This window comes from Fundulus heteroclitus, chromosome 20 (genome assembly GCF_011125445.2).
Source record: "Fundulus heteroclitus isolate FHET01 chromosome 20, MU-UCD_Fhet_4.1, whole genome shotgun sequence".
Lineage (NCBI taxonomy): Eukaryota > Metazoa > Chordata > Actinopteri > Cyprinodontiformes > Fundulidae > Fundulus > Fundulus heteroclitus.
The window spans coordinates 7,376,373-7,447,590 of NC_046380.1; the positions used below are offsets into that span (position 1 = coordinate 7,376,373).

Below are 71,218 nucleotides of genomic sequence, written 5' to 3' on the forward strand. Positions count from 1 at the left end.
GTTAAAAAGTTTGCTTGCTACACATGGTTGGCTTTAAAAGTGTTTAGATGCTTTGACTTTCTGACATTACCATTCCCACCAGTACCACAGAGATTAGGGGTGGGGGGAAATTACACACATGACTGCCTCAAAAACAAGCTTTGTGTTTTTTAGTGGTCAGATGGTGGCATGACTTCCTTTGGTCACTTTCAAAAAAAAAATTCTTTTTTTTTTTTTCTTGGCCTTTGTTCCATACACTTTTCCCCTTTCCTCTCATGTGGTCACGAGAGTTGTCAGATCAAGTTCTTTGAGGCGAGAACCATACACACATCAGAGGGAATGGAAATGGCCTCGGATCACAGATTACACACCTCATTAAACTCTGTGTGTGGTTTATGTTAAACAGTTTTATGAGTGATATGCTGAAAGTCATGTTCCAATGTTTGTTGTTCTTACAGGTTGTCACCATCTGTTCCGTTCACTAGCAGGACCCTGGACAAAGAGACTGTGCTGGGAGAATATGCCATTCCCAAAGGAGTGAGTGGCCTACATCTTAATGCAATTTACATGAGATTATGTTCTAAGGAACATTTACTTTTGACTTGTCTGAACTCAAAGGCCTGCGCACAAACTGTACAATATCTCAATAGAGCCATACGCATGTCACATGGCAATAAGTCGTACAGCATAGCTTCCAGCAACACAATTTGTCTAAATCTTAAAATGGTGGAGCTGAAACATGACCTTTTATTGTTCTCCATTCACAGACTGTGTTGATGATTAACAGTCATGCACTGGGCTTCAATGAAGAACATTTTGAAGATGAAAAGAAGTTCAAACCTGAGCGCTGGCTGAGGGAGAGCAGCACCATCAACCCCTTTGCTCATGTTCCTTTCGGTATCGGGAAGAGGATGTGCATTGGTCGACGCCTGGCAGAACTGCAGCTACAGCTGGCCATGTGCTGGGTACGGTCACAATCAACATTAAACCGTCACTTTTCTATTTTTTTTTTTAAACATTTTCTTGATGCATTCCTCTTATTTCTTGCAGTTGGTCAGAGATTACGAGATTGTGGCAACAGATAATGAGCCCCTTGAGGTGATTCATTCTGGGCTTTTGGTTCCTAACAGAGAACTGCCAGTGGCCTTCATCAAAAGATGAGGTAAAAAGACAGAAGTTCACATTAAAATGTGCTTTACCAGTTTATTGAAACAACCATATTATGTCTCAGAGAAATGAGCCATGCATAAAGACTGGAAGTCTGGGGATGACCAGCCTCATTCCTGAAACTCTAAATGTCACAAGTTAAACCAAACAATGAGAATTAATTTAAGGGTGGTTGTGCAGACACAAACTAGTTCTTTTGGTTTTAAAAAAAAAAAAAAAAAAAAAAAAAAAAACTTTAGACAGTATATGTAAAAAGATGGAGGTAGTGCTCATTTTTACATAAGGTTTGCTGGATGTCCCTCTGTGGTATAGTAGGTTAAGTCCACATCTTTGATATGGCCCGCTATATGTATCCAGCAAAGAAACACTGCAAAGTCTGAGCAAGTTCTGATATCCTGCCGTGCAACCTCTAAATAAGGGAGCACCACAATGGACTAATAGACCTTTAATTGGGTGTGCAGTACCAACATTGACCACTAGGTGCTGACACCAACCCCATTGACAGGCTATGGCTGGCTTATGTTTAGAAAAGGGTCACTTCCTCTACTTCAATCCTTGAAGTGTTTGATATACTAGTAAAAAGTGACCTTATGGTAGTTTTACAGTTGCAAATGTAAGAATATTACAACTAGCACAGATATGCTTGACAAATCTGAAACATGACATAAGTGTAAAACTGAAGACATTCTAAACATCTATTTTAATGTGCCATGTGATTTTTATAGTCGGATTAATATCATTTCTTTTTTTTTCTTATTATAGGCCTTATGTTCATCTTCTCTGGACATGACTACCGAAAAGACTCTACTCCTGTATTGACTCCCTGAATTGCTGCTGTGTACAGAAAGTATATCTATAATCTTTTGCCATAAATACCTCAAACTTATTTAACTAATGTGTAAACCTGCTAAACACTGACACGAAGAACAGTTGAAGTATATTTTGTACTAGGGCAGCTGTTCTGATGTCTGACATGTAGATGCTGATTACTTTATACTATTCCTTAACTTTTATATATATTTAAGTGTATATGTGCATTGTTGTGTATATCCAGTTGAATTATACTTGTCTCATGATTGCATTTGTCTAAATAAAGCCATTTTTTTTAAATGCATCAAGTGACTCTTAATTTTCAAACTCACCCAATACTAAGTTAAATGATCTTGGTGTTTCAACAGTGAAATTTTAATAAATGGATTTAATATTTTTGCATTTCAGTATCAAAAAACTTTAGGTAAGATTAGAATTACAACTGCTTAGTAAATAACTCCTACTGTGATTGGCCAAAAGAAGCACTCAGTAAGTGTTGCATCTTTACATTTTTTTTTTTTTTGGATACTTTATTACATCCACCTGTTCAGTCCTAACACTAATTGAGAATCAGCCAATCACATGGCAGCAACTCACTGCTGTTGGGCATCTGGGGGTTGTAAAGACTGCTTCCTGCACTTCGAAGCAAGACTATTTGTCCAATGTGAACTAGCAGTGGTCCCTTTAGTTAGGAAGTTCATCTAGAGACTAGTGGCAGTGCTACAGCAAAGCATGAGACTTTTCTCTATTCTCAAATATGGAGGAAAATGCTCAATTAATTTTAGTTGAACCAAAAATTCTTTTCTGTTGGGCATCTGGGAGTTGTAAAGACTGCTTCCTGCACTTCAAAGCAAGACCCCATCTGAATACCCTTGAAAATGGCACCTAGGTCCTGTACAGTAACATTTCATGGGTTTACAGTAAGAGGAAAGGCACTTCGGATAGCTTTTAACTCTCGTGACGGAAACTCGCATGGATGACGCAAGTCAAATCCAGGCCTACAGCCTTCCAAAAATTTACTATAGTGTGCCTCTGTTCTTTCCAGATGTTCTCATCAATTTCCATGAGGTGGGCTGTGCTTATAGCGCTGGTCACGCAAAGGATTATGGGATACCCTGGCACCTGTAAGGGAGGTCACGAGGTTCCTTGGATAAACATGAGGTTTTCAAACCCTCAACTGAGGCTCATTGGATGTTCATTATTGGAACATTTTACATGAACCTGAATGTGTGTATTTAAAAATAAAAAATAAAAAATTCTGAAATGCAACTGGACTGCATGGCACCAGCAACTATGCCAGGATCCACTTCACAATTCCTTCCATTTTGATACTTGGGTTCCATAAGAATACCCTTAAGGACTCTTTAGCCAAAGCGGAAGTGCGTCAGCGTGATAAGTGCTGTCTGAATAGTGCAGTTGGTCATTGATTACAGATAAGAATGGTTGGAGATGACAGAATTCAACAGTAGCCAAAATAATTGTGTGTGTGTGTGTGTGTGTGTGTATATATATATATATATAGTTATTTACACCTTTTGCGCAACAAGACAACACTGGGCCCTGCTTCTACAAGCAAAGAACAACTTGGACCTCAAATAAGTGATTTCAGCTGCGTCATCCACATGGTAGGGTAAGGATTGGTGTTAAGATGAATGCATGGATCTATTCTGCAGTTTAGCAATACTCAGGCTGCTGCTGGTTGTGTAATGGTGTGGCTATTTTCTTGGCATGTTTTGGACCAATTAGTACCAACTGACCATTGTTTAAATGCATAGCCTATTGTTTGGTGCCCATGTCATCCCTTTATGACTTCAGTGTACCATCTTCTGATGCTGATGGCTACTTCCAGAGGAAAAATTCATAATCTCACAAAGCTGAACTTGTCTGAAACTGGCTTCTTGAAAATGATACTCGGGGGGGGGGATACTTTGAAATGACATGTAATTACATGTTATCAATCAATCCAATACATTTCTTGTTTAATTTTTTTTTTCTTTTTACATACAACTTAATCCTACAATACATTTTTTTACAGTGTGAAATAAAAGCAATACTCTTAAGTGCATAATCCTGATAATACTCCACCTGTTTCACAGCTTGATTACAAAAGTTCTCTACCAGCCTGCTAGTTCTGTTTTTTATGCTGTGGTAACCTTTGTTTGATGGCAGCAATTCAAAAGGTTTTGTGGAGACAATGCTGAAGAGTTTGCAATAATGTGCAATGCACTGTTTCTGTAATGGCTCCAAAATAGATCATGGGTGGATGACAAGGACACTTCAAACACCTTCTCAGCTCCCCTCGCTATCATCTGCAGGGCTTTCTTGTCTGCCATATTGCATCTGGTACTATAACGCTGACGTGCAATTTCTCAAAACCAGCTCTAATAATGCTAGGAGGATCCTTGGTCTTATATTATTGTACCATCTGCAGATTTAGTGATTTTTTCCCCCATGGTGAGTCATCCTCATCTGCATTTTGAAAAGCAGTGAGTGGAGAACAAACAGGAGACCCAGCGCTCACACAGATAAAGGTGGAGATGTATTTGTCCAATGTGAACTAGCAGTGGTCCCTTAGTAAGTTCATCTAAAGACTAGTGGCAGTGCTAAAGCCAAGCATGAGACTTTTCTCTATTGGTCTCAGAAGAAATATGGAGGGAAATGCTCAGTTATTAATTATTTTAGTTCAACCAAAAAGTTTGTTTCTTATAGGAAAAGATGCAAACAATCTCTAAGAAGATAACAAAACGTTTTTAAAGGATTATCATATTTGATCAAATATAGTGTATCTCATTTTGTTTACAGTTTATGTAAAAATGTCATCCAAAATAATCTAATAAATTAGCAGAAAAATCAGATTGCAAACACTTTTTATAATGTCGAAAAGCTTGCATGTTTCCACTGATACTTTTTTTATGGTCAATCTTAAGTGATGAGCTGCAAGCTGTTGAGGTTGAAAGGCCATATTGCCATCTGATGTTTATCTACCCCCTCTATCTCAAGTCAGGACTTTGAATAGGCCACTCCAAAACATTAATATTCTCAGTATCAGTATGTTGGTCAAATTAAAAGATTAGTTTAAACTTAGATATTAAAGACTGTAGAGATGACGGTTGGCTTCAGGAGATACAACTCCTGCTAATAAAAAACGTAGCATTCAAGATTAGAATATTGCACCATAATGAAGCAACATTTTCATGCAGAAATGGGGGCTTAGTGAAAAGTATGTTTAAAACCAGCTTAAAACATCAAAAGGTACTTTTAATCTGACAAACAAGCCTCTTAGAAATGCATTTTATAGAATATGACTGTGTTCATAAGAAAGTTATGTTGCACATATTGGCCCTGTTCTTACCTTTACTGATTCTGATTTTATTTTTTATAAAAAAGAAATAATACAGACAGATACAGTCTCTTGAAAAGGGAACCTAATGGTTCTTTATCTGGTGAACGTAATGCCACAGTGAAATAGGATCTGTCCTGTGGTTTTACCAGCCAGATGCTGAACCAACTGGACAGACAGTGCAGCAAAATTATCAGAGGACAACTGTGTCAGAGGAGCACTTGTCTTTCAACTGGAAAGTTTTGGGTTCGATTCCAGCTATTTTTCCTGCCTCATTATCAGCCTGTCCCTCCGGGCAAGGCATTTAACCCCAAAGCAATTTACCAATCTGTGTACATGTGTGTGAGTATGTGCATGTTTGTGAGTGGAACTCATGTGTAAAGCACTTGGAAAGCCTAACACTGGACAGAAATGCTATTGTGATTTCATCATATGTTGATTTGTTATGCTCAGTCCAGAGTTAACGTAGGGTCAGATTAACTGTACCCAGCTAATCCTAAAATCTTAAAACAACAGCTAAACAGCACAGTCTGTTCTCACCGTACATTAGTTAGATGACCTTTCGTTAAGACAGTGAGTTATGGGTCCGGGAGCTTAAACGTCACATTTCTACATTTGGAACAAATGGCTTGGGTAAGGAAATTATTATAACGCGAGGAGGAAAACAAGCAATGGGTGAATGCACAGATAAACATTGGATTTCAAGGTTTAGCAACGTACATAATTTCAAGAGTTGAGTTCCAAGAAAACCGGCTCGCTGTATTCAAGCTGAACCACGTAACATCTAACATACCGTAAGGACTCAGAGCTTTCAAAGGGAAATAAGGTCAGCTCTAAGCAGCAGTGGGGACAATGAAGACTACAAATCACTGCTTATACCTCAGTTCACCTTAACGAAGAAATACACTACACTATTTATGAAGTGGAGAGCTTATGAGGAGAAATTCCAATAAATAGATGGCAATATCCATCCATGCCTCTTAAGCAGTACCAACTGGGTAAGGCTCCCAGCAACAACTTTTCATTTTATTAATTTTGCTTCCAAAGAAATAGAGGACATTTTTTTATAATTTCAAATTGCTGAAATGTCTTCAGACTTTGAAAGTTTTTGGTGATATTGGCAGATTTTCTTTCTTTTTTCACTTCATTAATATTTGCTTTCAATTTCCATTTTCCCATGTTTTACTTTGTTACAGTTTTTTCTACATTATATTCCAACTTGCATTCATTCTGTTTTTATTTTCCTATGTTTTAATCATGTAAAGCACTTTGCATACTGAAATGTGCTATACAAATACATTTGCCTTGTCCTACAATGTATATTAATAGACACATAACCATTTTTTGCTTACTGTCTCACACTTTTTTGTCATGAAAAGTGATCTTGAAAATCTAGTCACAGTAATGGTGTATTGGTATATCTCAGATGCCAGAGGTCAAGTCAGACAGGAATAGCATGGGGAGTGGTAGTGGTTAGAATACGGTGCTTGGGTCCTGGAAAGGGCATCGGTTCCCCGGTTTGAATCCAACAGACTGCCACTCTGGGTCCCAGAGCAAAACCCTTGGGCCCAGATACTTCCTGGGTGCTGCATGGTGACAGCCCAATTCTTCCTAAAAAAGGGAGAAGTGAAAAAGGAGCAGGCAGAAGAACAATCTTGCAGCGTGTTTATTTGTCATTGCAACATCTACAGTAAGTAATGTAGGAGAATGTGTTTGTGACTTAAGTTGATTGATATTTTTAATTATTATCGATCATTTTCTCAAAATGTTGCATGAACTGGTCTGATTTTAACAGTGAAAACTAAGCACCAGCGACGACCTGAAACAAGACTAAACAACGACAAACCTTCTTTGCTAACTGCTACGAATTTGATGCAACATTTTTACCTCGTCATAATAAAGTGGGTTGTAATGAAAGTAGGTAAATAATTTGCCAACCACAAACCAAGGCCCAAAGCTCACATCCGCTGGCACAGAACACACGAAGAGCATTGCAAAGCTCCACGCCAGCGGGGTCCACAGAACAAGGCACAGGACCCACCAGACACCCCACTCCAGGCGCCCCCAGAGCCCCAAGAGCCCCTAATCAGGCACCACGCCCTACAGGACACATCCCACAGCCCCCCACTCCCACTAAGTGATGGAGCCGAAAGAGATCAATCTGATGTGGAGGCAGATGCTGTCTGAAGACTAATATGATCCAACAACAGATCGCTATACTGATTGATACTGAGAATTTGTTTGCTTTTCCAATTCATGAGGATCATTTTATTTGTGATAAGGCAATGAAAGCCATGCAAACAGATTTTTTTTCCCAAAATGCACTTTGACAAGTCCTTACATATCTGGACCCAGAACCTCTGAACAGGTGTACATAACCATAGTGCATGAATATAACCGTCAGGATTATTGCCTGTGTGCTGTGAACAGATATTACATTGTGCAAAACCCATCTAGAATAATATTTGACCTTTATAGTGGACTCTGTGAAGGATTTTGTAATGTATTAGTTGTAAATATGGTTTTCTAGTTATTTTGAAAGTTCTTAGACATATCTGAGCCCAGATGTTTTGTTCAAAGCTGACTGATAATTCCTCTTCCCGTTTCATAATAGGAAGAGATATTGAATGATCTAGTTTAGATAGTGTCCTGTATAATTTACATAGCAGTTTGTTTGTTTGTTTAGTTTTTTCTTTTTCTTTTTTTTTTTTGGGGGGAGGGGGGGGGGTAGATCCAGGAACTATTTATTGGAATTTGTAAACCACCTTTTATATGCTTACATTTATTTTATTATAGATTTAATTTGTTGATATTCTAAGAATTTATTTTTATTAATACCATATTTCATATTTAATCTATCATATGTGATTAACTCAGTTTTTTCAAATAGATGTTCCAGATATTCAATACCTTTATTCTTCCACTATGAAAAGTTGATTATATTATTTTTTTTTTTTTTTTTGTAGGATGTCAGGATTATTTAAGATGGGTGTACGGCTTCATGGGATAAATGATGACTCTGTCATTTTAAGAAACTCCCACCATGCTATCAGATAAGAGCGGATGTTGGTATTTTCAAAGCACGTATGCCATTTTATATTTGACCTAATAAACGGCAAATCAGAAATCTTGATATTATCACATATTTTCTGTTCTGTGTCTAGCCAGGGCTCATCTAAAGGATTATGTTTTATCCATTTTGAGATGTATTGTAGCCTATTTGCTAAGAAGTAGTGATGGAAGTCAGGCAGATCTTACCAAAGAAATTTAGAGATAGAGTTCAGAGATTTAAATCAGTCAAATGATGGTTTATTGAGGATCATTGAGAATAAGTAATCAATTTTCGGTAAAACCATCATTTTAATTGAAGTAACCCTACCCATAAGTGAAATTGGTAGCGATTTCCATCTGCCAAGATCATCTTATATCTTCTTTAAAAGAAGGATGTGGTTAGGTTTTGTTAAATCCGCCAATTTAGACGGCACAGTAATACCCAAATATTTAAAACTCCCTGACTGTAATCACAAACTGTGACTTTTAAGAAAAATATCAGAGGCAACAATTTAAAAACTGTATTTCCAAGGAATATTTGATAAAAAACAAAACAGTAAAAACTTAGTCATTACTGAGGAAAAGCGGATATAGACAATGGAAAAATTGATATACCAATAAATGAATGGATGGATGGTCCTTCATGTAAAATAAATAAATAAATAAATAAATCAGAAGCGGTGCAAAACTGGTTTCATTACAGTTGTGAAATACTGCCGCTTAGTGGACTAAATCTGCAAGCATCGAACAATAACCTCAGAAAATTATTTATTTTATATATTTATTTATTATTTACATCTTTGATTGGCTGTTCAGTTAAACATTTCACCGGACGAATCAAGATTGAAAAGAAACAGTAACAAGTGTTTCTCTTTTTTTGAGGTGTAAATTGATATTTAAAAAAAAAAAGCCCAGCAGTTATCTAACAAGTAAAAATCACTTTCTATCTACACATTACTTTGAAGTGTGCAGCAAATAGGAGTGCGTAAAAGAAACGTTTCTCGTTTTGATACAAGGCGGGTTTTTTTTTTTTTTTTTTTTTATCTAAGTTGGTTGAGTTCACACAGGAAGAGATTAGACACACGCGCGCGCACACACACACACACACACACACACACACACACACACACACACACACACACACACACACACACACAGGTCCGCACCTTCTTCTCTTTCTCTCTTCATCTCATCACCGCTGACAGGAAGAAGCGATCTTTCGAGTCTGGCTGGAGGTTTTATATGAGCGGCTGCTGATATAACAGCAACTCCAACTCGGTTTCCTTCATATGTCTTTTTTTTTTTTTTTTTTTTTTTTTTGGAACAGCCTAATGCGGGCAACTTTTTAAAAGCCTGGAAGTTTGAAAGGGAACTGCAGAAAAGGACTGAGTGTCGGGAGAAGGCTGAATCACTGAAAGCTGGAGATGACTTCTGGAGGTCTGGGGCTTGCCGAGGAACTGGGGCAGGACATAAGCCAAGCGGAGTTAGACTTTTCGGACCTGTTCCTCTACGCCACGCCGGGAGACGATTTCCCTGGCTGTGTTAAAGGTCAGTCACAGCGCATTCAATCTTACAGCAGTTGATTGATTGATTGATTGATTTCGGTTTTTTTTTTTTTAAATAATTGTGGGCTATTTTAGGCTATTCAGTTAAATTCTGCTTTACTTTCATTTAAAAAAAATATTTTCCTGAATGCATATTTGTGCAAAAAAAAAAAAGTTTAGTTGAAAGTTTAGTTTATTTGCAGTTATCTTGATAACAACTGAATTTATAGCCCGCATGTACAATAAGCTGAATGAAACCGTAGCATAACCCAATGGTCCGTTTCCGCGCTTAGTTTAAAATGTGGCTTGCAGAGACACATTTTTAGGTCAAAGTGAAAAGGAACTTCCATTTAGTGAGAAAGTAGCTCTCTGTCATCACCAGACAGGGTTATTCTTGGGTTAAATGCATCCTTTCTTTGGTCACCAACAGATGACCCAGGGGCTTTCCTTCAGAACGACCAGCCTCCCTTGTTGGTGGTCAATCATCACACCGCAAACGTCTCCGCCCACCCAGCAAGCAGCCAGGACACCTTCCCCCAAAGTCCCACCTCGGACAACCTGACAGGGGCCGTGTTTGAGAGCCTGGGGCTGACGTCGGGAGCCAGTAACATCCCTGCCTCCAGCCCCAGGATCGAGATCACCCCGTCGGGCGATTCTCTCAGCTCCCACACCCTGGAGCCAAGCCCTAAAGCTCTGGGGGGCTACAGGGAGTGTGTGAGCCCTGCTAGCAGTAACTCCTCTTCAGGCTGGCCAGCGGACATCTGCTCTCCCTTGAACTCACCCTGTGTCTCCCCTCCGAATGGAGGCAACTACGTCGTCCCCTGTCCTGCCTTGGACCTGTGCCCAGGCTTGCAGAGCATCCACACCTCCTCCGCACACTCCTCGCCGGGAGCCTCGCCTCGCAACAGCATCACGGATGAGACCTTCCTGCAGCCGCATCACCAGCGCACCACCTCTCCGCTGCCCCACCAGCGTTCCCGGCCCAACTCGCCACAGGGGAAGCGCTGCTTGAGCCAGGCCCACTCCTGCCAGGGGGGTACACCCATCAAGCAGCGCTCCCGGAGCCCCAGTCCCATCCCGTCGCCCCACGAGCAGCAGAGGTCCTACTACATCAACCAATATCAGGCCCAAGCTGAGTTTCAGCCCCATGTTCAGACGGCGCCGCAGGCCCTGGAGGAGATGCTGAACAGCCTCAGTTCAGTCAGGGGTGTGACACCTATTAAGGGGGGAGGCACACACGCACAGCTCCCAAGACAGGACTGTGTGTATGGAGACAGGTACGACTGGGCAACTGAGCACGAGAGGATGGGCAGGTCTGGACCTGAGCTCAAGTCGGAGCCCATCTACATTGTCCCTGCGGTGTGGCCTCCTGCTCAGCCAGTACATCAAGCTGCAAGGTGCACATACAGGTGTTTGGTTTCCTCTCATTTCTTATTTAAAATATTTTTTCCCCCCCTATTAAGCACAACAATAGATGTTAGATGTTTTGCAAATGTCTGTAATGTAGCCTTCCTTTTTTTATTCCCTCAGCGGGCTCTCTGTGGCACCTCTTCCCTCCTTGGAGTGGGCCTTGCCCAGTCGGTCCGGCCAGTACGAGCTGGTGCTCCAGCAGCAGCCCCGATCCCACCACAGAGCTCACTACGAGACGGAGGGCAGCCGGGGAGCCGTCAAGACGCCCAACGGAGGCCATCCAGAGGTTCAGGTGTGTATGTGCCGAAAAAAAGACTCAAGAGAAAGAGATAAAGCAAAAGAAGGAGTGTGAGCTTGTAAATGTGGGGTGGTATTTCCTGGTTCGGTCTTGATGAGAAGTTAACAGCCATGCAAATGAAGAAATAGTCCCTCTTCCCCTCAGCGATAATGTTTAAGCCATGCTTTGTTCCAGTAGCTCACACAACAAGTATGTTAGCATGACAGACAAATATTGACACGTTTTTTTTTTTTTTCTCACTGCCATACTGAGTTAAAATAATGGCTTACTGTTGGTTTTCCCAGCCATCATGCCCAGGTCTATGCAAAGCAGTGCTGAATCCTCTCCACAAAGAGCAGCTCTTTACTGTGAGCGTGGATGGTAATTTCTATTTGACCATAAAAACACGTGTGTAAACTCTCGTTTTGTGTCCTTCAGCTTCTTGGATACCAAGGCACAGCTCCGTTGGGGCTGCAGGTCTTCATCGGGACAGCAGACGAGAGGCTCCTGAAGCCCCACGCCTTCTACCAGGTCCACCGCATCACCGGGAAGACGGTCACCACGCCCAGCCTGGAAAGGATGATCAACGGGACGAAGGTTTTAGAGATCCCTCTGGAGCCAAAGAGCCACATGAGAGTGATGTGAGTAAAGTTGGTGCGAGACAAGTTACCACTTAGGTTTAAAGTTCTGGCAAGTTGGCAACACATAATCACAATGTGACCTTATTAAACAAATCTGAGAACACTGCCGCACCGAGTGTTTTGCATGTCTAACAGGGCTAGAGATGGAGAGATACAGCAGCCTGAGCAGTTTGGGTTGTTTTCTTTTGATTTCTCATTGTACTGAAAGCTCTGATCGTTCTCAAAAAAAAAAATCAGCCACAAAAGCCCTGGCTGCTCAGGAGGGTGGCACTCCTAAAAGATGCTGCTGTTACCGCTGACAGAGACACGAAACGCATCACTTCCTGTGTGTTGGAGAGTTTTTCCAAGAAACACCTATCAGACTTCTGCAGTAGCAGAAACGTCTGATGAGTCACAAAACAAGCGGTGGCAAAATGGCATTTTTTAAACGGCAAAACTAGGTCAGGGAGGTCTTTACTCTCCCCAAGGGGCAAATGCTGTCCAGGAAGCAGAAACCACAGCCTCACTAGAAGCACGAGAGCAAAGAGTAGATTCAAACAAAAACAAAATTAACAGCATTAATTTACAAGATGGAATGTTTGATTATCAAGATAATCCAACGGCTGCTAAAATAAGGCTCCAATCAGAGTTTGTTCTGCAGCAAATGAAAAAATAAATAAATAGACAAACACATTTTTGTCTTTTTTTGTTTGTTATTCGAAGAAATTTGGCAGCAGTTTTAAAAAAAAAAAATCCAACTGTGTTTGTTCAGGATTGACTGCGTCGGAATCCTGAAACTAAGAAATGCAGACATCGAACTGCGGAACGGCGAGACGGACATTGGACGGAAGAACACGCGTGTTCGTCTGGTGTTTCGTGTCCACATCCCTGAACCTGGAGGCCATCTTGTGTCTCTTCAAGTCGCTTCTAATCCCATCGAATGCTGTAAGACATTTTCAATAGATAGATAGATAGATAGATAGATAGATAGATAGATAGATAGATAGATAGATAGATATGTGTTTATACATACATATATTTTTTTGCTTTGGTAAGGATCATTCTTATGGTTATTATTTACAATAATGTTGGTATTATTATGGGTGTTGGTGCAGCTGTGTGTTCATGTTGTCTACAGCTCAACGTTCAGCTCAGGAGTTCCCGGCCGTCGAGAGGCAGGACCTGGACCGCTGCTCCGTACTCGGTGGACAGCAAATGGTCCTGACGGGGCAGAATTTCACGTCCGACTCCAAAGTGATATTTTCTGAGAAGACACAAGGTGAGAGGTTCTTTTTAAGGTAGTCAATGTTTGTCCACAGACTTTCAATTTGATCAACAAGAGTTTTTTTTATTTTTTTTATTCCTGTTCCCTTTTGGTCAAGGACAATAACAAACAGCATGGAATATTAAAGCATTGGCGTATATTCTCACAAACATGTTAGTTTATGTGTGTCTGTAGGTGTTCATGATTGAAATAAACCTAAATCAACTCTTGTATTACTCATGGAATACAATCACCGTTATTAACAGTCAGAAAAGAATTAAATATGTTTTTAACATGTTTATAGCTCAGTATAGCAAACACATTGACAATTTGTTAAAAATGAAAACTGTGACATGCTGGGATTGGCTGCAGAGGGAATTGGGTGAGCTCTGCATATTTCTATTTCTAGCATTTTAATTTTAGACCCTTAATCCCTAAATGGTTATGCTTACTCTTACCTGAATAAAAGTGTTTCCCAGAATCTAAAAGAACCAATTTAACATGCGATATGCGTTTTCTCTGTCGATCTACATTCCTCCTGTGCTTATTTTCGGCTTTTGACATTGTTGGCATGATCAAAATAGACTAATAATCATCGTTTGTGACCTTGCAGTATCCTGACCAAGCGTGCCCACCCACACCTGTAGTATCTTTATTTTTAGATTATTTGCATATCACCTGGGAAACATCACCTTTCAGTGACGCACGTCCGCCTCCAGCCCACACTTTCAGCTTTGACAAAACAAACCGCATTTTCAAACTATCACATTTTTTGCTGGAAGTGACAACTTTTATTTATGTCTAAATGGAACTTTATCACCTCTTCGGCGCTCCCCCTGCCCACACAGGTTTGCTTGGCTGCTTGGCTCTAGAGCTGGATAGGTACAGTCGGTAGCACGTAAAGCTTCACTGTTGCTTGGCGTGGGGTTTTGTGCAACAGGATGTGGTTAGACACGCTGATAAAGATTTAGGCCTAGAGCAGAGGCTTTGTTTTTTTTTTTCTTTCTTTTTCACTGCGTGGGCTGCAGTGAGACGTGGAGGTAAAAACAGAGGTGGGAATGTAACACTAAAACAGACATCAAAGCGACCCAACTGTTTTCCACTGGTTGTGAACAAATGTGTAACATAATTTACAAAATGCGCAAACAAATCCAACTTACCCTCACTCCATATATAGTCTGGGCTCTTCAAAAATAAAAATAAAAACATGCTTTGTTAGAGGCTGATGAGTCATAAAGTGTTCATTTTGAAGACGTATAGGTACTTTTTCTTGATTTTTTTTTTCCATTCGCATGGAGCCAAGCAAGTTTTTTTATGCTACTACCTGATAAAGCAACATGTTTCTGAGGTATAAGGGTTATATTTGTTTTATGTTTTTATCTAACCTCTGGCAAAAAAGCTAATACAGTGCACAAGTTTTGAATAATCCCTATTTTTGTTAAATATTTTCCCTCCAAGGAGAGAGAATTACTTGTCCAACAAAGATCTGGCAGAGGGCCTGAGCGAAGCATCTGTTGTGTAACATGTTTTAAGCTCGATAGGGATCATCTTGTTGGTGCTGAAATACTGTTCTCCGTCTGTCAAACTGTTAACGTTCTAATTTTTACAGCCTAACGATCATTTGCGGTTTGTAGAGTGGAGGACTGTAGAGAGGTAACGTCTATAGGTTGCTGCTTCAACTACGGCTCAAAGGATTCACATTTCTGGAAGGAGTAGTGATCTAATGGAGTAGAGCAGGGTTACCCAGTTTGAATCCCACAGACTGCCACTCTGGGTCTCAGAGCAAGACCATTTGACCCAGAATGCTCTCTGGGCACTGCACAGGGGCCGCTAACTGCTCCCTAAGGGATGGGTTAAAAGCAGAAGACAAATTACAATGCAATACACAAAAATGATGATTATCACTATTCCATTTTTATACCTAGAAATATGTGTATGCTAGGTTTAGCAAGCTAAAAACATAAACTCGGATATTTCTCTGGAAACGGTCAGGTACTGAAATATAAATGAGTGAAAAAAAAAACAAAAAAAACATTAAAAGATCCTCAGAAATCCCAAAGAAGTATTGATCAGGTCACCCTTTAAAAATCAGAAAATGTAGATATTTAAAAACAGTGTAAATCAATACGAGGCGACTTGAGATGTTTGTGCATTACTGTGCAAATGTGTTTTTTTTTTTTAACAAAATCAGAAAATTTTATACCACTGTGTTTCTCTCCTAGATGGTCAGCAAATCTGGGAAGTGGAGGCCACTGTGGACAGAGACAAAACCCAAGCTGTAAGTCAGTCAGCTCTCTGGCTTAGACATGTACGGTGTCTGTACCTACAGACCAGGATGCATTTGTTGGTAGCCCAGTTGAAAATGGGTAAAAAACCTTCAGATACATTTATATTTTACTACAGGTGCCTCATCTTAAACCAAAAAGTTTAGAAAAAATGCAAAGTTTGATTTTGGGGAACATTTATTCGATGATGGCACAGTTTCGGTACACCTAGCCTTTCCTTTGAAAAAATGTAACTGATGTATTTTTTTATTTCATGCTTAGTTTTAAATTTATCCAAATTTCTTGTTACTCATTACTGATCCAGGTCCTCCTGGATTCTCAGAATCCAAGTAATTTTATTAATTTTATTTTCCTAGAATATGCTGTTTGTTGAGGTTCCTCCGTATCGAGACCGAAACATTTGTCAGCCGGCTAAAGTCAACTTCTATGTCATCAACGGAAAGAAGAAACGCAGCCAGCCTCAACATTTCATCTACACTCCTGTGATAGGTGTGTATCTGCCAATTCCCTCCGCTGTCATGTTAGGAAAAACAGGTTTATCTGAATGTGAGAGAAACAAGAACATGTTAAATCATGACCCACTTTAGCGCAGACAAAAAGACAGTTGTGTTGGTATGTGACTTGTCTTGCAAAGCTGTTGCTGAAACACTACCTTAAACTTGATTCGATTCCAAAACATAACGTTTAAATTATGACCTAAAGCAAAAAAAAACAAAAAAAACATCGTAGGTGGTTATGATGTGGCTGATAACGTAGTCAGTGTGTGTTATTTTACACTCAGTCCATGAAAATACAGGAAATTGCAACACTTTATACAGATTAAAATCAAAATAGTATTGACCTATAAATAAGTAGATGTAGTCACCATCTAGAAGCTTCCCGCTCATTTAACTGTGAGAAAACCTGAAAAATCAGACAGCTGCTGTGTGCAGCAAGCAGAAGACAGACTAAATGTTTTCTGTTTAGGGGAACTCAGCTTTTGACTCTTTGCCCTCATTAGACACGTACACGTTGCCAGAGGCTAAAAGTCATAATAAATTTTCATATGGGTTGAGGCGGTACATACTGGAAGCATTAAATACACATAATGATTTCTTTGGAAGAAGATGGTTCCTTTCAAGAAAAGCGTTGTCTTGAAAAAATCTAAAGTTAGTTTTTTTGTGTCTAATAGACAAGTTTCTATTCAATTGTCACATATCTACAGTTTCACTATCTGGATTGACGAATCGAGGATAAAAGAATTCAGTGGAGGAACTTTCCATTCTTAGAAATGTTATGTAACGGTATCGTTGAATTTGGACGCACTCATTATTCATCTGGAGATAAAAATTAGGGAGTGAAGTAGCCTTAAAGTCATTTGTGTCTAAGCCCAAACGTTTGAAGAAACATACACTTTTTTTTTTTTTTTACCAATGAAGCATTGGCCTCCATTTTCAGCCATAGAAGTTGCTGCTTGACATGCAAATGCTCTCAACCCACTGTGGCTAAAAACAGCCTTGATGATATGTTGCCACAGCTGCAGTCTGTCTGTCTGTCATGTTTGCTTCTGCTCGCCAGTCTTCTGATGTCAGCTATACATTTTTAATGTGTCAAATATCTTTCTTTTATAGCAATCAAAGCAGAGCCACTGGATGACTATCACCTGGATTCATACAGCTGCTCAGATAATCATCACCTATCGGCCATGTCAATGAAGTCCTTTTACCATCACTTGGAGCAGGACATCCATCCTCCGACCTTGAATGTTTCATCAACACTCTACCATCTAGGCACTGTAGACCCCAGAGGCCACATGCCTCCAACCGATTCTCTTGATGAGGCGGCTTATTACCAGCCCAGAGCTGGTAACCAGATCAGCAACCCAGTGATGTACCACGCTGCAAACCAGCCCTACGGCAACTGCGGCGCCGGCCTGCTGCCCCATCATGCCTCTGCTCCCAGTCAGTGTCTCAGCGCCCGAACCCCCATGGCCAAATTAAGCGAAGGTCCACAGGTTGGAGATTCATTTGAAGCTTGTTTGGTGTCAAGGCATCAGGGTTTTATGCCACCTCTGGGAAAGTCGCCACCTTCGAGATATGTTCAAATGATGTCAGGAAGCCAGGTTCAGCCCGTTGGGCAGTCTCTCGCCCAGATCGGATCTGCTAAAGGAAACCATGATGGCAAGGCTCCGGAAAAGATCACCATTAAGCAGGAGAATGTCACCTATCCCTCCCTGGAGGATGGTGAGTATTTATGTGTGTGATACGTTTTATGATCCAACCTTTTCCAACATATAAACAAACTTAGAAAAGTCTAAATTAGAGCACATTGTAAGGAATAATATTAATCAAAATCAAAAGGGGAAAAAAACACTGCAGCCACTTTAGAATAAAAAAATTAATGAAGTGTTTCTCAGGCCCTTATTGTACATTTCTGCAGTGTGTTGGTCAAAGTTGAGAGAATCCACTTGTAACTGTCTACAGTCTTCACTAGAGATCCATTCAATCTTGATACTGAAGGGTGGAAAGTTTATTTCTTTAACTGATACTCAACTTCATGTACTGTTATCACACCACTTCACAAAGTAGTCAAGAACAAGTCCACGTTGAACGTCTCTGAACCTGAATGTAACAGTCATCTGCAAACTTGTGGAGGTGCTTGCAGGCACTCTTGCAGTCATTTGTGTTTAAAATACCCAAAAAAGGGGGAGAAGACGCACCTCTGACTGTTGTTTCCTTTACTGGTGTTTCCTTTAGGGGACACCATTCGCTCCTCCTGTCTTTGGCCTACATGTTAAACAGTCTAAAATCCGTTTCCCCAAGCACAACATCAGGTTTAAAAAGGTGCAGGAGTTTGTCCACCAACATTTGGGGTTGAGTCACGGTAAAAGTTAAAGTAAAATCCACAAATAAAAGCCTGGCATGGGTTTTGTCCCATCAAGATGCTTGAGCAGATAAATAAAAAGAGTGACAGTAGGGTGTTTTTCTGAAAGAGTTATTTCAAAGTAAAGTCTGCAATTTTTCCAGAAGTTTCCCCAAATCCGTTTTTGAATAACTCTGCATGCGCAAGAGCCTCTTCCGCTACTCAGCGAGATTGTGTGAAAATCTCCTAAATCCACTCTGTTCTCATTTTTTTTGCTACTGAGGCCTTCCTCTCCTTCTCATAAAATAAAAGAAGCGACTTGCGGCTTTCAGCCATGTTCAAAGTATACGATGAGAGCAGCGGAGCTAAAATGAACGGCTAACACTAAAGCTAACCGCTAAGCTAACCACTAAACTAACCACTAAGCTAACTGGATTCATAAACACTAGAAGCGTGCTTGTGCAGCCAGGAAGCCGAGACTAACATGGAGGCAATACCCCTTGAGACAGAGGGGGGGTGAGAACAGGACCAATCCCTGCCGTTCAGTCCGAAGGGCATGGATTGGTTGGAGTTTTTACAGCCCTGAAGCACCCATAGCAATTTAATTTTTTAACCTCCTTTTTCTGAATACATAATGTATTGACTACTTTCAGAATGGAAATACCATTTTACCCATTTATCCATCTAAATAAAATGAAATTCCCTGGAAAGGTGATCTTGTTCCGACCGCAGCTATCAACTGCTCTGTAAAATCCACATTACTGAAGCCCGTATACAGGATTCTATATTTGTCATATCCTTTGTCCTTATGATGAATAATACAATTTATCTATTATCCGAGATTTTCTTTTGTTCCGTTTGTTTACACTGAATACAGGTTTGAATCTGATGTAATACTTTACAAATATTACAGTCTGATGTAATAATGTACACATTTGTATATGTACAAATGTCTGTACCTGCCAAGGAAATATACAAATATTTCATTGCCAGGTACAGACATTTAACGGGCGATACAAAAAAAAAAAAAAACTGATCCTGAAATCATCCTAAATCAATCATCTTCTCGTACGCATTTTAACAGTGATATAAAATTTGCCAAATCCAGATCTGTTTGAAACATTACTCAAGTTTTCATCATTGCTGTTGAAGATTGGCAATAAGGGGAATAAAAGACAGATCACCAAATTGCAAGTCTAAGAAGAAAGTTCTGAAGCCTGGGGGATGGGTGTTTGTGGTCCGATCTGCACTGCAAACAAGCACCATGCAGCTTTGCGCTTGCAAATCCTGCCATGTGGTTTTCTGATGGGCCTTTCTATCCACATTCCTGTTTGTTTCAGTCTCACTGTCTCTCTCACAAACTGTGTTGTTACTGAGTTGTAATGAGTGCACTCAGTTCCTTTCCAGCAAATCTACTACAATTAACTTAAGACTTCTGATGAGAAAGAACTTACACGGTGTTTGAGTGAGAAAATGATTTTGATGTGGGATAAAGTTTCTGGTTAGACCTCTCTGGAGGTAGACAGAAACAGGAAGTAAACTGTATGCATGCAAATATATGCTGATAGAGCTGTCGTCCAAAATGATAATAATAAAACTACAAAGTCAGCGGTGTTAAAACTTTGTTACATGGGCCAAAATTGTCAAATGAAAAGTATCTAATGCCTATTAATAAAATATAATAGATATTATTATTAATTAAATAAAAATAAAATCACAAATATCTGCTGAAGATTATTACCTGCTGAAGAATAAACTAATCTTGTCATTTAAAGAGTATTTCATTAAAACAAATAAAGTAGTGAGGTTCTTTGTAGGAAAGGTCTGTGTAAATCCTTGTAGATCCAAAGCTCAAAAATGGGTTTTGCACATTTGACTTATTGAAAAAAGGCTGCAGTTTGCAAAATATGTTTGGCTTGATTGACAAACACGAAAAAATACAAAAGAAAATTTTGTCCAGTGTCACCAATAAGAACAGGATTTGGGTCACTTTCATTGAATATGCTTGGTGTATTTAACCAACTTTAATAAATAAATAAAAATTAAGATTTGGGTGCAACAAAGTCTGTGTTTTAGTGAAAGTCATTGGATAGATGTGGTCCTATTAACTGTGAAATTAAAGAGAACACAACCCGTGTGGTTATTAAAAGACAAATACTTTGTGTCATTTCCAACATTTTCCATTTTAAGACGATTTTCATTTCTTGGTAATAATTTTGCCCTAATTAAACTTTGAAAATCTCCATCTGCATCAACCAGCTTTGCAGGCAAAATCTATATAATTCTTATAATTGCAGTCAGAGGCTGCACAAAATCAATTCAGGGGCCCCAAATGGCCCCTAGGCCGCATTTTAGACACCCCTGACCTAGGTTCTCAACCTGGTCTTTCAAAGTGAAACATTACTAACTTATTACTTTGTTTTTATCTTCCGTAATATAAAATATACCATGTGTTGTTCAAAACTGGTTAAAAACCAAAAGCGTTTAAAAGCCAAGCCAGAGATGTGTAAGTCAGAGATAACTATCGGACATTGTTTTAACAGGAGTGGTGCCTCCACACAGGGACTGTCAGTCATCGCTGGACAGATTTAGATTTTTTTTAATCATTTCAATGGGGGAGCTCGGTGAGTGAGGTCAAAAAGGCGGCAACCGCAAGCCACAACATCTCTGGTTCAAGTCTTGTGAAGGACGTTGTTTCACTCCCCTCCGTTCACTCATTTCCTGACACACCATATCCCTTCTCTAGTTTGAGCCATGGTAAAAACAGCCAAACTAGTTCAGGCTGTGGCGACACCTATTGGTAGCAATAGATAAAACATCTGACCGGACTATTACGTAGTTATATACATTAACTTCTTGTTTTCTGTTTCCCAGTAAATGACATCATAAGAAGAGACATGAAAGGCCACAGTGGAGACTGATCTCACAACACCTTGGCATCTCTGAAGACCTAAAGACCTTCTCAAACGTCAGCGGACTGTAACCTGCAAAGAGGATGCTTGATGGCAGCCACTTAAGATATATATTACAAGCTGACACAATATTGGTTTGTAGGGTTTTTATTTCAAGACAGGATCATGTTACTCTTGGATTAAGGACAAATAGGGGTTTAGTTTTTTTTAAGATATTTTAAAACAGTCACGCATTTATGAAAACATACTGTGTATCTATTTCACCTTTGATCAATTTTAATTCTCTTTGTTCATATTACTGTACAATTGCTCTTTTAGGAATGTAGAAACCATTTTATACTAAATAAAATCAGTTTATAAAAGTACCTGAGTGTGAAGTGTGATTACTTTAGGTTTGAAGAGCTTACCTAAATGCTGGTGCACAGGAGAAAGGTTCACTACTACTTTGATAGCTTGACGCTGCATATATGACCCCTCATGATGTAACATTTTGACTGTTTTATTTTCTTCTCTGTGCAAATAGTGTAATCTCCAGCTATTTCATATTCTCATAACTGCAAATTATTTACATTACAATGCGTGTTTTTTTGTTTTACCATTCTGTACAAAAAAGTAGACGAGACATTGCTTCTGCTCTGTTCCATCAAGCTAAATCATTTGATTGTTAAAACTGACAGAAAAGTTAAAAAGCTACCAGCATTATTTGTATTCTTGTTATTTTGTGCATACATTGTACTTCTTTTAAAATCCAGATTCAAATCGATTCACTTTTTTATTTAAAAAAAATTGATAAAATAATTTAGAAAAACGAAATAATATACAATGAATTTTTAGAAGCAGTATAACAAAGGCAAACTAATAGAAATAATACATCCAGCTAAGTCAAATGTTATTCATACGCATGTCAGATTGTAGTTTAGACTAAACCTTTAACCTTTTTCTTCTGACTGAAACTGAGATTGACATCTGTTAAGGAGTGGTCCCAGTCAGATTCCCAACTTGAATCTGACAGAGAATTTGCAGAGGAAGCTGAAGATTAGGGTGATGGCATGCAGGCTTTCCAACCTCAAAGACTTGGAGCTCATTACCATAGATAAAATATCAAAATACCAGTGCAAACATGCTAAACTCATGCATTAAAAAAATGTAAATCAAAATCGAATGGATAAGCATTTTTACCTATTGAGTAATGCCTGTTCTATTCCCTATCAGAAAGAAAACGTATCGCTCAACAGAAGCTGTGCTGTCTGTATTAAGTAAAATTTGTATGCAATTGTATACTTTATCTACACAACCTCTACCAAAGTGTGGTCATTGTTTGCATCAGTTCACAAACATTCAGAAACTGATCTGCGTAAAAGTAGAACAACTATTATTTAGTATTTTTAAATTCACTCAGGCCCGTGCATTTTATCTGAGCGATCTTTACCTGTAAAAATCAAGCTAACTGCAAACTAAAATTGCAATTTTAAGTCTGGCACCCTTTGAATCAAAATGCTATTTTGGATGTTTCATTTAATTTAGTGATTTATTATTACCTGTCCTAAAATCTAAAATTAAATTCCGCTGCTAAAAATACTGCACAAGCAAGAGGAATTTTGTTCAATCTCCCAGTGCTTCAAGAGCATTATAATCTTGTTGCACTGCACAAGAGAAAGAACGCAACAATGTTATGGAAGTAATAGTATCACCTTTAGAAGAAAATACATTTGAACTAAGGAGGGAAATAAAAACATTAACAATTATAATAAAATATAGTGATCCGTCTATGTTTTAATACTTCTGAATAAAATAAATAATATATCCCTAAATGAACGCCAGAGGGCGACATTTTCAAATCAATCTTCTACTACAAAGGAAGTAAACGACACGTTGATACGTCATTTCCGTAAAGCTTTTTTTTTTTTGTCCTCCCATTTTTCCCTTTTCTTGTGAAGTTGTCCAGTTTTTTTCGTAGTGTGCAAATTCCTTTGAGTTATTTATCTTTTTGGGAACCAAATAAACGGTGGAGGCTTTTGCGCCATTGCTGGTGAGCGTCCTGCCCCCACAGTATAAATGTATATATATGTATAAATGCTCAGATTTATTTCCGGTCAGCTCTTTGTTTTTATCAGCTCTTCCCTGTCTCTGCTGGTCGCAGACCAACAGATAGTTTAGCTGAATGGTTTTCTGTCGTGCGTCCAAACTGAACTTTTAGCAGCTCCTTTAACGCTGTCAATTAATCGCGCTGCTGTTGGTTGGACAGGAAGTTCCCCGGATGAAACGAGCCCAAACCCGGCAGCGCCATGTCTGCAGAGCTGGACCTCTCCCCCCCTGAAGTACCTGAGCCCACCTTGCTGGAAAGCATCCTGCGCTACGGGCTCTTCCTGGGAGCCATCTTCCAGCTGATCTGCATCCTGGCGGTCATATTCCCATCATCCAAGGGTCCTGAGCAGGTGCGTGGACGCCACAAGTATCCCCTGCGTCGGGACAGTGCTTGAAATCAATAAAACTTTTAACCTCCAGTATTGTTAAGTCTAAATATTTTTTTAAACATCACATTCTAAGAAAATGAAATAGAATTTTTGAAACTCATCATATGTTCTATTTATTTTTTTTAAGTGACATATCTCGTTTTCTTAATATGCTTAATTAGGGCTGAACAATTAATCGCAATTTCAATATAATCGCAATTTTAAAGAACGCAATTTTCAAATCGCAGAGGTCTGCAATTTTTGGCAATGTAACAATTAATGGATCAGACACGTCCTTTTGCTGTTGTTAATATGTTTAAAGTGGGTTTGGCTCCACATGGAAGGGAAGAGAGTTGCAGCAGTGAGATAATCTAATTTTATTATTTGTTTTAGAGTTTATGTAATCATACTGTTTTTCACAGAAACTTTCAGGAATCTCACCATAGCATTAAGTACGATGAAACTGATTAATACATAGACTTGTTTGTTGGTTTCACAAGGATTGATGTCCAATTCAACAAGCTATTCTCTTAAATAATAATATTCAGATTAATAAAAACGGTTATACAATAGTCCTTGTTTACAAACGTCTTACAAGCAACAATTTTTGTTGCTTGTGGTTAATCCAGAGAAAGGTCAAAATTAAAGCGCAATTATGGTTGAAATATATCGCAGTATAGATTTTTGCCAAAATCGTACAGCCTTAATATGTTTAAAAAGACATGATAAATTAAACTGAAAATAAATAATTGCAATAAATCGCTATATTAAGATAAAAAAATCGCAGTTGGGTTATTTTCCAAAATCGTTCAGCCCAATGCTTAATATCTTAATATGGTTCTTGGTTGAATTAAAATCTCATTAAGGTCTGATAATGTTTGGCCGTACCTTTTTATTCAGTGTTCATTTGATCACACATGAAATCCGCTTTATATCATCCATTCATGTGGGTCTAGCTACCAAAAAGGAAAAAAAGAGGAACAAGCAGACAGCTGTGATGGACTCAGGAAGGTGGATTTTTGGTTTCAGCAGACAGACATGCGACAATCTATTGACATAAAGCTATTTCTAAATCTGGAAATTACCACAGAGCCGTTTACTTTCTCAGAACGTGATATACTCAGTGATCAGTCTAGTTTTAACCGACATAGCAATCCTTTATGATGGCACTAACAAGTGTTACATTTTCAGTTTTAACCCACTAACTGAACGATAATGTACCGACACCATTCCTATATTTCGTTAAGAAAAGTAAAACATCTTCATTTCCACACCTAATAGATTGGAAATGAGGCGGAGATGACTGGATTTGTTCTTCTATGATCTTGTTGAATCCATGCTCCTTTCTGTACTTTTTACTACCTGCCTAATGTGGGTAATACAATTTTTTTTTTTTTTATTGAACCACACAGCAATCTTTTGTTGTTAAAGTTGTCCTAAAACGTTGCACAGCGGTGTGTACAGCGCCATGAAAAGATGTGTAAAAAATCCTTGAGGTTTATTTGTAAATATTTTCAAGATACGGTATAGTTTATTCAGACGTTTGTAACTTAAAGCAAAATAATCCATTTGCATTAATAAAGGTTTTAGTGCCTGGGAGACGAAAGACAGGTTAGATGTGTTGTTTGGGAATGGCAGCATGCAGCAGCGCCTACAAAGACGTCACTTGGTGAAAGAGCTGGACCCTCACTCTGCAGGGAGTGTAGGGTTTAATTAAACCGAATCATTCAGAGAAACCACATATGTAATTTAATATTTAATTAATGGTGGGGGTGGGACTAATGAAATAATAAGGTGTTTGAGTTGTTCTGAGTCTCCAGGATCTGCTCTTTAGTAATCCACAACTTCCTGTTTCAGTGCAGAATAAAGATAATGAGACTGGCTGGCAATGAATCCGTATTCATGTCACACACAGTGAGCTGGATGGTAAAGGAGATAGCATACCACCTTTATTTATAGAGCACTTTGTCTTAACGAAGGTCAACAAAGTGCTGTACGTGTACAACTGGAAATAACAGTAAAATAGACAAGTAAGACACAGACAAGCTAAACTAGATGAATAAGATAGTTAAAAATTGTGAAAACAGGCAGAAATTATTAAAAAATAGTCGATCTGCAAAAGGTAAGAAGCAATTTCTTAAAGCGCTCTATGGAGAACTGGAGGAACGAGGATTCCCTTACGTCCACCAGATACCGTGGTGCGGCTGCGCCTTTGCAGCTGATCGCAGCGACTCTAGTCAGTCAGAGCGGTTCCACCCAGCGCGCCACGGTGCCTTCCTCAAGTAGAAATAGAACAGCCGCTTCTATTTTTTGCCGCTCGCCGCGCCGACTCCGCGTCAGTATGGAGCAGAGCGGATCGTTCAGGCAGGAAAGCGAAGTGGATCCGGTGGCGTTCACAAGTAAAAGACTACATGTGCAGACTTTGGATCACATTTTACTCTTTACTTTACGGCGCCAGCACCAAGCCCCCAGAGGATCTCACTTGATACTTGATCCCATAGACAACAAGACGTTTATCTTGGATGTGGCAAATCACACCATCTCCATAGGTGGAATAGCTTGCCTGGCGGAAAGCAGGGCGCTCCCGCACCACTTCCACATTCAGTGGATCCCCGGGGTAAAGATTGTCTAAGATCACTGTCTGTATGCTCCAACCTCATAAAAAAGGAAGTTTCACAAGGGTTTAACAACAGTGTCAAAATGTGTGGCACAGCGGAGTTTTGAAATAAAAACATTTTTTTTTTTTTTTTTTCAAAAAGGGAATTTCTTTAAATGTCCTTGAGTTAAAGGTTCTGTTTTTCAACATGAGATTGTACCCCTGCAACAAAAGATGCCATTTATTTTAACGCTTTTTACACATTTTTACCAGGGTTGCTGCACATTGATGCTGAGGGCGTTCTACGTTTTGTTTTTTTATTCTTTTCATGACAGCATAACATAATATAAGTTTTGATAAACCCAAAACTATACTTTTGCGTGGGTAGAAACATTTAACATTGGTTTAAAATGAAGGTACATTCAGGCGTTTTGTGTTATTCTCCTAAACATCACTCTTATAGTCCGCTCATGTTAAAAACTAAATCATTGTGATCAATCTAAACATTTGAATGCACGGCCAGTAGAATTGTACAATTCCCTGATCTGCACATATTAATTACCAGCATGGACGTTTCCCTGAATACGGTTAAATGTTTTGAATTTTTTTATGTAATAGATGCTTTTGTTCTTCATCCAGCTTGACTTTGATGTCCTTCACCAGTATTCATGTGTCTAGGAGTCATTTTAATAAGATCCAACAACCAGGTCAGCTGGTTTATCTCAGTGCTGAACTTCAGTCTAAACTCCCTCTATGTTCTCCTTACCACATCGTTTAGGCCAAATCCATCCACATTAGAGGTATTCATAAAATCATTTAAGATCATAAGCAGTTTTATAGGTTTTTGGGGCTTGGGTCAGTGACCTAGGTGTCATTCCAAGAAAGAACGATCCATTATTCGCTGAGAAACTCACTAACTAAGCAAACAAGTGTCAGGACCCCCGGCAGTTTTCTTATAACCAGTGGAGCTGATGACGCCGTCATAGACCCGCTTCAGCAAACCCACTATCACCTGGACAAAGAAAACAGCACTGGGAGGATCATGTTCTGTGATTCTTCCAGTGGATTTAACACATTTCAGCCTGGTTTGCTTTGTTGGAAACCACAGTTCGGGAGACTGAAGGGTCGTGTGTCTAACCATAAAGGCAACAGCATAGCAGCACCATAGGGGACGCTGCACACTTCAAACTTCCAGTACAAGACAGACTCCTGTCAGAAATACTCAGACGACGCTTCACATGTGTGTGAGTTTTAGTCCAAAGAGTTGGTGGGCAGCTTAGTGGCATAGTGTGGAAACAATCATCTCATCTTGAATGTAAACAAAACAAAGGAGATGATTGTAGATTTAAGGAGAAACAGGAAGAAGTCCAGCACTATTTGCATCATGGGAGTTTGGTGTTTGCAGCAAGATGGTGCAGATCTTCTTGAGGTCTGTTATGGAGAATGTGATCTGTTGTGCCACCACTGGGATAGCTGCATCTGAGTAAGTGACTTAAAAAAGCTCAACAAACTAATAAATAAGGCTGGAACCTCTGGAGATGATTGTGCAAAGAAGGATTCTTCATAAAGAACATTACGGACAATCCTGAGCTTCATCAGGCCGTCATACAGCAACAGAGTGTCTCTCTCAGATGTTTCTTCAGGACCGCTGTAAGTCAGACCGCTACAGGAGATCCTTCCTGCCCACAGCCATCAGCATCTACAACAACTCTGTGAAGAAACTTGTATAATATTAGTCACAACAACATTTAACATTTAAGTACTTGTAAATTTAAATACGTGATTGCTATTAAGGCCGTGCTCAGAAACCATAAAGTTAAATTTGCTACTTGTATAATACGAGTCACAACAACATTTTATCACATTTAAGCACTTTTAAATTTAAATACGTGACTGCTATTAAGGCTGTGCACAGAAACCATAAAGTTAAATTTGCTGACTTGACTGCAGTACTTTAAATAAACAGAGGAAACAAGGTCTCATGACTCTGACTTCATGCTAGAAATGTTGTCGATATTTCTTGGTAATCTGCCGGGGGTTACATTTGTACAGTGACAACATGGGCGTATTGCTCAAATGATATTTGAAATAGTTTTTTTTTTTTTTTTTTTTTAATGGGACAACGCGTATTAATTAACATGGGTTAATGAAATCCACATATGAATATGCCAGAGTTAACCATAGAGGCTAATTTCCCTCTGTAGTCCCAGGGCAGGTTGATGTTTATAAAATGGAAGGTCTCACACAAAATAAAAGGAAAAAAACAAAACAGCAATAGACAATAGCAATAAAAAAGCATCAATATATCAGCACACAAAAAGGACAATTAGTGCAGACAATAACACAGACAGTTCAGACGTAAAATATTATTTTAAAGAATATTCCTAAGTTGTCCCTTAACAAGTTGCAGGGAAATTGCCTGCTTTTTTTTGCCGTCAACAAGCTCCTGGCACAAGTCTAGCAGGAGATTTGACCTCTTCCTAGTCGTTTTAAATTTGTTTGCTTCCTGCCACGATCCAGGTTAATATTTTATGTTTTTCTGGTTTAGTAGAGAAGTTAATCTGTTAGACTGTTTGCGAACAACTAGGGCTCAAGCCTGGCATTAATTGGAAACTTGTCAATTATACTTCACCACGAAGTGAGAGAGTGACGCTTTTTAAGTTCAACCGGAATAAGCAGCCGTCCACATGGACGAATCAAGAGAAAAGTTTAATGATCGGACAAAATAAATATTGACCTGTTTGGCCACAATGACAAGAAATATGTTTGCGTAAGTCTCACTGTACCAAGCTGTAAGCGTGTTAGTGGTAGCATCGCGCAGCGGGACAGAGCGATTGACGCTTGGACACAACTGGGTGTTTCAAAAGGATAATAACCGCAAATATACATCAAAACTGGTTTTAAAACGGATGAACAGCCTTCTCAACCCCATAAATACCATATTAAAAGTTTCTGGATTTACGCCAGGCTTCGACCAGGAAACCAAACCATTTAAACAAACTTCACAAATTCTGTGAGAAGACACGGGGCGACGATCCAACCAGAATTAGGCCAGAAGCTTGATGATGACTAAAAAAAAGTCTCGTAATAAGCTGGACTCAAGGTCCAGCTTGTTACCAGACTTTTGACCAAATATACAGACCTAAATATATTATTTAGGTCTGTTAAGAATAATACAGCAGATATGTTATGGACTGCAACTCCATCATACTTGTGGATCAGAGAAAACCCAAAATAAACTCAAACTCTTGCTCCAATTCTTGTTTTAGAAAATAATTGAACTGTGTTGTATAATAATGCCAGCCTGGATAAAGGAAGAGTTCAAATAAAAAAATTATTAAACGAATCCCCTCCTTTACAATGAAAACACAAAGGATTAAATTTGTGTCCCTTAAAAAAAGTTTACAATTAGTTTTTTTTTTTTTACAGATTTCTGAAATTTCTTTCTGAATGTTATTGTTTGATGTCTTATATGTGAAAGTCTAAAGAACCCCCCCAACCCACCCAAGAGCTGCTCTCCTCATACTACCGCTGCTGGGAGAGGTTATTTATAGACGAGCGCAATTAAATCCTGTGTTTAATTATTCTATTTTCAGGCGATGTTATCTGCAAGCCCAGATAAACTACACACTTTGTTGCTTTTTCATCTTTAACAGCAGCTTGCTTGAAAGAACAAAAGCTGCGCTCACAGTCGTAGTGCTGACAGGAAGAAACGGCAGCATTTCTTTTGTTGGGTGAGCACGCGTGTTGGAATTTAATTCAGCTGTTTCTTTGGAGAGGAAATTGCCCAAAACGAGCCACCAGGAAAAAAAAATCACAAGGCAAATGTTTTAATTAGCACAAATGTGCCCGTCGTTGCGCACCCCCCCCTCCCCAAACAGCAGGAGTGAAACCGTTCTGCTCAGACGACGCTTATGTAATTGTGGTTTGCGTTTATGTATTCTCAGTCCAGCCTTTCTGCTCACTGGGAGATTTTTTACTGGTTCTGGTGTTTTGCTCCACAGGAGGAAACGGAGGCAGCGGAAAGCAAAACTGGTGAACAGATGAAGAAACCAAAAGGACCCGCGCCTCAGATTCGACAGAAGCAAAAGAAAGAGAGCAAAAAGAAGAGATAGATGTGTCCTGTCCTGTTTTTTTTTTTGTATTTGTGTTTTGTCATTAGAAACTTTAGTCACTGTTATAGGACTCTGATATCATATCACAACACTACATCTTAGACATTTCAGAATGACCCTCAGCTTGATCCGGTTTACACTCCGCACACTCGTGCTAAATGGCATTTTGTCTGCTGATTGTTAACGCAGATAAATAGTATTTTGGAGTGTTTGCTTTTCATTTATATGCTTTTATTATTCTATACATGTGTGGATTAAAACAAATAAAAAAAATCAAACACCTTGGGTATCTATATTTATTACCAAAGCCTTGTTTATATGAAGAGGTCAGGGAATATTGTAACTTTTTATCAGACCAGTGCTGTGGCACAGAGCGGCCTGCCTCTTTGTAGGTGAAGTTTTATTTTTAAAAAATCTAAACTAGATATATAATGGGATGAGGAAAAACATTGACATAGATTTTGATTGAATTTCGATGGTGTCAATGTTTTCATTATTTGTATTATAAATAGGTAAGATGACTGATTATTTAAACATGAGCATTTTATTCTAAACTCAAAGGAGTTTACTCAACCCCTCCCCAAAAAAACTTGATTATGCATTTGTCACATTGAAAACATTGGCAGTCTGCATTAAAATCCTAAAATAGATTAAATATAATATTGTATATTATCAGGTTTAAAAGTATTATTGCACAAGATGAGATGTTCAAGGAATCTTTATTGGGTAATTTGTTTTACAGCTCGCAGTAGCAGGGAAGCAATTAAACAACAATCACTCAAAAGAGTTTGAATTTTTTCTTTTCTACATTTTTGAAAAGAAAAGCTAAAGTTGGACATTTGTAAATTCAACACATTTCTGGACGGTGAAACTGAAAACTGCATTTTAAAATACGTAAACTACTTCATATATAACATTTACATGTTAACGTATATGCCTCACTTTATAAAAATTATTTTAGATGAGACTTAGGCTAAATTAACAGATATTCACGAAAATGTCATCTAAAACCTTGTCAATCATGAAAAATACCCAATAAAAGTCAGCTGCATTTATTTACCTTCATCGCCATGCTGTTATTAAACGGGTATTGTATTACCGGATGATTTGTAACATTTTTTTCTAATAACTGCGTCAAGTTTATTTGCGTAAGGAAAGCGTGTTGCTTAGCAACCAAATTTCCTTAAGCTAACGCCTTAAAAAAAAAAAAAAAAAAAAACGAAAGTAGGGATCATGTGAAGAACATGTATGCCATCAAAATAAATATAATCGCCCAAGTCGTCACAGCTTCCTAATAAAAAAAATGATTTATTATTTTTTACCATGTATGGCGTTCGCTCCTGCCAACGCAGCAGCGCTCCTCCACAGAATCTTGCGCAACAAGAAGCGAATTCCCTAAGAAACTTTACGCTGCTGCGTAAAAAAAAAAAAAAAAAAAAAAAAAAAAAAACAGAAGAGCGGCCCCCACCAGCCAGCGCGGCTCGGCTCACGCTCGCTCTCTACACCCCTCCTGCTCCGATGCGCTGTGGGCTCTCTCCAGCTGAACAGTCTGGTGTTTGCCCGGCCCACCGTAGCACAACACCGGCTGCGTTGCCCTCTTGTTCCAGAAGGCAGCCCCCCGTCATGACCTCCTCCTTCTCCTCTTCCTTCTCCTCCTCCTCCTGCGACTCCGCTGAAACGCGCTGAATGGCATTTGCGGCCGGGCTCCAGGTTTCCATTATTGTTTTAATGAGGACAGCCGTCCGGATCTGAGCGGCTTCTCTGGCGGTGCGTCTCTGATTTCTGGGCTGAATCTGAAGACGCGTTAAAGGTAGGCTCAGTTCGTTTCAGCTTGAATCGTTTTTTTTGTTTATTTTTATTATTTCTTTTAGCCAAGATTGGGATGGCTTTTAATTTTAACACAGCGCATATTCGCCCATTACGTTCAGCAAGTCTATTATACCCCCACACCGAGCTGCGTTTCATTGTTACGCAGGCCATCCAGTCAGCGTGGACCGGCGGTGCCATCCAATCTGTGCCGGAGCGACAGCCTCACTGCATCCCCTTCAAATGCAAAGCGTCTGAGCAATGTTCGCGTTTGGTTCGTTGGGTCGAACATAAAACGCTCAGAGGGGGGAAGCGGGCGCGTAAGCTGTGCGCAGCAAATGTAAAAAAAAAAAAAAAAGCCAACAATCCCCTGGAAATTCAAAATGGAGCAGTACCAGCACCTGTTTTGATTCATCAGGCCGCAAATAACGTTGTTTATGTGAGCCGCGGCGGACGCAGGAGCGCCGTTTTGTCCGCGATCCCATTCAGAAATCCCGGTTTTGCGCACCAGGTACGACTCATCCAGGCAAACATTGACTGTAGACCGGTTTTTTTTTTCTGCGTTTTTTTTTTTATTAGTCCCATTTTTCCTTCTGTGTTAAACGCGTGTGCTCAGTTTGACAGCTGCTGCTCCCCTAGGCAGCTGCTACCCCACCCCGTGTTTTCTTTGAAAGCAGCTTTGCTGACAACTGGTGTTTAATCTCGTGGAAATAGAATTTTAATCACGTATTCTATGTGTTTACAGTTTGTTTTTTGGAGGCTATTTATCTTTTTTTGGTTCCAGCTAATTTCCAGAAGCCCCTGGATTCGTGTTTTTTTTTTTTTATAAAATGAGTAGTAGGGTTAAGGTTTGGAGGTGAGATACATGTGTGTTAGCTCAGTTCTATTGGGCAAATTCAACGTGAGAAGTATTGGCAAATGTTTTGAAGAGTACACAAGGTGCAAGAGAATACAATATGCCTTCTTGTCGCTGTTTCCTCATACCAAAACCCTTCATTTCCCCTTTTGTGAAGGTAATATTCTGGCTAGATGACTTTGGTGCAAGTTTAAAAAGAAAATCAAGCTTCTGGTTTATTCCCCAAACTATTTCAATGAGGATCAAACAAGCTTCTGTCTTAATGGATATCAGGAAGTCATCTAGGATACATAGAAGATATAAACGGTTTCATTATGAGGCTACATATTACGTACATATTTATTGTGTGTGTGTGTGGGGGGGGGGTATTTTTTAAATCACTCGTGCGTATGGTGAGAATTTGTTAACTTAGTTACTTGTAGGTTCATTCTGAAACGAGGCGGCCGTCGTGTCCTGTGAAATGAATCGTGCTGAAGCAACCAGATGTTGCTTTTTTTGTTTGTTTTCTACCAACTCACTGCTGTTGTTCCTCCTCTGCCTCTGCTTCCTTTCGGCTTTCCTGTGCACGTTCACCAAAAGCCACCCAGGTTTGCACTCAAGGGTTAATAACGGGTAGATCTTAAAGGAGAGGTTGTCCTATGTTCCCCGGATTGAAATGGAGCCTGACTTGATGTCAGTGTAATGCCGTCTTTCCTGTATTCTATGTCTCTAGGTTGTTTTCATGCCGCCGCACATCTTTAAGCAGGGTAAGACAGCGCTGCTAATGTCCGCATTTCCTCTTGTTTGGATCTTTGGAGACCATCACGGCCCCGATCCCACTTCCCCTCCCTCTCCCCCATTCCCAGGGGTAAACTGTAATTTCCCTATTGAACTGAAACATTGTTCTGGGCTCCTTTAGTGTCTACTGCACAAAGTGGGAGCTGTGACTGCCTGGATGAGGTGGTATTTTGTGCTTAACTCGTGCAACTTTACCCACTCACCTGATAATGTTATCCTCAGCTTTAAGCTAAAGTTCCAGGGTTTCACGTTTGATATCCATTTAGGGGAAATGCAACTTTTGTTGGTTTGCGGAGGATCAAAATGACAAGAGCACCGATGTGATTTTTAATTTTTCTTTTATTTTTCTTTTTTAAAAGGGATCTTTAAATCCAAAGTTGGAAGTGCCCTCCACCTATTTCCTCTCCTGATTTACAGCGATGTAACTACAGTAGCCCTTGAGAGACAAAACAGCGGCAGCAAAGGTTTCCAGGCAAACTTTCAAAACATTTCTTCATAGAAACAACTTATCAGGCCCCTATGAGAAACTAACCTCAGTGGAAAGAAAACTCAAACTCAGACCTTTAGCCTATATATGAGTAAAAAAAATATATATAGAATGTTCTGTTTAAACAGGAACTTGCCGTTTATTCTTTGATTTCTGTCAGTTTTGGCCGTGTTTCCCTTCTGGGGGTGAGAACGGGCTGATTCCCTATATCATCTGTGAACAAATTTAAGAAATCCACATCATCCTCCAAATGCAACAGTTTCCTCTGAGCGTAAAGACATACAGCCTTTAAACAAACGTATTCACCTTTTAAAAGCTGCATTGAATGCGTAGATGGGTGTTGAAGTGCTGACTTTGGGAGGATACGAGGACAACTGCGCTATCTATGTAATCGTAATTGAAATATCCTTCTGTGGATTATCAAAATCAAGCGTTACAATGTCTGTATGTTTGTTTCCTAGATGACTTTAGTATACTTGGAAAGAGGAAAAGGTCAGGGTGTCCAGTAGGTCACAGTTTACGATCTTAAATGGGACTAAATTATGAGGGCCAGACATTTAACTGCAACACTTAAAACAAAACACATAGATTGTAAGCTTGAAGGTTGGCTCATTTGATTTGGATCCTGACTATAACATCTGTTTCAAAGCTTTCTTCAACTAAAACTAAGTGCGTTAAGTTACTAAGCTTAATGTCCCCCATGTCTGGGTGTTACAGCACATTTTAAACCGATAGGATATTGTTTAAAGTGAAGGAAACCTGACCTTGCACCTTGTTTAAACATGTTCTGTGCTGCAGCCATTTTTGAGTCAGTGCAGCTAAAAGTTGTGGAATAATCGGCATCAAAGCCACGTTTCCGCAGACTTATTGGTGACCCCGTAGAGCAGATGCCCCCCCCCCCCTACCGAAGTCATTACCAGTCGTTAAATGATTCATGGCAGCGAAGAATTTTAGAGTTCCTTAATATTAAGCTTTGATCTGCTCTGGTATTAATATGTTAAATGGACAATATAAATGTCAGCAGAAAACTGCTTAATGATCACTCTGCTGGAGCTGGAGCTTGTGACGTTTCTTACATAAACTATCATTTAGGGGGACTTTATAATTAATGTGGCCTAGAAGTACAGTTGCAGTAAAAAGGGGGATTTTTGTAACAAGTTTTAAACATCTGTGATGTCAGTTTGACAAATACAAGTGGCATGAAAGTCTTCGCCCAATTTACACGCACCCTCAATACCTGATAGGTGTTAGTACTTGCCTGCTTCCCTTAACCTGCATTCCTTTCAAGCTATCTGAGCACTCTTCCTCTACGCCTCTCCTTTTCCTCCCCATTATTTCTGTTCTGCGCTCTCAGTATTCAGTTCATGTACAGAAATGGGTCATCGAGTTTGTAAGACTCAAGTCAGTTCTGAGGCGGCGAGGAAGACGCGGAACTGATGAACGGGAAATCAATATCAAAAGTGCTCTTGAACTCCGTCGTGAACTAAAGGTAGATGCTGCGCGGAGAACGTCCTTTAAGCACACCCACTGTTTTTTATTTATTTATTTATTTTTTATCTAATCCTTAATATTTCAAGTAGAGGAAGAAAGCATTTATGTTTGCGTGTTTTTATTCAATACATTGTTTTCATGAATAATTCACGTCAAGGAACAAACTGTTTCTTCAAGATTACAGGAAATAAATCAGAAATATAGCGTTAAGATGGCACCTAAGAAGGCTGTATGTTGTTGAATATGTCATGAGATGAAAGACGTGCAGCAATCAAAGCAACAGGAGCTAGAAGGAGCTATTGTTTGCTATCCACCCTCTCTGTTGCAGCACACACACACACACACACACACACACACACCTCCATGTCCCTCCTTACTTCCTTCCTCCTGTCCTGCCCCCTGCTGCTCAGGTGACTGTTCTTGTTGCAGTCGCTGGCAGCCGAAGCCGCGCGATGCAGTCTGGTTCTCCCACATTCCCCTGCACCCGTTATATATTGAAATGCTCAAAGGGAGAGAGTCTTGAGGCTTTTCTTATTTCTTCACGATCTCTGACAATATTTATTAATTAACTCTTATGCTATCCAGTGTACCTTTTCAGCTATTAAATCGCCATATCATCCCCTTTGCTCTAGATTGAAGCACAATGTCAGATAGTTTCACATGTTTGTGGTTATAGCTATCAGGAAATGACATGTCCATATTAGGAAAAGGTGCGAGGCTGTGCTGCAGAGGCAGCTCTGCTGTTTAGGCGCAAAGTCTCTGAGAAAATCAACCACAGTCGGGTTGATCCAGTATCATGAAAAGAACTGGAGTAAATGATCAATTCTATGGGCTCTGTGGTATTTCAGGGCATGATTGTTAGGATCATTAACTCCTTTCAGTGTGTAATTAGGCTTAAATGGTGTCTTCAGCCATGTGATCTCTGTAACACATTACTCCTGTTCCTTCCTTTTTAGCCTGATGGTCCTCTGCATTGAGAGATGGAGAAATTGATTGATTGATTGGTTGCTACTTAATTAATACTGTATGGATTCAAGTATCTAAGCACAGTATGAGTCATCCTACAGTAATGTTAACATTGCCTGCAAGCTGAATTCCTGCTGTATTTGTGCGTTCACAAACACACGACAATCATTCTTGTCCCGCTCTCGTCTCAGTGGTTCGGGGCCCGAACCAAAACCGGTTCTGGCCGGTCACATGGCAGTGTTACGGTTTTACAGCGGGACACACCAGCTGTGATGAAAGCGAATGCTGCTGAGCCCGCGGCCTGACCGACATGAACGTGGAAGCGCAGGAGGACGACACGCGCGCAGCTGCCGTTATCGCATCCGTTTTGTCAGAATCCAGGATTCCTTCCTTTTTAAAAGGAGAACAGCGAGAAGTGCCCTGACCAGCATAACTTGTTTTGGTTTCTCGTGTTGCCTGCTGCTTAGATTTTCGTTTGATACCGTGATCGGCTGAAAACCAGCCTTCGTTAGGTTGAGCACGAGCTGTCACTTCACCCAATCAGCTCGGAAAGTTCTGCTGAAGGTCCCTCCTTTCCCCCGAATGGATTCGATGGAAGCAGACCCAGATTGGTAATGTGGAGAGCGTAGAGTTCTACACTGGCTTGCCGGGCTGGAATAATCTGCCATCTAAGCATAAAGTCAAGTAGATCTTTTGCCTGAGCAACTGAATAGCCACTGCATGTATCCATACATGCATTTCTGCCTACGAGCAGTGAAAACCTGTAGCCAAAAATAAGGTGGGGAGGGAAAAAAAGAGCAATACAAAAATAAAAGGTATTAAACAATTTATCTGCAAATTGGAAAAAAAATAATCTAAAGTAATAAAGTTTTTTTATGTTTTTGTTATGTATTGGATTCCCCACCCCCCCACCCCCATCAGCCTTTCCTGAGAAGAGAGATACTGTATAGGATGATGGACACGGACCATTGGCTCAACCTGCAGCCTGTGTTGGAATTTAAGTCCTGCTTTGCTTGTTTGTTATAAAGAAAGGGATCAGGGTGGCATAGAGGTAGACTGTCATGCCGCTAAAAGAGGTTTGATTCCTTACCTTGGGGCTTTGATGCATAGCTTGTCCCTTTGTCTCTATGCCTACTTCCTGCCTGATTATTGTGAATAAACCCCAGGAGTGCCACTGCATCTTTTATAGAAATGCAAAAGAAAAAAAGACACATTGAAACAAACATTGGATATTTTGGACAAATGCTGCAAAGCTATGTGCATGAACTAAGTCTGGCTTTTACGTAACATCGTTCGGTGTCTGTAATGGTCCATTTACAAATTTTCTTTTTCTTCTTCTTCCTCGTGGTGCGCTACTCTGCATCCAGAAAGCTTTTTGTCTGCAGTAATTAAAAGGAAGTTTCAGTAATGACTCAGAGATGGTGTTGCAGAACTTGGCAGCACTTCAGCTTTCAAAAGCAGATTATGGATATCCACTGGTTTACTTTTGTTTTTTTGGGTTTTTTTTCAGGATTTACGGAGGATTTTGATGATTGTCACCGCTAAGTGTTTTATGGACTGAATATGATGGCAGTCACGTGTTCCAGCCTACTACATGGGTGAAGTGTGGTTCTGGTAAAAACAGAACTATTCCCGTTTGTTCTCTTATTTAGCTGATCTTTGAGCAGATTTGTACAGCAGCTTTTAGTGAGCAGGCTTGTAGGCACCTGCCATCGACAGTGCACAGGTGTGAGGACCAATATAGCCACCAGTCCCCCTTTTTCCTGTGCCGCTCATCTTTTTATATGTGTGTGTGTGTGTGTGTGTGTTCACTTTTTATCCGCACAAATTGGTTCATGTGACATGAGGACTTTTACGTAGACATCCTGCTGAGCAGCAGCTCCCCAGGATCATTTGGATATTGTATTAGCATACAACAGCTGTAAGGAAAATGAGTAACTTCTTTGATGTACTCATCGTTTCAGCTTTGCTCTGGCTTGTTGAGCTTTGGGGAAGAGTTTTAGTCGCAATGTGTTTTGTATCCTGATATTAACTTGGGTATACATCATAGTGATTACTTTTCCAAGTTCTGTTAGGAAAAACAATCTGGATAAGTCTTGACCAGTGTTGTTTTTCCAAGCTAAATGAACTAAAAGCAAAATCAGTCCAACTATAAAACTGTTTTTTGCCCTCATTGTGTAAATGCCTTGTCTCAATGATGTACAAAGATGCACGTCTTTGGGTAAATAATACTTCGGCATAAACCATCTACGCTCTGATATTGTTGTATAACCAATGTTATCTGCAGCTAAGTTTTTTTTGTTGTTGTTTTATTTTATGAAAAGTTGAGAACTTCCATGGCATGTGTGTTGTAGGGACAATGCACACTGGCACAATAAAAAATAAAGAAAATTGGCGCCTTATTATTTTCTATCAAAAAGCCACACCGGCGCCATCTGATCAGCCAATGTTCCAAGGTTTGGTGCACAGTGATCCCTCTGAAACTTTCTATTTTAGTTTTATCAGAAGCTCCAATTAAAGCGTGTTAATTAATTAAATGCACTACGACGTTCTGATTGTGCTCTCACATAGAAACTTGGGATAAATAAGTTCATAGGGAGAAGCTCAGAGGGGTTTGGGCCTTTTCTATAGTTTGTCCTCAATTGAGGAATAATCTTCCTCTGCACATAAGAGAGGCTCCTTCACTGCCCACCTTTAAAACTCGCCTGGTAAAACCCACTATTATTCTTGGCTTTTACCACCAGCAAGACTTAGTTTTCATTTTAAATTGGTTTTATTGTTTCTTTTAAGCGTTTTCATCCATTATCTTTTTATGTGTTTTTTTTTTTTTTTTAATGGCTATGTTTTAGCTTGTAGCGATGTGCGGCACATTGTTTCAGCCGTTGGCTATTATTAAGCGCTTTACAAATAAAGATGGTGCGGTATGGTATAGTTATTACTGCTACATTATTTTTGTAACTGCTAAGCAAACATCAGCACAAAACCTGATGATAATATTACTTAATGTCATCCCAGCTTGCAGATGCACTTTCTGCACTGATGAAGATTCACTCAACTAATAATTTTGAGCGCCCTCAAGGTGTCAAATGAAGTGTGTGAAAATTGTTGATTGGTTGTCCAAGGTGGTCAGGTCATAATTGACTAATTAAGAGAGGAGGGAGGCTTTGACATCACAACAAAGAGTGTTTAGTCTGTTTTACAGCAGTTGTACACTTTTCATTTCACACCCTTCATCCTAATACACATGCAGTATACAACATAAATGACACCCAAGCTCTGTGTGCGTAGCAAGACTTGATAGTTTCACAAAAGGAGCTTCATTTTTCCTTTTTAGATCCACATATAAAACATGATTTTTCATTCACTGATATAGTGTATATTGGTGCAACACTTAGAGAAATCAATGTAAGAACATTTTAAGGGGACATATCATGCACAATCCACTTTGTTAGCCCTTAAATAAGTTCCACTGTGTACTTGGAGTCTCTAGCAATGCAGGAAATTTGAGTTTAGTCTGTCTAGGTGCTGTGTAGATATCTTTATTTTCTGTTTGGGTCTTATTTTTCAACCCGTTCCATTTTTTTTCTTTTAACAATTGCGTCACAGTAATTGCTGCAGGGCTGCTAAACAAGGTCACGGACTTCCGGCTAAACAATTTTGGCGACTCTGCCATTTTTATTTTTTGCAGGGATTTTGTAGTCCAAGCTCAAGGATGCCAAATGTACAAGTGAATAAGTCGAAATGTTCGATTATTGGGTGTATTAACCCACACAATTCTATAAACCTTCCCCCAGCATACTACAAAAGGGCCTCTTTTGCTTTGTAGACTGTCCTGTTCTATGTTCTCAACTTTCTAGAAACACATGTCTGTGTTGTGTTTTTCTAAAGTGTCGGTTTAGGGAAGATACTTCTAGGTCAGAAGAATCTGAGAAAAACTATGACGGCAATAGTGCTAGAGTCCCCTATGGATTTCTAATGCTAATGATCGTCATGCTAACCATTAGTTGTCTGTGGGTTTTTCACCTGTAGTTAAGTCTAAGGTAATTGTATTTGCATTTTTCAACATGTATTAATGCCTGTCTATGTGATTTAATCCAATAATAATTATAACTTGGATGTAAGATGAGATACAAAAGTCATCATATGTTAAACTTTTGTATGATACAGTTTTACTTTGCTTGCAAGGTGACGGGCTCGGCTGGGAGGTCATGTCAGTTCAGACCAAAGCATTGCAGTTTCACTTTATACAGACCACAACTAAATGTGAAAAGGAATACCTTAATATGTCCCCTTTTTTTAAATTTTGAATCGGATTTCATCAGGACCTGAGATCTTAAAAGAAACAGTCATATTTGATCCCTGACATTTTAAAGCCTTTATAGTAATTTGCTCCTCGCTGGTCACCTATAATGACGCTTTCAGGAATTATCTACGTGACACCTGCTCTATTTAAAGCACAATTTATTTGGGTAAAGATTACACAACCTCACATTCATGTTTTTATTTGCTTGTATCGACTGCCTTAACGTAGGCGTTGCACGTGTGCCTCTATTGCTGTTTCAAGTCTCCTTCAGCATAATTTGGGGTTTGACCTTGTTGCTTGTTCACTTTATCCGATGACTTCAGAAATATCCACACCAAGGTGTCTGGATTACATCCTTGCCAAAGTTGAACCAAAGGTTTCTCGGCTGTATTTTGTTGTTGTTTTTTTTTTTGCTAAGGGATTGGGTGCATGTTTCGCGAGCGCGCCGAAGCTTACCCGCCCCCACGTCTTCACAGTAGGAGCCTGCCCATGTCTTTGAGAGTCCCCATACCTGTGTAATTATGTTATGCTCACACATCACACTTTAAACACCCACTAAGCCTCAGCTGTCCGCGCAGTACGTAACAACCACCTACGCGTTCTTTTTAGAGCCGCAGTCAGTTCCTTCCTCCATGTCTGTTAATAACCCTTCTCTGTCCTGTCTGTCAGACGCTGTGTGTTGGAAAGTCTCACCAGGCTTCATGCATGTGTTCGGAAAAAAAGGATGTGAGACACAACTGTGCCGAGGGTGTCGGTGCGCAGTTGAGCCTTTTTTTCCCAGAGGCCAAGGAACAGCTGCTAATGCACAGAAACACACACACGCACACACACACACACCTACGCTTATGAATCCGCTGTGTCTGGAACTGAGAGTGCTGGGATTCACAAAGGAACCGGGCTGTTTCATGTGTGTGTGACTGTCTTGTTTCAGCGGGTCTGAAATAGCTGGTCTCATGGTGAGTCACGGCTCCGTGCCTGTAGGGGAGGAACGGTCCTGGTGTGTGAACAAGGCTCTCCAACTTTCTGTGTGTCCACATCACTTTGTGAACTTGTCTGTCTGCGTCCTGCCGATGACGGCGCGCTCTCGACTTGTTGCTTTTATCAGGACACAGCAGCAGGAGCGTTGGACGCGCTGCCGTTCTTCGTCAGCTCGCCGGCTACAGCGCCGCGCTCCGTGGGCCGTTTTGTTTACCGCCGTGTTTACCTGGTTGATGGACATTGATTCAGACCAGATGTAATCAGACGGGAATGACCTTGAGTGCTGTCTGTGTGTGTTTTAACTTGTCCAGCGCCAAGTGTTTGTGTGCCAATGACGAACAGCTCCAGGTATGCACGGTGGTGGGTTATAGGAGCTGGACCAAATTTGACAATCAGTTTATATACATATGAGGATTACGTTTTGATTTTTTGTTTAATTTTTTCTGAAGAAACCTGTAAAAGTTACGTATTATAAGTCAAAATTCTCCTGTTCAGTTTTACTGACTGTTTGAAGTAACGCTGTTTATAGATGAGTTTTGTTTTCTGTTGTTGCAGTTCAGTAAAACTAAATGACAAGTTTATAAATATGAAAAGGGCAAAATTCGAGTTGAAGGTAAATGGGCCCTTTTTTTTTTTATAAATAAACACATTGACACCTTTGGTCACCTTAAATGGTAGGGCCGGACGATAATTCAGTAACGATATATATCAAATGATAGATGTGTGGTGCGATAGGAAAAAAAGGGGTTGAAAAGAGTTCAGTAGAAGAAAAGTTTTCCTTACTTTTGAAGTCTAGCCTATCTTGTAGGTTAATACTATAGTCATTACATTCTCCCAACCAATCACAAACGCCGACCCAGGAACTCTTTGTCACCAAGCTCCGCCCCCTTCTAAGACTTCAGAGAGACGCCGTTCTTTTTGTCTTTTTTTATAAACTTGCACTTTGGTAAAAAGTTGGTTGAACAAAGGGCTGAGTTTGAATTAAGTGTTTGTGTGTTCTGTATCTAAAAATAGGTTGCTAAGCAACAGCATAAAAAGGGGCAAGGCTGCACTTAAAATATATGCTTTGAATTTGTTGATGGTTTTCGATATCGATCAATATGATTTTCTACATCGTCCATTCCTTAATAAATGACGCTCATCACTGGCTTTCGTCCTAGGTCTCCAGATGGGGGCGGGCAAGAGCAAGCCCAAGGAGCCGGGCCAGCGCTCCATGAGCCTGGATGGCACCATAGGCACCGGCTCAGACAGCGGACACTTCCACCACCTGGGCCCCGCTCAGCAGACCCAGACCCCCAACCGAAGCCCTGCTGTCGGCACGGGGAGGCGGGGCTACCAAGGGCAGCACGCCCCAACAAACACCCCAGAGCTGGCTCTGTTCGGAGGGGTGGACCACACAGGAACACTGACGTCCCCTCAGCGAGGACCCCTGTCGGGTAGGAAAACACTTGAAATGCTGTAGGACAGGTTAGATTTAACTTGTTTTGCAGCTTTGGTAATGGGGTCGCTGGGATTCACCAAGTCATTCACAAACTCCACTGTATACCAAAATGTTCTGGACTTAAAAGTGAAGCCATCGGTCCAGCCTTTGAAGCTTAGCCATCATTGGGGGGGGAAGAAGAAGCTTCAGAATGGTTGTAAATCATAAAGGACCATGGATCGGTGTAAAACCCTCATCCTGATTAAATGGATGTAGTGGTCCATATCTGCAGCGCAGATATGTTAAATATAAAATGATTCGAGTGCTTTCATTTCTGCCGTGACAGCATACATATGACATCCAGAGAACAAACAAGCAGCGGTAGAAACGAGAAATAAAACCACAGGAAACTGCAAAGGTGTGACGAAATTGCTCTGAATTTAAATAGAAAGCAAATGTCTGAAGCAAAGCTGTAAATTTTGCCTGCCTGGGTGTCCAGACAAAAAAGTACCTGCATGTAGCTGCGTAATCGGTGAACCTCGAAGTTGCTGCAAGTCAGAAGTTGTAGTTTCACACTTTTTCCAACCCTAATGGCTTTAGTGTGGAAAAAGCTGGCAGTCACTTGATCAAATCCAACCATATTTTGCCAGATCACAAGCATCCTGATTACTAAACGAAAAAAAAAAAAAGTGAAATCTCTTTTGTCTTCTTCTTATCAAGCAGCACTTAGGAGCTTGTTTATCAGATTGTAGCCCAGTGTGCTGCAGTGTTCAGGTTTTGCCCAGTGATGTTCTGACCCAGCCAGATGGTTGGGTTAATGTTGCTTCATACAGAGAAAACGACCTGCTGGTGTATCTGCAGCAATCCTTCGAACCGCTGCGTCCAGCCATGCAGCTAATGAGCCAATCGATGATTGGCTGGAGGGTTGGGGTTTAAATAACCTGTTTGCTGACGCCAATAAGCACAAAATTCTACTCAAATATACAACATAACACGTCTTATAATGTTGCAGTTTGGGGAAGATAGGTCCGAGGTCGTCTGAGTATCAGTATTTTTACTAAACTCTGGCAAATTGTTTTCACACAGAGAGACAACCAAGTCTAAATAATAATAAAAAAATGCTTTCAAGGCTAGGTCATTGCTATGCATGCCAGGGGGAAGCACCCTGTCCTTTGTTGAGTCTTCAGTTACATTTCGCTTTAAATAAATGTCTCTGTATTTGTGGTTTTCTCGCAGGAGGCGTCACCACGTTTGTGGCGCTGTACGACTACGAGTCGCGGACAGTGAGCGACCTGACCTTCAGGAAAGGCGACCGGCTGCAGATTGTGAACAACACGTAAGTATCTACAAACATTTCCATCAGTTCTTTCCTTTATAACTAAAAAATTAATAGCTGCCTCAAAAGAGACTCAGTTTTACTCTTTTTTTTTTTCTCATGAGCTATCCATTTCCAGAGGCTTTAATAGAAGGTCGGCGACATATCCGGGTCAAATTACGACAGGAATAATCATTACAGTAACTGGGCACATTTGTCTGGTCTGTCGTTGGAATGATTTCCTTTGCAGCTGATTTTAGGCCCCTAAATGAGATACCTGACTACACGCTGTGCTGGACGTGTGCTATTACAGATAATTGCATACACACGCATTATCCTAAGGTAGACTCCAGCAGTCAGCCCAGACACTTTATGACAGTGCGCAGCAAACTAGCAATAAGCAAACTGTGGAATGCAGGTTTTGCTCTCTGAAACCTCGCATCTGCCTCACCTATTGCTCTGCTGTGGATAGTCCGTCATGGCAGGAAATCAAAACCTTTCCATTTGCTCCTCTCCGTGTACACATGAATTCAGCAGTTTGTATTTACATGAACATAAACGGCCACGGTGAAGTGGTTGGAGCTGGGAAACGTGGACCTCCCATCTGTTTACCGAAGTGGAGGAGAAGTGCACTTTGTTAATGCGTCCTCCTTCCTTTTGGGCCGCCGCCATCCTCGTAATCTTTAGGGCTCTTCAAAGAGAGTGTGTCACGCTGAGATGCAGGCTCGCATTCTTTTCCTCGACGCAGGTTACACCTAAAACAAATTGTGCTATCCAGCACATATTAAACATATTAAACTCAGTTGGAAATATTTAATTTTTTTTCTTCTATTCTTTCTAAAACCTCCTGTCATAAGGTCAGGTCTGCAGTTCGTCTGCTGTAGTCTGAGTCCACAGAGTCGGGCGAAAACAAAATTCGCAGTCAAAGAGCTTATTTTAAAGCAGAATATTTTTGGAGCAAAACAGAGAAGCATTTCTCTAAACTGTGGTTTTGAGACGCTTTGTTTTATTTCATCATATTAGAAACTGTGACACCACAGATTAAATGGATATTGAGACAACCCCCACCATGCAGTCCTGGAGCACATCCGGCTCCCCCGCTCCTTCCTCTGTGCCGTGCTGCAGGCCTTGCTGTGTCTCTTTGCTCTGTTTTGATGTGTCTGCTGTGTCTGTTATCTCTCCTTCTCTCTTCCTTTCTCATGCTTCACGGTTTCTCCTAGGAAAAAGTACAGCTTCAGGTCAGTATTGTCTTGTTCTGTCCCTGTGTTTATGTATTTGTTTGCCGATGCATGGATTTAAATGGGTAGTTTGGTTAGACCACAGGATCCTAGCTGAAATCACACCTAGGAAATGATTTGTGGTGTTTCTTGCCTTGTATGCAATGGATGATTCTGGATTTATAGGAACAGTTAAAGATTTATCATGTTACGCAGAATAAAAAGTTATGCGGGTTCAGTTTTTCCTCTAATCACTTTCATTGGAACATTTGGTGTGGTTCAGGCTCTTTTTATGTATATTTCTGAAAGGTGTTTTGGAACGCTGTCATCAGTTTGAATTTATATTTGATATCGATTTATAATCTTCTAAACAAATTCTGTCAATCAAACCAAAACCAGAGAAAATTGTTTGTACATTTACAAATCCAATAAAAATGGCCTCCAATGCATGCGTGATTTAGTCGTGCTGGCTGAAAAATCTTTTTTTAGAAACTAGGTCGGAAGAGTAAATGCTGAATCTTTGTAAGTATATTACATATCAAAAGTTTTGACACCCCTCGAAGTCGTTCACATTACAACTACACACCTCAGTGTAGTTTGTTAGACTTTTATGTGGTAAAGCAACACAAATTATGGAAGAAAATTGTTATTTTCAGTAAAAAAAAAATAGAATCTGAAAAGTGTAATGTGAATGTGTATTTTGAACTAATACCAATAAATAAAATCCAGTTCAACAAATTGCCTCAAATCACCTAATTAGTAAATGGAGTCCACTTGTATGCAATTTAATTTCCATATTAATGCAGCTGTGAGGACCAATGGTGAACAACAGCAGGTAGATCAGCAATAAAGTTGTTTAAAAGTGCAAACTGGAGTTTGGATTATGAAACAGTACCCCAAACTTTTCTTATCAACTATAATCTGATCCAATCTGTATAATCTGATTGAATTTGACTTTGGAAAGTGCCTTGAGATGACATATTTCATGAATTGGCACTATATAAATAAAATTGAATTGAATTGAATGCTCCTGGTCTGGATCTATTGAGTGGGGCCCGGGTGGTTGGAAGTGTCCACTATCTTAGCCTGGGTCTCCGGTGCCACATTTACGTTTTAGAACGATATAAATCCAATGGGGAATTTGTGGCATGACTTGAACGTTGCTTTTCACAGATACTTTCCGTCCAATCGGTTTTAGCTTGAGCTATTTTTACTTAGAGGAATGTGGGGATGGCTCTGTCTCTGTACAACCACCTTTTGCTGTAGTCACAGGCCTTCCAGCGTATATTTCTACCAGCTTGTGCCTCCAAACTATTGCCTCGGGCGTACTTTATGCAGATACACGCCACACTTTTAAGATTTTGATTTGTAAAATATTGTCTAAATCCACGTATCATTTTCCTTCCACAACCCAGTCATTCACTGCTTTGCCTTGGTCTGCCACGTAAAATATATAAACGTTTGTTGTTGTAACATAACAAAATGGAAAAAAAAATAAAAATAATAATAATAATAATATCATATTTCTATATTTGCATACCCATAACCTCTTAAACGTAAATACATGTATACTTTTTTTTTCTGTGTAACTCAAATGGCTGCTGTGACAAACACTCACACAGAACTCTTAACAAAACATTTCTGGTTTAAAAAGGAAGACGCTGATAAACTTACGCAGGTAATGCTAACTTATAACCTGACCCTAGCCAGATGACTTTCGCTCTGCCTAGCTCCACTCATCCATCTGGAACAGATCCATAGGAATGGCGTTTCAGAAGGCTGGGCCTTATCAAAAATCCTTGCATATGATTGGATAAGCCACTTGTCTGTCATCTTTATCGACGTGCTATTTCAACCACTCACACCAAAGCTAACCCGTGACGCTGATGAGAGCAACGCAGGAAAAAACAAAACTTTTTTTTCAATTTTTTTATGTGTTTGCGGCTCTAGTGGTAAAGCACCACGGGTTGGAGTCGATCCGCGTCGAGGACTAAAAGCCTCCTAACATGGTTCACGCTAACCGCTCCGCCGTGGGCGTGCCCCGGAAAACAAAACTTGTCAAATCCGGTTGGAAGAAGGGCGAAAACATTGTTTCCACCAACAAAAGCCTTCAGAACCGTTCTGATGTTCTTTTAATGAAACAATATTAGGTAGATTGGACAACACGGAAGAAATAGCAGCATCAATGTTAACGCTTGCTTCCTCCATGCGAGCCGCCATTGTTGTCTGAATCAAAACTCCAGCCCTGCGTCCTGATTGGCTGGACAATAAAATTGGTTGAAGAAATCACTCTCTATGGGAGAGGTCCCAGATGGATGTGAGTGAAGCTAGGCGGAGCTAAGCAGAATGAAATTCAGCTGGCTAGGGTCAGTTTAGCTAACTTAGGCTGTATTCTGAATAATCCAGTGGAAACCTGTCCACAGGAAATATGTTTTCACAGTGGTATACGTTTTCTTTCCAATGCGAGAGTCAAAGAAGCTGTTACAGTGGCTTTCCTGTCCATGTTTTTCCTCAATAAAATGTCAAGTTTTGCGCAACAAGAAGAACATTCTGTGTTCCTTTCTGTGTCCAGTTCAAGGCTAACTTTCTGGCTCCTTCTTCTTGTCTCCTTCCTCCACAGAGAAGGGGACTGGTGGCTCGCTCGCTCGCTCACAACAGGAGAAAGTGGCTACATCCCCAGCAACTACGTGGCTCCGTCCGACTCCATTCAAGCTGAAGAGTATATCATCTTTTTTGTCTCCCTCCTCACGCATAAAGTTGCTTGAATGTGGTCGCACGCGCATTACGATGATGAATGTTTGCAGCTCAAATGTTTCTGGCAGTGTTTTTTGGAAGCACTCGGGGAGCTCCTCCCGTGCTTTTCAGCAGCTCAGCTGGAGCTCCCCTCTGATCTTCCTTTTCTCTGACCGCCTTCGGCAGGTGGTATTTCGGGAAGATCACCCGACGTGACTCAGAGAGGTTCCTTTTGAACGTGCAGAACCGGCGAGGAACCTTCCTGGTGAGGGAGAGCGAGACCACGAAAGGTGAGAGAGCAGCAGACGTCTGCTTTGCTTCGCCGGCCGCAGTCATCATTAAGATCCATCATCAGGATTAGGTCTAATGGCTTCATGCGCACCGACTCATAATGATGTCATAAATCAGCCACTTTCAGTATCTGCTGCCCAATTGGGGGGGGGGCTGCGAGGCAAAGGCTTGAAAAAGCCAACCGACGGCCTAAAGCTCAATATTGCATTTTGAGATCTCATTAAGGAAGTGCTGACCGTTGGGTTTAGCCCTGAAGCAACAAGACAATTAGGAGGAAAATAAATTGTCAGCTGCTTTATTTGTTGAATTTGGTAAAAAAAGTCTTTAGATTAAACATTTTAAATAAAAGATCTGCTGATTGGTGCATTAATTGGTTAGTTTCCTCAAAAAAAAAAATCTATTTCTTAATAGGGTTTTATAAACTAAAGCCATTTTCACTCACACGCTGTGCTTTAAACCCTTCTCACTGACCTCAATCAGTCTTCCCACTCGCTTGGCTCTATTATTTATTGATTCCAATACATGTGGTATTCTTGATGTGATGCAAAGTAATCTTTTCAATTTCCCCTTTAAATTGCATTTATTTTATTTTATTTTTTTACATTTTTTGTGTGTCACGGCCTCATTCTACCACTCAAGACGAACTCTGCCCTGCAGCCTTTCTCGTTATGTCACACTGTGGGAGCAGATCCAGCAAATGTGTGAACGGCGAGTGTGGAACAAGTCCAGCTCAAATAGTCCCCACGCTCCCCTCAACATCGGCGTGAAAATGGAGTGGTTGGTTATCAGCACGCATTGATTTATGTTTCCTGATGGATTACTCTGTCAGAAAAAAAAAACAAAAAACTGATTTTCACATAAAACGTAATCTAAAAAACAAAAAAAAAAGGTTATGAAGAGGTTAGCAATATCTTATTATGCATGCGTTAAAACTGTGTGGGGGAAAAAAGGCAACCGTTCCCAACAGATTACATTTACTTTGATATTGGTAAATCTTAAGGGACGATGTTTAAAAGAGGCAGAATCTCGTAATTAAGCTACTTTGCTTCAGCCTGTGGCGTACTGTAGCTTTGTTCTCTGAGCTCGTGACAGAGTTGTTGCGTCGTTTTTTTCTTAAAATCTGCAGTCGGATCTAGTCCCCGTGATGTAGGAGGACTCTTGAAAGGGCTGTTTGTGAGAAAGTCTGAGAGAATAAAGAAAATGAGTGGAGTGGGTTGGACCTGTGAATGGATAGGGGTGAATCACTCACCCTTAACTAGGTCAGCCTTGAAGGGTGCTGGATTTTCCCCCTGGCTGTAAATCACAGTATACTTGCGCGCTCACACACACACACACACACACACACACACACACACACACCAGAAGAAGAAGAGCAGTGGTAGAGAGGCTCGAAGAGAGAGTGCAGAACTGTGAAGGGGCAAATCACAGGAAAAAAAAGGGGGGGAGGAACGAGAGGAGGAGGAGCTCTGGCGGGAGATGCGTTGCCTCAGGGTACATTCTGCATTAGCTCCAAAGGTTCTCGTTATGACGCAGACAAGCAGGAGCACGCTGCTGACATGTCCGGACTCCAGCAAAGATCCGATGTTTGCATTTCACTGGCTGCACATACGCTACCTGCAGCAGTCAATCAGGCTTCATTTAAGGTTGTTTTGGAAACTTATTATACTTTCAAGGAAAGCATTTAATTAAAGCAGGTTTGGACAGTAACGTGGAAGGTGAAGGGTTGAGCTGCTGGAGAAGTGCTGCTCTGAATGTGCCATGTGGTATGCAGGCTGGATGTACACAGGGAAGTGTTACTTCTCTGTCCTAGATTTTTTTTTTTTTTTCCATCAGGGAAAGCGGCGATAAGATCAGTCAACAGATTTTCAGATAAAAGGTTATTAATTATGTATTTATATTTTATTTCCCTTTTGCTGTAAAGTGACTGTATCCAAAGACAGTTCAGTATCTTGTCTCTAAAACCTATTTTTTCACTATTTTAAGTTCTGTCCCATTTACACGATCTTCAATTGTTACTGCTCAGTCTAATACAATAAAGTACAATAGAACTTTATTTATAAAGCTCTTTAAAAAGACAACACCATTGACCAAAGAGCTATACACTGGTAAAAACTAATAAAACGTAAGGATAGCCTTGCCAGCCCTAGCAAGCAGAAATACTGATAAAACATCAGAACCATAAAACAAACTAATGAATATATTTAAAGTACTTAATTAAAAACCAACATCTCAAACCGAGTTAAAAGCCAAGGAAAAAAATGTTTTTAATAGAATATTTCAAAACAGCAAGCGACAACCACCAGGAACTGATCTGCCGACATGAATGAGCGTGACGGAACATATTACTGAATTTAGGTTCGGACAGATGTAAACAAGACCATAAACACTTAAAAACAAATAAAAGAACTTGAAAATCAGTCTGGAAGGGAACTGGAAACCGATATATACCATTTAACCAACATTTGAGTCAACATAAAATGTAGCTAATAAACCATTAGTTATATTAGTTCAAAGAACAGATTTCTTCCAAACAGTCATCTCCAAAATGCAGGATGCATAGTTCTGTAGTTTGCAAATCTAAGATCCTCAAATAATTTCTTTTGTAGCAATAAACCCTACTAAATATTCAGTAAAATATTGGTTTTGTTCTGCGGTGTGTGTCGTTGCATTTGCACCTCAGTTGCACAGGTGATGTTTGAGTAAACATAATTCGGTTAAAATAGCATAAATCATGAATGCAATAGGCTGCCAGATGATGATCTTTGGTTTAATGCAGTTTGCATGTAGCTGCATGTGTTACTAGTGAATAAATGTTAGTTTAGAAGCAGGACTTGACTGAGTAAATATAGGATGCAGCATAATTGCTTCCTCTGCTTTCAAAGCTCCTTAACGAAACAAAATGACCCAGAAGTATCTATAGAAGCCGTAACAAGAGCCTGTTCGAATCCTTTCAATGCCAAGGGAAGGAGGTTCAGGGACTCCTTTGTTATCTCTGTTAGCATTGGATCCTCTTTTATGAAATCAAAGGAGGTAATGCTTTCCCATAATTCCTTTCAGCCTTTGCGTTCGCAATCAGTCTTGGTTGTTTTCATCCAGTCAGATAAAATGGGATTCATGTTGCATAGATGGTCAGAGAAGTGTGAGCTGCAAGTCTCTGTAAAATGTGACAGTTAAAAGACAAACAATGTTTGTTATTTTACATTTTACAAATATACACATTTGTGTATATTTAATCTGAATCAAAACCCTGTGGAGCCGATGTTTTATAATCTTTTTACAGCAAGGACTACCTCAGTAAATAGAATATCCCTTATTGTCCCCTAGTGGGGAAATTCAGGTGGACCAGCAGATAAGTGAAATACAAATGGAGCTTAAAGATACAAAAGCATACAAAAGTACAAAATATAAATAAAATAAGAATGAGACTGTAATCATCATAAAAAATACCGTGCAGCTATTAAAAACAGCATAAATGGATTAAATAATGGTGCAAGTACTGAGTTTGCTGGAAGCAGCGATGGTCATAAAGTCCAACAGCGGCTGGGAGGAAGGATCTGCGATAACGCTCCTTCGTGCATTTAAGATGCAATTCAATTAAATTAAATTTTATTTATATTGGGCCAATTCATAAAATGCGTCATCTCAAGGCACTTTCCAAAGTCAAATTCAACCAGATTATACATATTGGGTCAGATTATACAGATTGTTCAAAAAGTTTCCTTTCTAAGGGAACCCAGTTGATTGCTGGTGAAGGTTCTCAGTCATCCAGGTCATGGTCATTCCAAAAAAAGTAAAAAACAAAGCAACTGGACTTGTTCTCCTCTCCAGGAAGCTTTCTCAATTCAAAAAGTCTGGAGTAATGTGGAGTACCAAGCTTTATACTACTGCCCAAACTGCCCTACTGGAGAGGAAGCGAAACGTCTTCAACTACGGAAAACAAGTCCAGTTGCTTTGTTTTTTACTTTTTTGGAAGAACCCAGTTGATTGCATCAAGTCTTGACAAGCAGCATTTACTCCTCCTGAAGAAGCATAGAGCCACAGGGACAAGATGCAGCAGTCTGACACTGAAGGAGCTTTCAGGCTCTGCAACAGTTTAATGCATGGGATGGTAGACATTTTCCAATAGGGATGTTATTCTTGCCGGTCTTTCTGTCTCCTTCCACCTGCACTAATGAGCAAATCTAACTGCTTCCTGTCAGCTGTAGGTAAACTGCTGCTCCAACAAACCACACCCATAGGTCTCCAGGTGCACCGTGCAGGTAGAGGCTGCGCTGACCTGCAGGAATATTTTTATTTTTTTTATTTTGAACTCCGATTTAATTTAGACTGTGTCCCAGCCACAGGTTGATGTGTCGTAAGTGCATTAAGAGTTTGAAATGCTACTCAATGATTCCTTTGAATAACAATTGAATAATTTGAGATTGATTATTTGTACTCTACGTATACACTGGCAGCCCTTTTCCCTATTCTTATTCATATACATTTAAGTAGGCAGTGGGTTCTGGTGGATTTAGGAGCAAATCTGCCGCCTGCCTGAGGTGCAGCCAGATGTGAAAGGACAACACTTTGGATTGTTGGAGTTGTTCTGATCTGTCCCCATCTGTTGTGTGTTTGTCTTGCCCACAGGGGCTTACTGCCTGTCAGTGCTGGATTACGACAACACCAAAGGCCTCAATGTTAAACATTACAAGATCAGGAAGCTGGACAGTGGAGGTTTCTACATCACCTCTCGTACCCAGTTCACCAGCTTACAGCAACTAGTCTTCCACTACCGCAGTGAGTATTCAGACAGTGCTGACGGCCAACCTCTTGCAACACTGCTGCCTTTAATCTGCCTTTTTTCACCGTGTCTCGTTTTCTCTTTCTCCAGAGCACTCAGATGGCTTGTGTCACGCTCTGACGGATGTGTGTCCAGTGGCCAAACCTCAGACACAAGGCTTAGCCAGGGATGCATGGGAGATTCCTCGGGAGTCCCTTCGCTTGGATGTCAAACTGGGACAGGGCTGCTTTGGAGAAGTCTGGATGGGTACGAACCTTTGCCATATCTGGGTTTAGTTTAAGCGTACAACCATGGAGAGTCATTAACTCATCTTAAGATGTTGAAGTGAATTAAATCCTTCCTTCCATCCATCTGAGATGGGGTGTGAGGGGGTAGCAGGCCCAGGAGGGAAACCTAGACCTTCCATTCCTCAGAGACACTCCAGCACATTTTGGAGGATCCAAGCGTGTTCCCGTACCAGAAGAGATGCCTTCCCTTCACTGAGTACTGGGGGTGTCCTCCTTATGAGATATGCCTGGTAAGCCTCCAAAGGGAAGCTCCCAGGAGGCAAGCCATGGTGCTCAAACCATCTTAAACCAGAGCTTCTTACTAATGAAGGAACTCCTCATCCATAGTCTAAGGTTGAGCCCAGACAGCCTACCAAGGAATCTGACTTGAGCTGTTCAGGATCGTGTTCTTTCAGTCAGTACCATAGGTGATTGTTGGGATATAAATAGACAGCTTTGCTCTCGGCTCAGCTCTTTCTTCGCCTTGCCAAACCACAGCGGCATGGCCACGTTACTACAGACGAGGTCCTAACCTGTCTCTCCATCCTATCATCTTTTGTGGACAGGACGCCAAGATGCTTGATAGACTCACCCCTAACTCAAAGAGAGCAATCGCCCGATTTAAACTCTGTGAATAAAAGCAACCGTTTTACTTATGAACTCCTCACTGCAGCACGGACTGTGCAGTTCTGCAAAGAGCAGATAACGTGCTTCGGTGCATTGAGGTTCTCGTTTCTTTGGCAGGTACGTGGAACGGTACGACGCGGGTAGCCATTAAGACCTTAAAGCCGGGCACCATGTCTCCAGAGGCCTTTCTGCAGGAGGCACAGGTCATGAAGAAGCTGAGGCACGAGAAGCTGGTCCAGCTGTACGCTGTAGTGTCTGAGGAGCCCATCTACATTGTCACAGAGTACATGAGTCAAGGTAACACAGGAGGGATGTCTCTACCTTAAGCAGGCTATCAAGCCGTAAAGCTCAGATGCAGTTTAACTGTGTAAATGTTGCAGTTTTAAAGAGCACAGTGTTGTTGCTCTGCATTCACAGGCAGCTTACTGGACTTCCTGAAAGGGGATGCAGGACGGATGCTTCGTCTGCCACAGCTGGTAGACATGGCTGCTCAGGTAAAGCTCTGAACGTTTGTTAGGATTTCCTGCGTTCAAGTGTGAGGAGTCTGTGTAAAGCCCTGGACGTTCCCTCAGATCGCAGCCGGGATGGCTTATGTGGAGAGGATGAACTATGTTCACAGAGACCTGCGTGCCGCCAACATCCTGGTAGGAGACAACCTGGCGTGTAAGGTGGCCGACTTTGGTCTTGCGCGGCTGATTGAAGACAACGAGTACACAGCAAGGCAGGGTAAGTCATTGCTTAGTGGCAAACTGTTAAAGACGAATCAAAGGCACAATCAAAGAACTGGAACAACGATGTGGTGTTTATGCAGGTTTCTTTTAATCACCATATTTTTTTTTTTAGGTGCCAAGTTTCCAATCAAGTGGACGGCACCAGAAGCAGCGCTGTACGGTCGCTTCACCATAAAGTCAGACGTCTGGTCCTTCGGGGTGCTACTCACAGAGCTAGCAACCAAAGGCAGAGTTCCCTATCCAGGTTAAAGTTCTGCTTAATAACAAACTCTCCTAGTCTTCCATCCGCTAGTCCTTACGAGCACCTCTACGGTCGCTTACTGCCAGCACTTATTGGGCGAGAGGGGCGGGCTAAACCCTGTACAGGTCGCCAGCCAGGCAACATGGTCACACAGGACAACCAGCCATGCATGCACACACTCACACCCAGGGAGAATTTAGAAAGAGAGATCAGTTTACCTAATGATAATGGGATTTTCTTTGAGTTTGGGAGTCCATGCATGCTTCCCACGCTGCAAAAAGTGAACTAAAACTAGAAGTTCTTAAAATGAGTGTATTTGACCTTGGTATGAGCAGGTAAACAGAGTTATTAGCCAATGGGAGGATGTATTAAGACCCCAAAAATAAGACAGTTAGATATACTGCGTTTTGAAATAAGACGATGGAGATGAGCTGTTCCTATTTTAAGTGCAAAAATCTTCCATAGGTAGATCATTTAAACGTGCCGGCTCAAACCATGGACATATATACACTCATTTCAAGAAAGTCTTACTTTTAGTTCCCTTTTTGCAATTCACAGCAAGGGCATGTGAATTTCGTGCAGAAAGAGCACAGGCCGGGATTCAAACCCAGGACATTCTTGCTGCAAGGCAGCAGTGCTAACGACAAAACCACCGTGCACGCCCCCTCTCCTTCTCTTGCAAACAGCAGTTGTTTTAGATTTGAAATGGCGATCCCAATTTATTGTGATGTGGTTTATGCACATTTCTGCTCCATCGCCTGCTTAACTAATTGAATCAATGAGATTCACTCTAAATAAACAAATCTTGTAGTCTTATTGTGATTTGTGTACATTTCTGTTAAAAGCGACCTCTTGTTTCGCTTTTCAGGTATGGTTAACCGAGAGGTGCTCGACCAGGTGGAGCGCGGCTACAGGATGCCTTGCCCAGCGGAGTGTCCCACTTCCTTGCATGACCTCATGCTTTCCTGCTGGAGGAAGGATTCCGAAGAGAGGCCCACGTTCGAGTACCTGCAGGGCTTCCTAGAAGACTACTTCACCTCCACAGAACCCCAGTATCAGCCTGGGGAGAACCTATAGAACCGCAAACTGTACCCAAACCTGAATGGGGAGTGGGGGCCTCAGCACTGGATGATCTGCACTAACCGACCTCAGTGGAGGATCTGAGCCTGTGAAACTAATCTGTGAGGAACTTCTTCAGTGGAAACACAACCGAGACCAAAAGCTGCAGAAGTCCCTCTGTGTGCCATACAGGAAGTGCTACAGAAACAACATGGAGAAATCGGCGTTCTGGGAGCGAGTCGCAGCTGACCCAAAGTTCTCCTGCACAAAGAGGAGAACTCTTGCCGGTTGTTCTCCGACTCAGATCGAACTGAGAGACTTGCGGGTAAACGTTCATGTAAGGGGCAGCGGATGTGGAAGGGAGGGGGGGGGCAAATCAGGAAGCGCCGATGGAGTCCTTGAAGAACGTACATCATGTTGAGGAGGGGTAAAAAAAAAAAAAGGAATGGGAAGAAACTTCATATTAGTTTTGAGCCGTTTTGACTGAACTCACCCTTTTTTCCCCTACTCTGTTGTATCTCTTTGCCATCCTCTGGTACCTTCTCCGCCCACGCAGGAGCGCTGCCGCCGTGGCTCAGCTGCCAGAAGAAAGTCCTTCTTTATGTCCGCTCTGCCGCACTTTCTCTTTCTCTCTCCGTCTCTCGCGGCATTTCTCCAGTTTTTCTCAAGTGCTGCTTCTTTAAAACGTCTCGGCTCTGAAACTCGACTCTGCTTCTTTATCTTTGAGTTTATTTGGACAGCCTATCTCTCGGGGCGGAAAGTTTTTGTTTGGGTTTTGTTTTTTGTTTACTGGCACACAAACTTGCTGTTTGGACTTTATTTTTGTATTCTTCTTGGGGTTTTTTTTTTCAGTAGAGAAAAGTGGGTAACGTCACGATCAGTGCAGCGCCAGGAGAGACGGGCAGGTTCTGTGATGCTGAAATGAGTTGATTTCGACGTAAAACATTCGAGGCCTTTTTCTCCTGTTTAATCATGTTGGATCCTAACCTCCATTAAAGCCACTCTGATGCAGGTAGTGTCTGAATGTGTGTTGTTTTGATTTGACCTCAACTGGCTAGAAAGCGTCTCTGATCAGCGCTGCTGCAGGCACACTGAAGGGCATTTCCATAGATTTCACAGCACAAGTCTCTAGAAACATGAATTGGGTAGCTGTTGCGTGGCGTAGGCTGAGAGAGCCATCAGACCGCTCACATTACTGGTAAACATCTCGCTCAAGATGAGGGATGAAGCCCCTTGCGTTCTGTGCCAAACGATCTGTCTCTTCTGATTATGTACATATGTGCTGCTATGCTGGCAGAACAACCTTATAACATCAGCTAAATAACTTGCATCGTTGATCAAATATGCAACTTGGAAGCTCTAGAGAACCGGTAAACCTAACAAAACTGTGTTTGACTTGAACATGAGTTTGTTCTGAAGCCTATTAGCATGCTTTTGTGCTCGTCTTTTCTGACCCATCGGTTGGCTTCTATTTATCCGGTTATCACTCAAGGTTCTGCTGAGACACTGGGATCATTTACAGATTCATACAAACTGGTCATCAATTCCTCTCTTTTTTTTCCTTTTTTCGGGGGTCACTCATGCTGTACATATTACCTTCCTTAAGTTTGGTTTTTGCAGCCCCATCTTTCACGTTCACAAGGCAGGTTTGTACGGAGGCGGTTTCACAATTCACATTAGGACAGAAGGAGCTGGGTTTGTGATTTTTATTTTTATTAATCAGTGTTATAAGGCACCATGCAGCAATAAGAGATGGAAGTCCACCAACAATAGCAAAACCATGCCGATGACGGCTCATTTTAAGGACCTTTCTGATTCTGGAACCACAGGGAAGCAGCGCGGGTTGTAATGTTATGATACTGATAATAAGGTCAAAGATGTAAATACTATCTTATTCAAATGACTGTGATGATCCTGTTTGTTTGTTTTTTTTTGTTGTAGCTTTTCCTTCATTTCACTTCTTGGTTGAGGTTTTTACACTGAGACGCCTGCTCTCTCAATGCTTGACTGGTAGTGATATCCTACTGTAAACAGGGCTGGAGATTGTTTTTTATTTTATTTTTTACTTTGTATTGATTTTGAAAATTGTGTTTCTGTATTTTACAAAAGACAATTCACAATTGGGCTTGAGGGAATTGCATAAGGGTAAGAGAGCATCTGCGCTTTCCTTTTTTTAGAATGGGGAATTACCCCTCTTGTGTGGACACTGAGCCACCAGTAAGTCACTGGAGCATTGGGGAAGTAAGCAGGCTTATGACAAGACTGAGTAACACTGAGGTCAGACGGGATTTTATGTGCCATATTAAGAAAGGTGTCTCATTCTTCCCCCTTTCTTCACTATTTACTTCAGTTGTTTATAAATCTATGCAGTTTCAGTCAAACATTCCTGCAACTTTATGGCCATTTTGTTCAAAAGTCACACACACAAAAAAAAAAGAAGAAAGGATCCATGACAAACCGTGTGAGCATTTTTGTAAGGACTTCTTTCATCCATTTTCGTTTTTTTATGTTACGGGATTGAAAATAGGTATTGTGCCACTTTATGTTGATCTTTAAATGTGCAATAAATTATATTTGAACTGTGTTTTGATAAGGGTGTGTGCTGGTGTGTGTGTGCGTACGTGCAGTCTCAAGACCTGACGGTTTACAGTTGTTTATGCATCTAAAGTTGCCTCACAGGTCCCCTGTTTAGGAAATTCAACCTAGCATGTGATAATCAACAGTTCAGGGAACTGGGCACATTCCAAAGAAGTAGGTAAAACCCGTTCCTTTCCTTCAGGGGTTGATGTTTCCCAAACATGAATGTGTGACGCACCGTATAACGATGAAAAGGAAGCCACCTCGAGTGATATACCAGAAGTCCGTTAAATCAACAGGTGAGAAGACAAGGAGTCTGGTTAGAGTTAACAAAGGGCATAAAAAAATCCTTCTAATCATATATACTTAATCTTAATCAGATGTGAACAGAACAATCTCATTATGGAGCAATTGTTCATGCAAATTCTGAACTCTGACCCTGAATCTAAACCTTGTTGCTCATTTATGGCAAAATGTCAAGATAGTTTGTGAGTTATAGCATTTTTTTTACACATCCTGTCCAGTTTTAAGAAGTTAAGGTTAAAAAGACTAAATTTACTTAAGAGCTATTCAGAAGTCGTAAATCCAGTCATGATGCTTGCCAGCCAAAACACGCAGTTTGTTGGATACGCTTCTCCCAGGGTGGGGCATCAGAATGCAGCTGAACATCAATTTGAAGCTCAGATGGTATTTCGTAAGACAGCGAGATTGCTGGAAGCAATAAATCTAAAGGTGGGTACACACTAAATAACAGATAAATTAGCCATGGAAGGAAATATACAGGCTCCTTTTCCTACCTCCTTCCTTAATGGTGTATAAAAAATATTATAGAAATAGTCCCTGAACAATACTGGAGAAGAGTATATATGTGACACTGTAGTGGATGTGTTTCATCATGGAACAACGGACATCTCAGAACTTCAAAGCGAATTACCTCTCCAATTGTCAAATTTAATAAAAACACCCAGTTTCTTCATATTTGACTTTGAATTTGACTCTGCCACTTAAAGTCATGTACATTAAAACCTGAAGCATATTTGTAGAGGGTTTCTACCGTGTTTAGTCAGGTATGTGCTTATGGTGGCCTGTGAAGGTTTTACATAGACCAGCCAAAGAGACGTTGATGAAATTTCAAAAATATATTCTTAATTTATTACAAAAATCCAAAAATTATTCAAAAATGATTAATTGGGGCCCAAAAACTGAGGTCAACATAACAAACTACAACTCAGGTAGTAACACAAAGAACTCAAGCACAAAACTGACCTAGCAAACGAGACATGAGGGGGAACTTAAATAGTGGCTGATCAGACCACTGCTAATTCACACACAGGGGGTAGTTAAACACACAAGAACTTAAACAAATACTGGTCAGCACATAACTAAATCTTTAAATTGGATAAATATTACTATTGAACTAAGTTACAAAAAGAAGATACATTAAAGAAATGGTAAAATTAAATAAACTAAAGGCAAAATTTCCCCTTCCCCTGGCAAACAAATGGAACGACCCGCTGATGAAGTTTGACAGCCATCAGCTGGAGCTCATCTGTATGATTTCAGCTACAGGTCCGGAGGAAACTGGTAACTCAAAAGAAGAAAATTAATTTGTTGCATTTAACAAGATACAAGAGAACTGACAAACAAAGTTAGCTAAATGTGTGCACTGCAAATAGTTAACTAAAGTGTCAGACTAATGAAAACAATTTTAAAGATATGAACCTAAACTATTCACTAATCAATATGTAAAGTAATATTAAAAGGAATAACAGAAACCCTTTACCATTCCTGTCTCTGTGTGACAGTTGGAACAGCTGTCACATGGCCGTATTGGATTTCTCAGGCTTTAAGGCCTCATGATAGATTTCAGAGCTGTGCATACATCAGACGTGAAATCAGCATCAATCTAATAAACAAAATAAAAAAATTACAAACCATTTATGCCGCAATTTTACACAGTTTGCCTACAGCTCTTATATTGTGAACTCATTGTGAGGACTTCTGGCTGGTCAATAAAGACCAAATTGGTTCAGATTAGTTTACTTCAGAAGTCAAACAGACCTGTTTATCCGACTAAAGACGAAGGTGCCAATCCTTTACCAATATATTGCACGTTTATTAATTCAGTTTTATTTATATAGCACCAATTGACAACATATGGCATCTCAAGGCACTTTACAAAGTCAATTAAACCATGCAGACAGATTGGTCAAAAAGCTTTTTATCTAAAGAAATCTGGCGGATTGCGTTGATGCATTGGCATTCAGCGTTCACTCCTTCTGGATGAGCATGTAGCCACAGTGGACAGTCACTTGCATTGTGTCATTGACTTTGCAGCAATCCCTCATACCAACCATGCATGTAGCGACAGTGGAGAGTAAAACTCCCCTTTAACAGGAAGAAACCTCCAGAAGAACCAGAACCAGGCTCAATGTGAACAGCTATCTGCCACAACCCACTGGGGCTTAGAGAAGACAGAGCAGAGACATAAAAAGAGCACTGATCCAGGAATACTTTCTGGCTCAATCCGAATACCTCTATTGGGTCAGGACTCTTTAGCCAAAGTGGAAGTGCGTCAGCAGTAGCCATGTTAAGTGCTTTCCAAATAGCACAGTCAGTAAGGAAGGAGGTAAGAAAAGGAGCCTGTATGTTTCCTACCACGGCTAATTTACCATCGGAAGTATAAGGAGCTATAAGGAATCCTTTGCGTGACATGACGTATAAGCACCACCCACCTCACAGACCATAATGAAAATGGCCGGAGAGAAGAGAGCACGCACTTTGTAGTTCATTTTCAGAAGGCTGTGTAGGCCCGAATTTGACTAAAATAGTTCATGTGCGTTTCCGTCCTGTTATGGCCTCAGAGTTAAAGGCTGTCCAAAATCAGCACAGCAGTCCGAAGCTCCTTTCCTACCCATGTTAGAGTTCTTAATGTTGACCCCATGAAAGGTTAAGGAGTAGGAGCTGGGAGCTATAATTAAAGGTATTCGGATGGAGCTTTAATGTTACAGAGGGTAATGGCAGGCTAGTTTCCTAGGTGGCTGAGTCTAGGAAAGAAACACGGCCAAACAGACAGGCTCCAAGCCAGTCCTCCGGTCTACAGGACGAAAGAGAGCACATGTAGTTAGCTGCTGTAAAAGCTCAGACGGTATCTTTGTCTAAGAGAGAAACAGGGTTAGACTATGACAGACTGGGCCAGCTGGTTCGTGTATATCAGGGGTGTCAAACTCATTTTGGTTGAGGGGCCACATACAGCTTAATCTGATCTCAAGAGGGCCACACGAGTAAACTCATTAGAAGATTAAATAGAACTAATAAATGTGGACTTGTTGATTTTTTATATTAAATTAATTTCACTTTTACACAATATTTTATAAATAACCTCAGCGTTTTTAAGAAAAGTATGTGCAATTTCAACAATACTTTTACTCAGTTAAACATTTACTTAAGTGCATTATGCATGAGAACTGATCACAGTGATTATACAATGTGGAAAAACATTTATTCACATTTTTTGGAACTTAAAAACACTGTCCTACATGACAAAATACATCAAACAGATAAAAATTAAGAAATGATTTAAATTTTTCCACACCTGAAGCTTAATCTGCTAATTAAATCACAGCGCCCCTCGTGGACAATATAGGAACTGCATATTTTCAATTAAACAAAATACATGTTTTTTTTCAATAATTGTTTTATCATTCTCTTCCTTTTATCTTGTCCACTTGTGAAAGTCAAATCTGATGAGCTCTTTGTGGCATCTTATTGTCACATTGCCAGACAGGACACTGGGAAAAAAATAAATAAATAAAAAAATTATATAATGATAATGCATTTAGCCACAGGGCCGGACTAAATTGTTTGGTGGGCCGGATCCGGCCCGCGGGCCGTATGTTTGACACCCCTGGTCTATATGATGAAGTTGTTGACAGCAGATCCGGAACTAGTCACAGCTAAACAGGCCAGATGCAGCTACTATGAAGAGAGAGAAAAAAGAACATAAAGTTGAAAGTTGAAATAATCATCAAGGTCTATTTTTCTCACTCTGCTGAGTTCTCCTACTGGTCTCCAATTTGCGTTGCTTGTTGTTATTTCATCTTTTACCTTTTTGTTCTTTGTAATTTTTATTTCTTCATAGACAGTACACCTGGTCTGCCGTTCTATTAGCTGTGACATCATCCAGGGGAGACAGATCATCCGGTATTACCATATAACATAGAAAGTACTCCTGGATCAATGTGAGCTTCTGTGCTTTCTGTGTCTCTGCTCTGTCTTCTCTAAGCCCCAGTGGGTCGAGGCAGATGAGCGTTCACACTGAGCCTGGTTCTGGTTCTGCTGGAGGTTTTCCTCCCTGTTAAAGGGGAGTTGTCCTCTCCACTGTCGCTTCATGCATTCTCAGTATGAGGGATTGCTGCAAAGCCATCAACAATGCAGACGACTGTCCACTGTGGCTCTCTTTCAGGAGAAGTGAATGCTGCTTGGAGAGACTTGATGCAACCTGCTGGGTTTCATTAGAGAGGAAACTTTCTGACCCAATCTGGAGGATTTGATGGAATTTGACTTTGTAAAATGCCATATATCATCAATTTGCGCTATATAGATAAAATTTAATTGAAAAAAATAACAATTAATGGAAAATTGGAGACTAGTAAGAGAATGTGGCAGAGTGAGTGAAATAAGTTTTAATGTCCTCCAGCAGCCTGAGCCCGTAGCAGCAGGATTACAGAGATGGCTCAGGAGTTGCATTTTACCATGGTGAGCCCTTCACTAATTTTTATCTGCAACAGGAACAGCCCTAACAGCACTGCTTCGTCATCCAACGCGAATCAAAGCTCATGTCATGCATTTAATCTAATTTAAACTGTAATTTAGTCCAGTTGAATCCATTTTAATCTGAATGAAAAAGGCTCAATCACAACAAATGAAGTTAGGCTTTTGGCTCAGATGTTTTATGCGTTCCTGCACTACATAGATTTGTTTGGACCATATTACTTACTCAACGTCATGGAAAGTGAAAGCTAAGAGAAAGAGTCACATAATGAATTTCCTCATGTTTAAAATCTTAAATAACCTTGGAGACAATCCTTTTCAACAAATACCAATGTCATTTGTATTTGTTATAGTTAGTGTTACTGATCAGGGGTCAGCAAAAAAGAGCCTTGGCAAAAAAAAAAAAAAATGCTTTATATTACATAATCTTTGATGTGCAGGAAAATAGTTTCACCAACACCGTTTTTGCTTGTTTTATTTTATCTTTTTCTAAAATACCTAAATGGTGTGTTTAATGGTCACGTTTTCCACTTTTTCTCCCCAATTTCAAAGTCTGACACCGACTGTGGGTCTCTTGATAGCAACAATTAAAGCGTGTTTTCTTTCTTTTCTTTTCAGCTTTACCTTGCGAACTATTTGCAGGACAGAAAGGGACAAATCAAGGCCCTTGTAGGACGGCCCATGTTTAACCAATAGCAGCTTTGTCCACATGGGGGCAGTATTTGTCAGTGGTAGGGACCCTTTGTTCAAGCAGCACCAGCTTTTGGCCCACCTGCTTTATTGCATGTTTGAACGCACCAACCTTTGGCTGCCATGTAAGAACCGCTATATGTGCTGCAGCAGGTCAGAAAATCTACTTTAACCTAAAATTTAAGATATGAGCCCAGGGTTCAGTTTCCGCCTTTTATTTGCTTAATGTCAAAGTTCCTGAAACTGACTGCAGAGGGTAATTGATCACAGCTGACTTATGCTGATAATGGCCTTAATCAGCAGCCGTATTTAAGCAACTGGCAGCAGAAATTTCACTAATAATGAGAAGCTCCTACGTTGCTTTCTCCTCTCTGCTCTGATTAGCAGCAAATTGTTGACCAGGGGGCCTCGTTTCTAACAGCTCCCGTCCATTTAGGTGCTGGGGTGTTTATGACGTGTCTGGGCCAACAGTAGATCAACAGTTGATAACTTTTCCTCGTCACCTTGCGTGTCTATATCTGGTTTTTACTCCATTGTGTACGTCTGGCCGCGAATCCAAAGGCATGCCCGAGCACATACAGTAAATTCTGTGTGTGAGCGTTGCCGGCTGTTGCGTTCCCCATCTGCTGAGCTGCACTGAGAGTCATTTATCTCAGTTATCCAGACAGTGTCAGAGCTCCATCTGTGAAAAGAGTAAACACACTGACTCACACTTTTTAAAGTGACTGCCACTGATACCAGGCAAGAGAGCACGGCAGAGTGTACCGTGTCCACACCGTCCCCAGCACACACAGGGCTACAGTTTCTGTTTGTTTTCATCTCATTAGAGGGACAGAGGCATGGCAACCCCAGAGAGAGGGGGCATAATACGTAGGCATGTTTTGTCATGTTTTTTTTTTTTTTTTTTCCTGCTAATGGTCCAGGTTGCTGTTTTCTTTCAAATGATCCCGGTTGTGTCTACACAATGTTGGAGCATGTGCAGATATCAGAGCTGTTTGTTGTTTTGAAGTGCTTTTGAAGAACGGGGCAAAGATTTCCATAATGTTGCTACTTGGATGCATGTGCAAAACTATACCGCAAAAGTCTTGGAGCTCTATTTGTAAGATGATATGTGATATTGGTAAGATATTTTAAAAACCTTTTGCCATTAGAGTTTGCAGTTGTACTAAGACAAATGGAGAAAACAAACCCAATATTTTTGTGAAGCACTGTACTGAGCATTTTAAATGGATCCTTAAAAAGTATGATTAAAATACTAGAAATGAATTATTGCAAAATTAGATCAAACAAAATGTACAGTCACTCAACAACTGATTCTAGAAAATCAATTCCCTTGATTAGTTACTCAAGGATATGGCCAACTACTTGAACTGTGCTACAAACAGATAATAAATAATTATAATTTTACAGCAAATATCCATACAAGTATATAGTTTTGAGGTTCAATTTCAAACAAAGCAAACCCATTAACATCCTTTCAAATATAGAGAGGTTTGTTACCTCTCTGTAGTTAAAGCATCAAAAGCTGGTGCTGTCACAGGGAGCACAGTGATCTGTTTTAGACTCTCATTAATAATAACTTCAAAAGTTGGTATAGTGACTCATGAGATAAATTATGATCTTCCTCTTATTTTTATTTTCTATGTTGGCAGATAAAGTGCATTTATTTAACACCCTTTAATCCCATTAAATACAATTGAAAAACCTCACGATTGCAACAATATTTTCCATGTATGACTGAACTTTTAATGAAATCTTTTTTTACCAAGACTGTATGATGCCAGAATTCACAGAAAGTAACCTGGCCAGCCAGATTGATAATGTTTAGCATTCTGGTTCTGCACATTATCAATCTACTGCTTCATTTGAATCCGTTTGGGAAAAGGAGGGAACTTCAGCAGAACTCTCCAAGGTTGATTGGGCAAAGCGACACCCAGTGCCCGCCTACCAAAGGTTGCTTTTAGCCAAGCACAGCATCAAAGCAAAAATAAAAAAAATTAAGCAGAAAGCGTTATGACAAACCACAACAAGGTAAGCTAGTCAAGTTATTTCTTGCTTTTCTACAATGAAAGATGAAATCGTGGATTCTGACAAAATTACACAAACGGTTGAAGCCGGGTTAGTCCAAGACGGATTCTCGTACGTTTGTGAACTCACAAATACCGCGAGAATTCATCTTGGAGTCGAGGTTACACCGAAAGTGCAAGTCTTTGCAAAACAACACTGAAAAACAATTATATAGAATAAAGTCATAAAATAAAAAGTAGTAATTCTATAAGTACTCTTACCTAAAAGTGTAACCTACCCCCTGCGTTAAATTAGGAATGTTGAGCATCTTAATAATAATAATAATAATAATAATAAAACATTTTATTTGCAATGCACTTTACATTAAAACAACTCAAAGTGCTATAAGTGAGATTCTAAGGCAGATAAAATAATCAATGTAATAGATAGATAGATAGATAGATAGATAGATAGATAGATAGATAGATAGATAGATAGATAGATAGATAGATAGATAGATAGATAGATAGATAGATAGATAGATACAACATTATAGCATAAGGTAAGGGTCCCAACCCCCACCTTGGGAACGCCTGGTCTATCTGACCAATAGGATCAATGGCGCCTTCTGTCTTATACAGAAACACAAATCCCAGCTTTGCACTGTAAGGAAAATTATTTGGAAGTTCGTCATTACAGATGCACTTGTGCTTTTGGCATCTTGTAAACAGAGGCGCAGTGCTGCTCCATCTGTGGGCTCTGAAGAACTACCCACTGGGCAACAGCTCTGGGATTGCGTCACACGACAGAATGGCCGTCATATCCATAGCATCGCACCGGTCAGTTTCAGCACATGCCTATTTGTCTCGTGAAAATTGGTGAAAAACGCGACATTGATGGAGCTATGAATCCCCTCAACCCCACCCCAGATGCCCCAGACACAAAAGTGAACACGTCCGGGCAACAGAGGTCGTCCGGTCACCCTACCTAATCCTTCATCCTCCTCTTCCTCTTCGTTACGCAACAGTATTTTCTTCATGTGAACCTTGACAAGCCCCTTCAGGAGGTGGATGCACATGTTCTCCATCATCAACTAACTTCAAACACCAGGTAGAGCATTAAGCTACGTGTGCGAACAATCCCCGGAGTTTCTTTTGTGCACTTGATGACTCCCTCAGACTCTGCACAGCTTGTGAGCAGTAACAGGATATTCGTCTTGATATCAGAGGATGAACAGGTGTGCACATGGCCTCAGACTTTAATCAGCCTCCCTTTGTTGTTGATCCGTTCTGAGCCCAACCTGCATTACAACCTTACATGTTGGCTGCCAAGTTGCCACGGGTGTACAGAGCTCTTTGTGGGACAAAGTTGTACCCTGAAGTTATTACTGATTACAGTTGACTTGTCAAGAGATTTTATTTTTTTTCGCCTCAAGCTAAGCTCTATCATGACAGCGAGATTTGTCTTTGGGTGGTTTTTATATGCATGAAAAACTCTGCAAGCGTCCTCAAGAGACCTTAAAATATGTCCCGTATTTTCTGCCGTTTTTGATGATGGACTGAATAGAAGATTTAATCTCTCTTCAACACTTGAGTCAAAGGAGGGTGTTTTTTGTTTTGTTTTCTGACACTCTTCCATACCTTTTTCCACATGATTCTTTTAAGAGGTTTAAAGCCTGAGATAAACAAAACAAAAAAATCTTCCTGTTTGAAATAATCTGTTTTCATGGTTGCCAGGCAAATCTGTCTTTGGTGCTATTTTTCTGCACAGTTGTGTTACTAAGGCTAAAAGTGGGTGGGTGTGTTGGCACATGCTGAAATCCATATTGTGCTGTTGGATTTTTGTTACTTTGAATACTTCTGAGATTTAATCTGGTAGAAAAAAAAATCCAACGTCTGAAAGATGAACCACTTTTTGAAATGACTTAGAATGAAGAACTGTGTAACCTCATCAAGGAAGAAGCAGCATTTAGTTCCTACGCTCCACAAACTTCCAGAAAACTGTAAAAGTGCGGAAAACCTGGGTTCTTTTAAATCGAGATTAAAAACATATTTGTTTAGGACTGCTTTTGACTGTTCTAGTTAAACTGTTCTACTGAAACGGCATTAGTTCAACTTTTTTAGTCCAACTGTTTATTGATGTTTTATTTTGTTTCTACATTTTATTCCTACTTGCTTAAATTCTGTTTTATTTTCCTGTATTTTAATTATGTAAAGCACTTTGCATTGTCTCTGTACTGAATTGTGCTATACAAATAAATTTGCCTTGCCTTGCCTTGCCTCAAGATTTTACACTTGCCAAAGCTGTTTAAAACCTAGTTGCAGTGAATGGAAGTAGCTAAAAGTCTAACTTTTCTTTTTACACATTTTACACAACTTTAAAGAAAGAGGTTATTGATTTAATTTTGTAATGCTGTCCACAGCATCATTAGATCTTATACTGAAAAAGGATAATAAAAATTAGGATGAAATAACACACTTTCTTAACTGAGAAACTTTATGCTTCCTCCCGACTGACAGCCACACCTCTATGGTCTGGCTGCTGACCTCAATACAGTTATATGTTGTCATAATGACATGGACTGTGGGGTAAGCCTCGTACTTCAGCTTTGTGTTGGTCCTGCAGTTGAAGCCGGGAATCTCAAAAGACTTGTATTCCTATAGGAAAGAGTATTTGGTAGATGAGGAAAAGTCTGCCTTGTTTACATCACTGAATCATACCAAATTTTTCTGTGTGGTGAACAATTTGTTTTTGGTGATAAATAAAAAAATAATCATAATAAATCAGGTTGGCCAGTCCCTTCAGGTGCTCTTCAGCGGGATACACTAACACAATTTAAGGTAATCCCTTGGGATGTAATATTCTGGTTTTTGTCTTGGTTTATGTTTATTATTTGATCAGTTGGTTCACTCTCTGCCTCAGGTTTTATTTCTGGTCTAGGTCTTGTTCTAGATTCCTTCATAACCTCCGCACGGTTATAGTTTATTTTGTCATTTGCATTAGTTTCTGGTTTTTATTATGTGCTTGTGTTTTGCTCTGTCTTAGCTTTTGATTTCTTTCTTGGACTAGTTTGTATCCCCTTCCCCTGATTACCTCCACCTGTCCTAGTTAATTAGAGTCACTTGGTTTCACCTGTCCACCTGTCTATTTAAACCCTCCTAAGTTTTCTGTTTGTTGCTGGAACTTCTAACTTGTTTCATTGGTAAGAGTTCTCCATATTTTTGTACATCTGATTACCTGACCTGTCCTCTGTTTTTTGAGTCTTCCCCAGTTTTTGTTGTCACTTGATGTCTGCTCTGTACTTCGTTATGGATTGTTTTCTGTCTGCCTGGCTCATCCATCATCTCCTCAATAAATCCTTTCAAGTATTATTTTTGTCTGGCTGAATACCGGGTTCATCTCCTCATAAATCATTACACGGGAAGTATCTGTTCAGCCACAGAGGATTTTAATCAGTTACTGGTAAGGTGATTGGGAAACCTTTGCCCCAATACATGCACATCTAAAGACCAAAGATGCTAACAGCTACTCTCAAAAAGCTGAATAATAAGACCAAAAGTGTGAGTTTCCCTAAAAGTAAAAGGCAAACTTCAATCAACTTTGACCGCGGTGGGATTCAGGGCCGTTAGCCAAGCAGCCCCTTGCCTCTGGGATGCCCTCCACTCTGGCACTCTGTCTCTTTTTAAATCCTGTCTGAAAACTCATGTGTTCAAGGAAACATTTTCACACTATTCTATATTTAATCTATTTTGTTTCTTTTTTAATATATATATAAGGTAATCTAGTATGCCCTGAAAGATGCCTTGTAAATAATACGTATTATTTTTATTATTGTTATTATTATAATTATAATAATAATAATTATTATTATTATTATTATATAATTATTCATTATTTGATTAATTATGAATTATTATCATATAATAGTAATTATATAATAATAATTCTATAATAATTGTTATATAATATAATCTATAATTATAATAATAATAATATACATATTATTTACAAGGCATCTGTCAGGGCACACTAGATTACCTTATATATATTAAAAAAGAAACAAAATAGATTCAATAGAAAATAGTATGATGGTGATCAATCCCGTAGTAAGTTTAAATCAACTGTTAGAACATGCTTTGTGCAGTCCTATAGAATGTGGCAGC

The 71,218-nt window shown here is 40.2% G+C and overlaps 4 protein-coding genes across 8 annotated transcripts in view; all 4 read left to right on the forward strand.

Annotated features, from left to right (window-relative positions):
* Positions 1–2,260, forward strand: part of LOC105918730 (1,25-dihydroxyvitamin D(3) 24-hydroxylase, mitochondrial) — a 6,487-nt gene extending 4,227 nt beyond the window's left edge. Inside the window, exons 9-12 of the mRNA XM_012853881.3 lie at positions 438–516; positions 747–944; positions 1,030–1,141; positions 1,909–2,260. Of these exons, the coding sequence (XP_012709335.2) occupies positions 438–516; positions 747–944; positions 1,030–1,140 (388 nt within the window). The 3' untranslated portion in view covers position 1,141; positions 1,909–2,260. The remainder of the gene's footprint in view (positions 1–437; positions 517–746; positions 945–1,029; positions 1,142–1,908) is intronic.
* A 7,254-nt stretch (positions 2,261–9,514) lies between these two features.
* Positions 9,515–21,865, forward strand: LOC105918732 (nuclear factor of activated T-cells, cytoplasmic 2). Of its 2 annotated transcripts, none has more exons than XM_012853882.3 (10): positions 9,515–9,895; positions 10,322–11,300; positions 11,422–11,593; positions 12,017–12,219; positions 12,971–13,143; positions 13,337–13,477; positions 15,685–15,740; positions 16,104–16,236; positions 17,358–17,969; positions 21,463–21,865. In XM_012853882.3, the coding sequence occupies exons 1-10, from the start codon at positions 9,772–9,774 to the stop codon at positions 21,507–21,509; spliced, it is 2,640 nt and encodes an 879-aa protein (XP_012709336.2). In that variant the 5' UTR covers positions 9,515–9,771; the 3' UTR covers positions 21,510–21,865. The 2 variants fall into 2 exon arrangements, with proteins under 2 accessions (XP_012709336.2, XP_012709337.2); XM_012853883.3 differs by having other exon boundaries at positions 10,322–11,288.
* A 1,518-nt stretch (positions 21,866–23,383) lies between these two features.
* manbal (mannosidase beta like) lies at positions 23,384–30,946 on the forward strand. Its single transcript, XM_012853886.3, has 3 exons — positions 23,384–23,529; positions 23,746–23,935; positions 30,554–30,946. Exons 2-3 carry the CDS (start codon positions 23,786–23,788, stop codon positions 30,662–30,664), a joined length of 261 nt encoding a protein of 86 aa, XP_012709340.1. The 5' UTR covers positions 23,384–23,529; positions 23,746–23,785; the 3' UTR covers positions 30,665–30,946.
* A 1,256-nt stretch (positions 30,947–32,202) lies between these two features.
* Positions 32,203–59,592, forward strand: LOC105918734 (proto-oncogene tyrosine-protein kinase Src). Of its 4 annotated transcripts, none has more exons than XM_012853888.3 (13): positions 32,203–32,474; positions 43,489–43,764; positions 44,985–45,084; positions 46,284–46,301; positions 48,901–48,999; positions 49,200–49,303; positions 53,931–54,080; positions 54,175–54,330; positions 55,095–55,274; positions 55,395–55,471; positions 55,550–55,703; positions 55,821–55,952; positions 56,818–57,026. In XM_012853888.3, the coding sequence occupies exons 2-13, from the start codon at positions 43,497–43,499 to the stop codon at positions 57,024–57,026; spliced, it is 1,647 nt and encodes a 548-aa protein (XP_012709342.1). In that variant the 5' UTR covers positions 32,203–32,474; positions 43,489–43,496. The 4 variants fall into 4 exon arrangements, with proteins under 4 accessions (XP_012709342.1, XP_035980605.1, XP_035980603.1 ...); XM_036124710.1 differs by lacking the exon at positions 32,203–32,474 and adding an exon at positions 32,854–32,981; XM_036124712.1 differs by lacking the exon at positions 46,284–46,301.
* The last annotated feature ends 11,626 nt before the right edge of the window (positions 59,593–71,218 follow it).

What these genes read in the sequence shown, in the direction of transcription:
- manbal (XM_012853886.3), top strand. Translation starts at nt 23,786, where the DNA reads ATGTCTGCAGAGCTGGACCTCTCCCCCCCTGAAGTACCTGAGCCCACC. An exon ending in CATCCAAGGGTCCTGAGCAG is followed by an intron (nt 23,936 to 30,553) that starts GTGCGTGGACGC and finishes TTTGCTCCACAG; the next exon opens with GAGGAAACGGAGGCAGCGGA.
- LOC105918734 (XM_012853888.3), top strand. Translation starts at nt 43,497, where the DNA reads ATGGGGGCGGGCAAGAGCAAGCCCAAGGAGCCGGGCCAGCGCTCCATG. An exon ending in ACTAGTCTTCCACTACCGCA is followed by an intron (nt 54,081 to 54,174) that starts GTGAGTATTCAG and finishes CTCTTTCTCCAG; the next exon opens with AGCACTCAGATGGCTTGTGT. An exon ending in CGAGTACACAGCAAGGCAGG is followed by an intron (nt 55,704 to 55,820) that starts GTAAGTCATTGC and finishes TTTTTTTTTTAG; the next exon opens with GTGCCAAGTTTCCAATCAAG.
- LOC105918732 (XM_012853882.3), top strand. Translation starts at nt 9,772, where the DNA reads ATGACTTCTGGAGGTCTGGGGCTTGCCGAGGAACTGGGGCAGGACATA. An exon ending in ATTTTCTGAGAAGACACAAG is followed by an intron (nt 13,478 to 15,684) that starts GTGAGAGGTTCT and finishes TTTCTCTCCTAG; the next exon opens with ATGGTCAGCAAATCTGGGAA. An exon ending in ACAGAGACAAAACCCAAGCT is followed by an intron (nt 15,741 to 16,103) that starts GTAAGTCAGTCA and finishes TTATTTTCCTAG; the next exon opens with AATATGCTGTTTGTTGAGGT.